Source organism: Callospermophilus lateralis, unplaced genomic scaffold, assembly GCF_048772815.1.
Source record: "Callospermophilus lateralis isolate mCalLat2 unplaced genomic scaffold, mCalLat2.hap1 Scaffold_122, whole genome shotgun sequence".
Classification (NCBI taxonomy): Eukaryota; Metazoa; Chordata; class Mammalia; order Rodentia; family Sciuridae; genus Callospermophilus; species Callospermophilus lateralis.
Window position 1 is genome coordinate 1,329,829 of NW_027512409.1, and position 72,089 is coordinate 1,401,917.

Consider the following 72,089-nt stretch of genomic DNA (forward strand, 5'->3'; position numbering starts at 1 on the left):
GAGAAAACTGACCTAGCTGTTATTGTGGAATAGCACTGAACACTGGGTGGCTCTTTCTTAATCCAGTATCATCACTGCAATGAATAACTCACTCATTCTTCGTGTCTTTCTATCCACTTTTCAATTACAGTGAGACACGCAGACTCTGTAACTGTGGTGTTTTAAAACACTCTAAATGTCCTCTAAATATATTCAAAGACCAATTTCATCTTAGAATTTATTTTCTGGCACATGAGTGTTTATTCCATTGTTCTTGGAGTCCACTCTTCTAAATCCTAAAACTCCTATTAAAGTTTTTTGAATATATTTTCAGTTAATATTATTTCAAATGTGGAAGGGAGATTAATTGTTTTCCCATAACTAAAATGTTTTCACTATCACACTACACAGGAATATTAGCTGATTATACAATTGTGTATTTGAAATAAAATAATGCTTCACTGTTGCCTGCATTAACATTTATTTTGAGAAATGGTTTAAGGTTATTCTGACACTTATTCTATTTAATTCAGCTATATTTATGAACTCTAGTGAGTTTTGAAGTCTCTTTTTGACATATGATGAATATCTGGGGAGTATTCATTCTATGATTCTTTAGCTTGATCATCAATTTGCCTTTTCACTAACAATAATTTTTCTTTATCCCTATATTTGTTCTTTTATTTTTATTTTGGCACTGTGTTTTCCTCTCTATATTTTATATTTCTTACTACTAAGAGATTTATTTATGTTAATATTTTTTGTTCCCCTATATCATCCTGTAATATCTGTTTATTTTGCTTTTATATTGCTTGGGAAATTTTTTTAGGAATTATTTTTATCTATCTAAGAATACTTTCTTTAAAATTTGTAAACTTTGTGATGCATATCTTCTTTTATCATGTATTGTTCAATTTCTGTGCTTTTTTTCCTTAACATCTATTATATTACAAAAGCAATTTAGAATTTTTTGAAAAAAGTTTGTTTTATTCTCTTTATCCTCTTCCAGGATCAATTTTTTTTCACTGTAACCTTAGTTCTGTTTGCATACTTTTATATTTACTTTTGTGTTATTGTAGTATATTACTTATGCGGTGGGAAATATGTTAAGACAGACTACTGTTGCAGATTTTCTCCAAATATTTAGTACCTCCTTTCTTGTTAGAATGGATCAAGGAAGCTTCTAATTTGGATGTGTAAAAAGAGTAGAAGTGAGAAGGACAATTACTTTCCATACTGGAACATTGATAGTTTTCATGGAATATAAGTGACATTTTTGGGGCCACAGAATTGAATAAGTCAGATACATTTGTTTTTGTTATCTTGGAGCAAGCATGCTACTACTCATAAGGGAAGGGGAAATTGGACAGAGCTGTCCAGTCTATTCAACTGCTGCCATGTTAATCCTCCCATCTATGATTCTGATTAGTAACATTTTTCTCACATATGTTTGTGCTAAGTGCTAAGTAGATCATTGCATGAAAAAGAATATGCTTTAGTATGAAAAAGAAATAGCTCATGTACCCATTTGATCATGCTCTTCTGTGAGCTCTGAGTTTCTGTTTCTGTCATGTTGATTATATCTGTTCTTCATCACCCTATCCATCTAAGTCTGTCTTTTCATGTTCAACCCCTTTTCTCTGGTCAGTGACTTCTGAAAGATTTTGCTCATATATCAATGGCTTTCATAAAAGAGGAAAGAGAATAAAGATTCTCTTTCTACATATTCCCTTAGATAATACTCCTGACAGCCCTTGGTCATCTAGATTCTTATCTATTACCTTACTTTATATTTTTCACTGAATAGAAGAATCTCATTTTACTTGATTTATCACCAAAGTATTAAATGAGAAATGATTTTTCTCCTTTCACAAATATTTCCTCCTATAATCTTGGGAACTTGCTCAAATAACATAATATAATTAAATTAGACACACTGTATACCAAGAGTGTTTTGGCTTCATAATTGAACTTAATCAGTGTGTTACTTTCTCATTTGAAAAACACTTCCAGAGCAAGTTAAGCATCTTTTATCCCTTTCTGAACTTCCAAACACATAGCTGAACTCCTTGTTCTGTAACTTCTTTAAGACAGAAGACCAACACGTGGCAACACTCTGGGAGATTAGGTGGAAAAACCATCAAAACTTGTTTGTGATCACCTCTGGCTCTACCTCCAATACACAAACACACACACACATACACACACACTCACACACACACACACACACACACACACACCAATTTCTTCATCTAACACTTTATCATACAGTAAGATTCTGATAGTTTACCTTAAATACAGCTTAAATAATTATCTGTGTGAGAGTAGAACAACTAATGCATGCTTACCTACATAGAAACAGCCCAGAATTATGAGTTTCCTGGTGCAAAAGACTAAGTCTTGACTCTTGCCCTAAAAGAAAGCCTGATAGTTGGTGCAGTATAATGACATACATAAAACTCATAATCAGCTTTCATCTCAACTCTGTCTTTAAAGTCAAGATTCACAAATATAGCCTAATTTTTGAAAAATAAAAAAAAATCCCAAAATAAACAAAGGAGAAATGTCCTTTCAGAGTGCCTTTTTTAAAAGAGTAAACATTTAAAAACAAACTTTAAAAAGTCACCTTAGTACTTAGATTTTAAATATCTTATATCAATAACCAGAATATGATGTCATGAGGAAGCAACAAAAATAAATATTTTAAAATTTGAATTGGAAAGTTAATAATTCAAGTAATTGGAAGGGATAGACTGATTCCCCAAATCTCCTGAAATGTACCAACTGCCACAATAGAGGATTTTTAAAAAAGAAGTGCAATACCATAGAACTTTACCCAAGATAGTCGAATTCTCCAAAAAGAATTTAAAACAATCAGAGAGGATATTTCATGTTAGCATGAGAAAATTTTCCTAAGTTGTAGGAAAACATGAAGTTTCAAATAGAAAGAATCTGCTATGAGTCAGATTAAAGAATGTGACTAGACAAAACCCAGACAAAATTTGGAGAATAAAGGGAAATGAAGTTTCCTGAAATAATAAAGAAATTAAACAATTTACCAACAAATCAACATGAATTAGACTGCCATCCAAATCATTAAATGCTTGAATGAGTTAAAATAATGATGTAACATCTTCAAATATATAAAGAAACATAATGTATATTTTGTCAAAATATTAATCAAATATGGGAAAAAATTTTCTCTTAATAAATTAGGGAAATTCTGCTCTGCTTTCCTGAAAAATTACTAGAGGATACTTGTAAAAAAATAAGAAAGTAGAGCAAGAAGATGACAGAGTATCCAGAAATAGTGTAAACAACCCAGTAAACAAGTCAAAGAAATCCTCAGAATAGCAGTCCACTGAGGCTCTTAGGAAGAGGATATATGTTTCCTTAGGGAGGTTGCCAGGAATAAAGGAACTCTTTAAAATAGAGTGTGACTGAGAGTTTGGCTCATTTGGAGATATGAAATGATATGAACAGAATATAGAAATAATAAACTGGCAATCATAAAATTTTAATTCACAAGAGGTATGGTCCAGATATTAAAAAATAGGCCCATATTAGGACATGAAATTAATGTACTATAAAGAAAGAAATTAATATTGATGTCAGTCAAGCATAGAGTCAATAAGAACATGCAAAACATTTTAGAATTATGGAAAAGAAGACATATTCTTCTCAAAACTAGATTAAAACTAAAAGAAAAAAACAGCATGAGAAAATATAAGCCTTGTTTTTCAATATGGTTGAATACTAGCTACATATGTTTATTTAAATTTATGTAATTAACCTAAGATAAAATTTAAAATTCAGCTCTATAATCTCACTAGACATATTTCAAAATTTTCAATAGCCATGACATCAGTGGTTAGCATACTAGACATTTCCAAAACAGCATTTTTATCAGCACATAAATGCCTATTGAACAGTGTTGACATGGGAGGTTACTTCAATTAAACAAAAAATTAATTTCAAATTAAGACTCTATGTTATAGGAATGTTTCTCAGTGACTTTCAGATGCTGTACCATAGACTGGATGGCCTAGACAAGAGTTTATTTCTCACAGTTAGACTAAGTTCCTAGGTAGAACGCTCTTCCTGATTTGTAGACAGGCACCTTCTCATTATGTTCTCCCCTGGCCTTTCACTGGTTTGGGTATGATAAGAGAGATGAGAGAGTGCAGTAATTTTTTTTTTCTGGAAAGCTACTCATCCCCTCACAAGGCCTTCACCATCAAGACCTCCTCTAAGTCTGCTTACTTTCCAAAGACCCCACTTTCAAATGCCATCTCATTGAGATTAGGACTTCAACATACAAATTTTGGAAGAAAGCAGACATTCAATCCCTAAAGTACAGAGAAAAATGTGAAAATAATCAAAAATTAGTTTTATTGAATTATTACTTATGGCATGCTACCATATAGTTATCTCTTTACATATAGATCCATGTCTACATTCTTTGATAAAATTGAATTTTCTAATTGGTTGCTTCACTATGTCCTTTGTTAGTTTTATTAAGTTAAAAGAACATCTATAATCTTCCTTTCTTCAAGAGTCCTCAATCCAGAATTTTTCAAAATTGCCTTGGAGCCATCTTCCCTCTAGATGTGATGTTTAAAAGTTGGTCATATTGCTGGGGCCCTAACACCAGGATCCTGTTTTATTCCAATTCAACATTGTACATTTATTTCATCCTTCCTTGGCTCTTAGAATATTGATGGGATTCAGGCAATTACTGTCCTTCCAAGGTTAAAAATTAAAGCAGTTATCCTAAATCACCCTTAGAAAAGCTTTGTCTTCCATCTCTCCCATAGTTAGCCAGTTTTCTGTCTTCTTCAGATAATTTTTTTCCTGTAAAAATAAACTGTTTAGGACTATTCTCATAATAAAAGTGTTTGTTGGTTCATTACCACTTGCTTAAAACCTATAAAAACTGTTCTGCCATCCATTCCAATTGAGCATGCTTGGATCTTTGTGTTAGCTTATTTGCTTTCAACCTGATGCTTATTTCATCTTCTAGTTAATGTCATCTACTTCTCAATACGTTAATCCAGCAACATTCTCCAAAGCCTTATTAAGAAAATAAAAAATGATCTTTTTAGTATAAATTTATATATTGCTCATTATAGCATAGAATAGAACATTAAATAACCCTTGATTGTTACCCAAGTTGGAGTGAACATTTTTAATGAAAGCTATTCATACTAATTCAATTTGTCCACAGCATCTAGACAAATGCCTGAAAATGCTATTGGTTTTCGGTGAATGTCCACTGAGAGAGCAAAATAATTCTTGCTACAAACACAAGGATCCAAAATAATTATTTCCATATTCCATGTATGTGTTCCATAATGTATAGCAGCACTCATGTGGGCACCTCTCAAATAGGTCTACAGCATATCAAATACAGTAGCTATATATTATATAGCTATATATTATATATGTGATTGCAACTGGCATTCAATGCAAAATAAATACTATGAAAATAAATTAAAATTGGCTTCAAAATATAGGGAAAATATTACAAATAAGCCCAAGGATAAAACTTTCTGGATAAAATATCTTAGGGCATTATTCATTAGAAATTTTATTTCTCATTCATCTTTTATTGTCTAGGAATATGGTAGCTTATTTTTCACTGATTATCAGAAGAGAATACTTAGAAAATCCATGCTATTTAATGTACATCAAATCTGGTTAACTGTGTTGATCATTTGTCAAAATCCATACTGACATATAAAGGAATATTTAGGGATGAAATATAAAGGCATTATGTGATCACATAATTCAGGTATAACTGATGTGATTTAAAACCCAATATTCACTGAGCACTCGCTATGGGCAAAGCACATGGCCTGCCTTTATATTATAGATGAGGAAAGAACCTTGATGCTGACTCCATCCCACTCTAATGTATTCTCTTCACTGCGTTTGATGAGGCCATGTAGACCATCTGTACTGAGAAAGATCAAATAAATATTTTCTTCTGCTCAATTATTCATTTTTTATACTGATCTACCACAAAAATCAAACAATGAGAAGTTTCATTAGACTGTGTGTTCCCATGCATCTTAGGCACACCTTTACTCTTTCCAGTATCAGATTGTTTAAATTTAACTTACTTTTTAGATTTTTAAAAGAACTAACATAATCTTGTTTTGTAATCTCTGGTGAGACCTTATTCACCAATTCTGTGAATTCTTATTCAATTTTATATTGATCTCGCATGATTGTGGTAAGGTCATGTAAATATTTTTAGAGGTAATGGAATAAAAATGGGTAAAAATGAAAATTAAAGTCTATGTGTGAAATTCATAGAATAAATTTTATGATGAATGCTTTAAGCCCATGGCAGGCAGGGGAAATTTAGGAATACACAATATTAGAATTTACCAAGAAGTGGAAACAAGCAACCCCTGCCCTCTTTCTTCTTTCCCCTCAACTTGCCATCATAACACAAAGAGGAAAGAGAGAACTACCTAAAACTTTAGAACTTTGGGAGTGGAAGGAGTCAATTTTGTTTTAACCAATGAGCATTCTGAGGATGGTGAAGATTTTAACTATTTTTGTTGTTTCTTATTGTTCATGCTGGACTCAACATTTCCCTCTTTTAATCTTAAGTGTTGAGGAAGAAAAAAAATAGCTATGGATTCCCCTTTCACCTCCAAGTTAAGGAGAGTGCCCAAAGGTTAGGAGATTATTGAGGGATTTGCACTAGCTCTGACTTAAACTTACAAAATAAGACTTTTATTCTTTCTTCCGTGTTAATCATCCTAATTTCAGGGTGTTAATAAATCAGCTTAGTTGTAAGAAATCTTCTTAAAACATATTTTTTATTTCACTAATAAAACACAGTACTGTGTATGATTTTCAATATTAGTAGTGATTTGTACTTTTATATAAAACCACATTTTATACAAATCAGCTTTATAAGAAAAAAATCTAATGCAGGGAGAAATTAGAGTTCAGCATTTAATGATGCAGTATTAGGGAATATTAACATGAAAAAGTTTGGTCAAGTTAAACAAGACATACTTAACCTCTAAATGGCTCATTAGCTTACATACTGGGGCTCAGAAGTGCAATGGGGAAATTAAAATACAGTCATGTAAAATCTATCTTATCAGTTATCTCAGTGTAGCCTGTGGTTTAGTTTAGGATGTCAAAAATTTCACAGCAAGTAGCTTTCCTGAAAGAAATAATGAGTATCATATCCAATTTTCTACAGTTATAGAAAATACTGGAAACCAAAGATATACAGCTAAGAGCATAGTTAAAAATTATTAAAGCATACCCCAGTTGTGTAAAGTGATTCACTACATCATCTTTAAACTAATAGTTAGCATAGTCTTAATTCCGTTAATGCTACTTTGATATCTCTTTGTCTCCATCAGATGTTAGAACAAAACAAAACAAAAACAAACTATTACAGCTAGTGACAGTGGCCTTAGAAATTTAGTCCATGAATTCAATCCTTGCTGGAATTTTTAGTTCTGTAATTTTAAGTTTTTATGCCTTCCACAGATTCACTTATCACAGCTCAGTAACATCATTGTCATCAACATCTCTGATAAGCTGAAGTAGTACCCAGTGTTTGTGCCCTGTACCCCATGCCTTTGATTCAGCAAATATCTCAGCTCCACCTGTGGTAGAGAGCTCCAGGATCTACCTAATGTTCACCTCATCTGGCTGCCAAGATTCTCAGCTCTTCTCCCTGTATTTTGTCTTCAGGAGGTAGTTTGTTCAGATGCAGTGCACTCAAACAAGACAGGAGGAATGGTGATGAGGTGGGGATAGAATTACAGCTGATCCCTGGGTGCAACCCCACCTCCTCTGCTGTGAACATCCAATGTGAACACCCTTCCTGAGTCCTTCCAGGGTTCACTGAGGGAAGGAGTCCTAGTTGCCAACCGTCTAAAAATATAATCATGTTTGCTTGCCTCATCACTGCTCCCCTTCACCCTACCTCTTTTCCGTACCCTTGGTTTTTCCTAATAATCTGTCTATATATAAGTACTTGGCCAACGTTTCATCTGTGGCTCATACTAGAAAGCTGCATCTTACCATTACACTCTTCATCATCTTCAGTGTCATCATCTTTATTTGTCATAAAAATATTTATTTGATGTTTATTTCCATGTTTTCAATATATAAGAGGAAAAATATGATTTTTCTTAGTTAAGCAGGGATTTTAGTCATACATATTTATCTCACATACTGGAATGTGAAATGAGAAAATAGGATTATTTTAAGGGATGCATACATAGTACCTTTGTGATTACTTAGGTTGCTGTTTGATTTGAATAATTGAGAGATCACAATGACTTGATGAATTCTTTTCGTACTCTTTTCCTTTCCTAAGTTTAATCTTATTGTAATGATGAAGAATATCAAATGGTTTCTAACAAAATACTTTTAAAAGCATGGAAATAAGGAAACAATTTCAAAATACTAAATCACTTTGGGAATCCATATTTTGATAAGAGAAGCTGGCCTGAGGGCTGGGGATATGGCTCAGTGGTAGAGCACAAGTTTTGCATGTATGAGGCACTGGGTTCGATTCCTCAGCACCACATACAAATAAATAAAGATATTGTATGTCCATCTAAAACTAGAAAAATATTTTTTAAAAAGAGAATTTGGTCTGATATTTTTATGTACTCATCAAATATCTATAAGAAGTTTAGAGTAATAATTTTTACTTACATATTAGAAAATAAAACTATATAATATAAAGTTTTATAGTCCTTGAAATATTTATTATCTCAGATAATCGTTCCCCTGAATCACTGTTGTTATGGTTTTGATAAGAAATATCTCCCAAAGATTCCAGACTCATGTATAGGAGTCTTGATCCAAAATTCAACAATTCTCGGCAATAGGACATTTGGGAAGTGATTGGAAGATGAGGGTTCTGAATATCATCAGTGTATTAACTCATTGGAAAATGAATGGACTACCAGAAGGTGGTCAAAGTGTATTCAGGTTGGAGGACATGGTTGGAATAAGTAGGTTACTGGGGCATATACTTAGGAACTATATATTTCTCTCTCCCCCTTCCTAGTTATTGTGATTTGAGAATATTCCTCCACCATGTCCTTCTGCCATGATGTTTTGCTTTACCTCAGTCCCCAAATAATGGAGCCAGCTGATCATAACCAGAAGCAAAATCTTTCTTCCCACACATTGTTTGTATCACCATATATAAGTCACATCAGTGAAAAGCTGATTGAATACAACTGTATTCTATCTGCTCAGAATATGGTGATCTTTATTTTTATACATTTTTGTTTTGAAATATGTTATCAGCCATATATGTATATATATATGTGTATATATATACATTCATATATATGTAAAAACACACACATATATAAATACACTTAATTTAGTTCAGTAAAGAGAATAATTTCACAGGGATTTTGCTGCAGTCCGGCTGCAGCAAACTAGCCAGGGAGTGACGAACAACTTGTATAGATTGATACAGCAGGAGTGGGAGCCGTTTATTGTAGGAAAGGAGTGGTATTTATACATTCTACACAGCTTATCTAATTAACATAAACTAGATACAGCAGTCAACCAATCAGGAATCTCCACACTTAATGACTCACTGGCGTTACTTCACAAACCATTCCCTCTGTCATTTTGCCAGGCGCCATCCAGACATTTTTACAGACTCTAACATTTCTCTGGCAAAATGCCAGGGGCCATCCTGACTTGTTTACAGACTCTAACAGGATTTACTACATCTTTTTTAAATAATCAAGGTTTAATAAATTAATCTAGTTATATTCTACATAAAATTTAATATAGCAATTTAAAGATAAGAATCAGATATTAATAGCTTGATGATATTTCAAATTTTTACATATAATACAATTTTTAGTGTATAAAAAGAACATATATCCAATACCAAAAATTAAATATAAAGAACATCAATCACTTAGAGTGTTCTTACTTAATTTTGAATAATTACTCATAAAAGGTGTTGTGCCATGCCAAGAAATAATCTCATTTCTGTGGATCATGATAGCATAGATAGAATCTCATCATTTTATGCCATAAGATTTTAGAAAAAGAAATTCAAATAAATAATTGCAAGTGCTTTTTGTAAATTTTCTATTAAAATATGTGTTAAAAAATAAAAGTTTAAAAATATACCACCTGGTTATGATCATGAAAAATTCATGAAGAGATTGCATTTAAACTGGATCTTAAAAAATAAGAAGACAGTTTCAAATGGAGGTTTTGAGGAGATACTCCAAATAATACTTATGCATGGACAGAAGATACACAAGAGAAAAAGGAAACACAATGATTAAGTCATTGCAGAATTTGGTAGAATATAATGTGATCTAGAAATATCAATCAGGTCAAATTATCATAGATACTATAATTCACATGTACATATTTAAAATTCATCTTATATTTAGTGAAGAAATTATTTGAAGATTTTAGTAGGTGTCTCTTTCTTTATTTAAGATCTCACTGTTGGACTTTCCTAGGACTTTTCAACCATTCATATTTTCACCTAAACTTTTTCCTGAGGAAATAATCTCTTCTAGCACCACAGTTATGGTCTGTATTAGTGCTTATGTGCTGTTGTTTCCAAATACTTGAGACTGGGTTGTTTTTTTTTTTTTTTTTTTTGGTACCAGGGATTGAACCCAGACACACTTAACCACTGAGCCACATTCTCATCCCTGTTTTTATATTTTATTTAGAGACAGGGTCTCTCTGAGTTGCTTACGGCCTTGGTAAGTTGCTGAGGTGGCTTTGAACTCGTGATCCTCCTGTCGCAGCTACCCAACACACAGAAGTCATAGGCCTGCACTACAGCTTCCTGCCTGAGACTGGATACTTTACGAAGAACAGAAATTTATTTTCTTAGAGATCTGGAGGCTTGTAAATTCAAAATCAAGTTTTGAGCTGATTCAGTTGTCTGTTGAAAGTTGTTCAGTGCCTCCAACATCGCACCTTTTTGAATCATTTGGTTGAGGGAAAGACTCTATCCTCATATGGTAAAAGGAAAAGAAAGAGTGTACAGGAGAGAACTTTCTTTGTTAAACCTATTTATGAAACACTTAATCACATGCATGAGGTGACATACCTTAATGCTATTGCATTAGAAACTAGGTTTCCCCAGAAATTTTCAAGCAAATGGTCTGTATGCAGATGACTGTGTAATTTTAACATTTCCTGCAGTAATTTTACCTGAGGGCAGATAATCTATTTATCTCCATACTTAATATCTTTCTGAAAAAATCAGGAAAGATCTAATAAATTTATTCAAAACTCTCCCATTGACTTTACCCCTAAATTGTTTAATCGCTAATATTTTCAATTTTAAAAAATACCATCAGCACTCTCTCTCTCTCTCTCTCTCTCTCTCTCTCTCTCACACACACATACACACACACACACACACACACACACACACACACGAGCTGCTCAAGTTTAAAATAAAAAGAACATTTTTAAGCTGTTCTTTCTGTAACACAGGGTATAGCTTCCAGTCTACCAGGAGGTCTGCTGACATCCTTCTGAAAACATCAGATTCTCTATTCCACTCATCACAGTAATCACAGTGACCATCATACTATGGAGCAACTGGGAAAATTCTCTCATCTGGACTTCCTGCATTCACCTAAACAACATTCTCTCTTGTTTGGTATGTTTAAGCCACAGTGTCTCTCTGGCTGTTCCTTGGGCTCTTATAGTCTGCCTGAGATATGCTCATGAGTTTATCTATCTGTGAATAAAATTTGATGAGTGATTAATTTGAGTAAATATTGTCCTGCCATTTTTTTCTTACACATTCATTATTTCTTTTAGACTATTACTTTGGTTTTATCTTCAACATAGTATTATAATAGCTCATTTTTAAAATTATATCTTTTTATTGTTTATCATTCTCTCTCCCCAAAATTAAAACAAAACAAAACACTGAATGTTAACCACTTTTCATGTTTGCATTACGTCATTGCTATATTCTCAACATTATAAAACTATTTATGGAATGAAGGATGTATATCCTGGAGGTAAATATGAAATCAGTGTAAATCCAGGTAAATATGGGAAGTGAGCTTCAGAAAGAGAAATGCTTGTCATTGACAGAGCCTAGTGCAGTTGAATATCCCATAGGAGGCATTTCATAAATTTTTGTTGAAAGATTGAATGATATATGATAGAGGAAGAAAAGGACCACAAATATTGTTCTCCCACAGCAATAACATGATATGGTAAAATTCAAAATACTTTCAAGTGTTCTCAGAGAACAAACATACATACCAGCTGAGTCACTGGCTCTCACCAAATGCCCTCATTTGCAAATGCCCTCATTTGCAAATGCCCTCATTTGCAAATGCCCTTCAAAGTGGTCCTTTAGGAGAAGACAGAAGTAAAATATATAATTTTTGGCTTTAGACTTAACAAAGTATATCAACATGAAAGTGTGGAAGAAATCCAAGCATGGCCCAAAGAAAAGCACTGTAATAATGGGTCATTTTACCACTCTCCATGAGGAAGAAAAAGCTCTATTTTACACATGCATTTTAGATTGTCAGCAATTAGCATTTTCCATGATGAAAGGAAATTAAAATTTTGTGTCTGAGCCTAAGTTGATTTTGACTATCTGGCTAAAAATGTCTTAATGGACTACTGAAATGATATTGCTGCTGCTGCTGGTGCTGCTATTTCTGCTGCTGCTGTTTCTGCTGGTGATCTTATTGGGTTTTCATTTATTATTAAAAGGATGTCTCTTGCAAAAAATTCCAAGAAATGTGTCTATTGTATCTGTAGCTAAGTATGTGGTGTATTTTATTTAAAATACCAACAGAAATATCTGTAACAAATATTTACTGTTTTCCACAGATTTGGTCCGAAGAAGTGTATGATGCACTCTTTCAGTCAAAAGTTGTCCAGGGCATATACAGCAGCAATAACTCTGCCCTGGCTTCAATTAGAAATAAAACCAGTCATTAAGCATTAAAACCACTCACTTGGCTTAATTGCTGTACTTACATGATTTCTCATTAAGTTTGACTCTCTAGAGACAGTTGCTGATGGAGAAGGACTTCCTCTTTATGTCTGTTCATCACCTGCTCTGAAATTAATTTAGAATTCATAGAAAAAATGGCAGTTTTTATAGCCTGATTCCCACCCAGAATAGGTCACAATATTGTCAAAAGAAAAAAAATCTATTCCTACAAAATTGAGCATTCACATGTTTTCAGACTAGTGCAAAGACTGGAGAACAAGATTTTGGTTTATTTACTCAGACCTTGTCATAAATATATTTTTACAATTTTCTTGATTCTTATCTTTGAAAATATTTAATTATTGATTGCCTATCAAACTTGAGAAGATTCAGATTATTTTATAATTTACTCATATCTTTATAGTTCATTTATAACCTGTACTGTAAAAGTTCAGATTTCATAATTTAGATTGCAAAAATTTATTCTAGAGAAAACACATTATGCACATTAGAAACCAGCATATAAACATTTCTCATTTTTTTTCCTATTATACATAACCACTTTTTGTTAACTCAGGTTTCTCTAAGGAATTAGTATATGCTTCATGTTTACTAAGGATCATCAAGACTTTAATACTTATTTCAGCTAATACTTAAAGATATTCAAAACCTCTTTCATAGAGTATACATATTTTTTTGCAAACACTTGTAGGTAGATATGCCAAAAGAGAGTTGGCTATTTTATTGATGAACAATTTAGTGAAGGTTTGAGATTAATATTAAACTTTTTGACAGTTTTGAAAGAGGGATTTCCCCTCCCATACACACACAAAAAGCAACATCTTTTCAATCTCATTCAGACATCAGAAATATTGCAGGTAGAATAATAAAATGAGACAATGATTGTTAAAGGAATGAGGGAAAAAATGTAGTAGCTATTCTCTGAAACATAAATTTTTGGAGAGATGGCACTACTCAAGATTTCTTAAAACGTTATTCTCATTTACATATTCTGTGAAATCTATTAACCTTAATATTGTCTTTTTCCATTCAGAGGCTATTTTTATATTGAGTCTTTTTAAGCTGACTTGCTTGTGATAATCACTTAATAACTCCATCAAGAAGAATGGTCTATGTATAAGAATAAAGGTGGAAAAGTCTCAGAAAGAGAGTGTAGGTGAAAAGAATATAATGCAACAACAAGAAAATATGAAATTATTTTATTTACTAGAAATTGAGTGATATCAGTGAGAGGAAAATAAAGTATGGTGAGATATTTTAAAAAACAACAAACAAAATCTCTTTAGGGAACTGTTTTCAGCAACTTCTTATGAACCTTCATAGAAGATTGAAATGGGGAATTTTTTTTTCAATTCATGCCCCTTATGTTTCATTAGAAGTAATAAAATGGAATTGTTATGCTATTTCCAGAAATCCAGAACATACACATTTAACTGAAAATTTTATTTAAAATATGTTGAAACCACAGACTTTGCATGGTAAAACGGTACATAATTAAAGGAGTAATAGGAAATGTTCTGTGCAAGTCTATGCTCATCTTTTGTCACTTCAAAGTCTACTTTAGACTGAAGCAATTTTCTTGAAAAGACTTCAATCCACACTAATGCACACAGTTAGCAAATAACCCAAGCACATATTAACTTCAGTGTGACTGAAGCAACTCTGCAGAGTGAGATGTTAACAAACAGTTACCAAAAGAAAAAATCTTGACTACATGGCCTGAGGTCATATTTCAATGATGCATGTAAACTGGGTCACAAAGTTAAAAATGATCAACTCAGCAGTTTTAGAAGAACCTGAAGAGTAGCTCATTTTTAATTGCCCCCAAAATGTTTCAGCTTTAGTTGAGTTTATTGTCCACGTGAAATATTTAAGATCAATCTATGAAATTAGAAGTACCAAATGAGGATAAAATTTATTTAAATATTATTACATGATTGCATAAACCTTTTTATAGATTTTAAATTCTCATTGTAAGACAAATATTGGCTGCTTGAGTATAAAAAGGTTCAGTATTTGCTATATTAAAAACAACAACACAATTACTACTACAGGAATAGAAATGAGCATTTCCAGCCAGCTAGTCACCAGAGTTATCCAATTAACATCAATGCTTCACAGGCTTTTTCATGCAAATTTTCAATGAAGTGAACCTCATCATAGAAAAGTCATTTCAAAGGAAATATAATCAACAACAAAAACAGAAATGGCATTTCAATGAGACAGCTTTATGAAATGAAACAAATTTAAAACACAAATAATGTCTTCACTTTTGGAACACATACCCTATACACTAATAGAAGCACGGAGAAAAATAGCTTGAGTAATTAAGTAATGGAGAATGGACACGGAGTAGGAAATATCTTGAGCAATGGAGTGGAGCAAGTGTGATTCACTTTTTAACAAAAGTGAAATGATGTAACTCATTTTGTAGCACAAAATTCTACCATTGTGGATTCTCATTTTAGAGACTAATTATTGAGTAGCAGAGGTGAGGCAGAAATATCAGCTTAGAAAGCCATTTATTAATCCAGAGGAGAAATGATGATTATTTCGACAGGTGGTTGTGGTTGGGATAGAGGTGAAGAATAATAGGATTTTAAGTATATGGAAAATATAAGAAAAAAACTATTAATGGAATATATGTGAACAGAAATTTTCCTATTCAGAGAGTTGGAAGGAAGGGGTGACATTAAATGGGGGAAAAATAGAAAAACAGCTTTGAATATAACTGGAACAAAGAAAAGCATCAACGATTGGATTCTCATGCATTTTGTTGAGTGCTTTCCTCACAATAGGCTTACAATCAACCTGCAAGTGACTTTTTGTGCAAGATATTTGGTAGGGGTCATACTAATATATTTTTAACAGGTGACACCATTTCTATACCTTTATTTAATTAATTTATTTATTATATGTTGCTGAGGATGGAACCAAGTGCCTCATGGCTGCTAGGAAAGCACTCTACCACTCAGCTACAACCACAGTCCCCAGAATAATAATTTTTAAATGAATGTTTTAAAGCTGCTTAATGTTACAACAATAAAACAGTTGTTTAACCAAAAAGTGAATAGGCATGGTAGAATAATTCTATAGCATTTTAACTTAGTCTTGGCTAACTGGTATCTTCCTCTGTTCACGGCAGTGTATAAGACTGCCTGCAACCCATGTCCCCAAAGTGGATCCTGATTCCAAAGAAAGCAGAGACCTTTATCTCAGAGTTGTGTTTTTCCATTCCAACCTGTCAAGTGGATCCCTGAGAAACTACTATAAATGTCACACCCTTATTCATTTATTTATTTTTTTCTGATTTGACACTCCTGACTGGGTATATTAGCATCAGATGAAGTTTGCTCCTCAAACATATGAAAAGCAAATGAAGTAAGGTTTTAGTCAACAAAAAATAACATTTATTGAATTCTATCATCTCTGTGCTACACAGCAATTTTATTTCTGCACTTCTGTCAAATATGATTCTTTATGTGAGATTCTTCTTCTTCTTCTTCTTCTTCTTCTTCTTCTTCTTCTTCTTCTTCTTCTTCTTCTTCTTCTTCGTAAAAATTGCCTATCTGTTTGTATACCACTCGATCTTAATAATAATACTACAGTATTGGACTAAGGTTAAAAGTAATTTCTAGATTGCTTATTTTACCCCAATTAATTGAAATATTCTTCACTATGTTTTCTACAATTTTTAGGCATCTATGTGTCAATTTTCAAAACAAATAGAGTGGATCCTGATTTAAAGAGGAAACAGAGAACTTTATGTCACAATTTTTTAAAAAATTTTCTGTTTGTACCTGTCTGGTGAATCCTTGAAGAAATACCATAAATGAATCCCTTTATTTATTAATTTTTCTAAGTTGGCATTGTCACACAAGGTCATATATCTCAAGTAAAGAGAGTTCCTAGAAATCTTGAAAGACAAATAAACTAATCACTACCACCTGGGGCAATGCTTATCTGTTAGAGAAGCAACAGAAATATGATAAATCCAAGAAAACAAGTAATAATAAATGTTGGTGAAGATGTGGGGGAAAAGGTACACTGATACATTTCTGGTGGGACTGCAAATTGATGCAACCACTCTGGAAGGCAGTATGGAGATTCCTCAGAAAACTTGGAATGATATCACAATTTGACCCAGTTATCATTCTTCAGTATATACCCAAAGAACTTAAAATCAGCATGCTACAGTAATGCAAACTTACCAATGTTTATAACAGCTCAATTCACAGTACCCAAACTATGGAACCAACCTGCTTGTCCTTCAACAGATGAATGCATAAAGAAAATGTGGTATATAAACACAATAGAATAGTCCTCGGCCATAAAGAAGAATGAGATCCTAGCATTTGCCATTAAGTGGATGAAAACGGAGCTTATCATGCTAAATGAAATAAAGCAATTCCTCTAAACCAAAGGTTGATTGTTTTCTCTGATAAGTGAGGATGTTGAACACAATGGGGGCTGGAGGATAGGGAACTATAAAGGTTTATCAGAATAGAAAAAAGGGAATATAGGTAAGGTAGTGGGACAGAAATAGGAAAGACAATAGAATGAATCAGATATAACTTTCCTCTGCTCACATATGAATATATGACTCAACCAGTTTAACTCCACATCATATACAACTCCAAGAATGGGAAGTTATAATCCCTGTATGTATAATATGTTAAAATTCATTTTACTGTCATATAATCTAAAAAGAACAAAAAGTGAATGAAAGAAAGAAATACGATAAAGCAAGTGTGGAAAAATTGGAGACCAAGATACTCCAGGCAATAAGGCCTTGATAAAATTTCACTGTAGTTGCAGGGACCTAGGAAGGCCAGATAGGCTCCTCCAAGGAGGCTGCTGTTCATGGAAGAGATGGAAGGCCCAGGATTTCACCTCTGGTTTCCCTTGAGCTACAAATAGAAAGTGAGGGCAAATTCATACTTGTAAATTCTGCACTAAGGGTTGTCAGCATGCAACACACATATGAACACACAGGGCCCAGCAGAAAAGCCTGAATTTTTTTCTGTTTGATTACTTGTATTTAAAGAAATTTCTGTCTAGTCACTTTTAAGAGTATTCTAAAGTAACAAATATTGTAGTGATGATGCAAAAAGAAACCAAACTTTACAGAACATTATAGAAACGGTGTTACAAAATCAGACAACACTAACCCTAAACAAGCAACAACCACAGACCCAGTGAAGGAGAGATAATGTGACTTTTAGTACTGTGACGTTATGATTTCTTAAATAGTTAGTTTTTGACAACAAGAGGTACACAAAGCATCAAGAAAGTATGGCGCAATCAGAGGAAAAAGAGAAATTAGTGATGTTTCTCCCTAAAGAAAAGAGGAAATCAGGCATGGTGGGGCATGCTAATAATAATCCCACTGACTTGGAGGCTGCCTGAAGAGGATAATAAGTTCAAAGCCAGCCTCAGCAACTCAGTGAGAACCTGTTTTTAAATAAAATACAAAACAGGGCTGGGGAGGTGGCTTAGTGGTTGAGTGTCCCTGGGTTCAAACTCAGTACCAATAAATAAATAAATAAATAAATAAGTAGGGCTGGGGATGTGACTTGATGGTGAAACACCACTGGTTTCAATCTTCGATATATATATATATATATATATATATATATATATATATATATATGTAAAATCCCTGAAACTCAGAGATGACTAGGCTTATTAGACAACCATTTTTAAATCAACTCTCTTAAATTTCCTCAAATAATTCAAGTTGAAAACAACAACAACAATATAAAGAAAAAAAGAAAATATGTAAACAAACATACCAATAAAGTAATAGGATATGTAAAATATATATACATATGTGTGTGCGTGTGTATATATAATGTGTGTATATATATATGTGTATATATATATAATGTGTATATATATATATATATATATATATATATATATATATATATATATAAATCTACATCTAAAAAAGAAATTCTTCAGTTGCAAAGTGAAATAACTGAAATTGAAAACAAAATCACCAGGGCAATTTAGCAGTATATTTAAGCAGTCGAAGACATAATTAGGGCTGGGGATGTGGTTCAAGCGGTAGCACATTTGCTTGGCATGCGCCAGGCACTGGGTTCAATCCTCAGTAGCACATAAAAATAAAAGATGTTGTGTCAACTGAAAAATCTGAAAAAAAAAATTTAAAAATTCTCTCTCCCTCTCTCTCTCTTTAAAAATAAGACATAATTAATAAACTTGAAAATGCAAAAATGGAAATGATCCAATATTGGAGGAGAAAATAAAAAGAATAAAGAAAAATTAACGGCACCTGAGAAATCTAGGACTGTCAAGCATACCAACACTATGTGTAATGGGATTCCCAGAAGGAGGATCCTTACCAAGGGGTAAGAAAATACTGAAAAAGTAATTGCTGATGAGAGACATAAATATCCACATCCAACAAGTGTAATGAATGTCAAGGATAAACTCAAATATGCATACTGTAATCACACTACCCAAAAGTGAAAAGGAAAATTTGACAGCATGATGAACGTTTTTGTGTCACATATGAGGGATTCTCAGTATCATTGATATCTGATTTCTCTTTAGAAAACATAGAGGGCAGGAAACAGAAAGATCAAGTATTTAAAGTGTTAAAACAATCCATCAACAAAGAAATCTATAGCTAGGAAAACCATCCTTCAAAAACTGAAGGAGCAATGAAGATGCTGATAGACAAGTAAAAGCTGTGAGCATTCATTGCTATCATGAATAGTTTAACACTGTTGAAGAAGTGTCAAATAAATTCTTGACAAAAAAAAATTATTGATGACTAAACAGAAACTTGGTTCCTGACAAAGAAGTGGTGAAAGGTAACTACATACCTACATAAGAAGGTTAGTGCAATTTTATTTTTATTGTAACTCATCTTTTACCCATGTTTTCTATGTTAACTAAAAGAGAAATTCATCAAACAATATTTATAAATCTTTGTCAGTACATATCTACTATATAAAACTGGACTTTTGACAATAACAACCTAAAGATAAGAGTCAGAGGTGAATAGGAGGAGAGTTGTGAATGTTACTGAAACTAAATTGGTTTGAGTTCAAACTTGTTTGTTATATGTTTAAAATGTTGTTTGGAATCCCCAAGGTAATCATTAATTAATTAATTCATTACCATCTGTTCAAAGTAAAATGTACAGAATCTATATCTCTACTTGCATACTTGCTGGGAGCCATCAGCCAAGTAGGTATGACAATTTCCTTGCCAGCGTACCCCCATGTTTCTTTAGTGGAAGGACTCATGGAAATAGGACATTTTGCAGGACATTGCATGTAAGGTGACCTTGCTCAAGGACCAGGGCGGTTTAGCATAATAGGAGATTAGGGTGTTCCCCCTTTAGAATAGGGCAGTTTAGCATAATAGGAGATTAGGGTGTTCCCCCTTTAGAATAGGGCTTATCCTGCTGCTGAGTTCCTCTTGAGTTCTTAGGGTCAGACAGTATATTTTGGGAGACAGAAGCCCAGGAGTAGTGGATTTGGGCAGAAGTGGATTTGGGCAGAGAACGTGGCTTTCCCCAGAGCGTGTTTGTAGATGGCCGGTGTGAGTTCGGGAATAAAGAATTGCTGTTTGAATCTACAAGCTGTGTGGAGACTCGTGATTTTGCCCAGACAGAGACTGCAGCACATACTGTCACAAATGACATAATCCCTACCTGTGTTCCATCTTTCCCATCATCATATCTAGCCAAAATGCCACACTCATGGTGTTTAGTAATTTTATTTTCAATAAAGTTCATGAAAAAATACACTTGAAATTCAAACATTTCAAGTACAGTTGAGATAATATTTTAAAAATTATTTTATAGTATGATATTTGTGCTTTAAAAAACAAAGAGGTTTCAGTGCACAAATGTATCAATATAGGTCTTTGTTCTTTACCTCTGTAACATTACCTATTACTCTGCACACACTAGATGATCAAAAAAATGATCATGTAAATGAATAAATGGATACATATATGTGAGAACATTTTAACTGAATTTTCTCTGTTTGTCTAGACTGCTGCTCTGCTATTTTGTCATGGTCAATAAATGACGTGAGTGCTCTTTTAAATTCTGCCTTCTTGAAAATAAAGAAAAACTCAAAATATACTTCTCAAAATGCTAACACCTGAACACTAATTTTATTTTTCTCTAGAATATAAAGTTTTGGAATTTTGGGGTTAATCATCATCTCTTTTGCCATTAATGTGTCAGTCCTGGAAATGTTCTCCATTAGGCATGGAATCTTAGTAATAGATGGCTTTGTACAATTCTGTTGGGTTTTCAATTGATCATTTGAAATTATTTTCATTTGACAGTCATAAATTTATAAAAAAACATGGGGATGTTTGGCAGAATTTTTTCCTTTAAGTAATTTATATGCCATTATTTTAATTAGGTAATTATAAGTAGTCATCTAATTTAATAGTTCTTCTAGAATATAATGAAAGAAACTGATAATTCATGAGGAAGTGCACATATGGAACAAATATCATGAATTGAAAATATATACTTGGAAATAATAATATATTATTTTACTTTTTAATAATTGTTAAAAGTTTACATGATAATTATGAACTTCAAAAAATGTAAATTGCCAACATATTTTAAGATACTTTGCATAAATATAAAAGGAAAGAGATTAATCTGAAATGAAAAATATTTCAAATGATCAGCTAAAGATCCAATGGAGTAATTAGTTACTTGCTAGCTTACAGTATGCTAGGAAAAAATGTGAGCATTTCTATCTTGATACAATAGATTCTTTACTTCTTTAAATACTTGAGTTATTTGACAAATACATTTGTAGAATTAATAGAAAAGGAGCAGTGAAAACAAATTCAAATTTTTCATGAGAAAATGGACAAAGCCTCTTTTTTATCAAGTAAATATTTGCAATTATCAAAAAGATGAACTAATAATATTGGGTTTCTAGCAAAACAAAAGTTCTAAGTTATTTTCACAATATAACATATAATGAAATCCTTTCTGTTGAATCATTAACTGGATAGGTATGTAATTTTTTCCCATTAGAAATATATTTACTCAATATTTCAGTTGTCAAAATTTATTTAGAATATAATCATTTGAAGATTAATGATTTGATATTTTAATTTTATGATCAAGCTAATTATAATTACTAGTTTTGAACTGCATTATAGAATTCAGAGTTAAATTTCCCATGTAAATATTTAAATTGTAAATAGTAATAAATAATGCAAAATTAATATCTTCTTTATAATAGAATCTACATGACTAGAAGAGCACATCTTAAACAGCACAAATTTACAATGTTTCCCTCATTTCAGAAACTTCTGCAGGACAGCATTTGTTTAGAGAACTGTTTTAATTCTATTCATTTTCAGTTTCTAAATAATCATGCATTTCTTGTTCATTTTCTTCCAAACTAAGTCTTTGGAGTCAAAATCCGGTTAAGAAAGGTATGCCTGTTAATGCAAGGCTTCAGTGAGGAAGAAGTAAATAGTAGAGCTTTAAATAACCCTCCTGTTTTGCAGATATCTTCTTAATCCTTTTGGTTGTGAATAATGGGTAATGGAGCCAGTGCACACAAATAGTATGACTTTGAAAAATGCATGGGTATAGATATGAAGGAATGCTAGGTAGGGTTGGTTAATACCAGTGGTTACTAGTATTAGTCCTAGTTGGTTTGAGGTAGAAAATGTGATTATTTTTGGAATATCATTTTGGGTTAGAGTACAGATGGTCGTAATAATGTGGTAATAGTTCCTAAGTATAGGGCAATAGTTTGAATAGATTTGTTGTTCTCTATTAGTGGATAAAAACAAATCTGAATAAAAAATTTTGCTACAACTATGGTGCTAGAGTGTAGTAGGGCTGTTGCACGAGTTGGGTCTTAATTGCAGCAGGGAGCCAGGGATGCAGGTCAAATTGGGCTGACTTTTCGGTTGGCACTAGGAATAAGCCTAGGAGAGGGAGCAAAGTAATATTTGTTATAAATAGCTGTTGGAATTTTTGTGAGTTTGAGTTTAGTAGGGATGTTAATTCACAATAAGTGGGGCACTAGAGAAGAAGAGAATTAGGGGCTGGGTTTGTGGCTCAGCCTTAGGGCACTCGCCTAGCACATGGGAGGCCCTGGGTTAGATCCTCAGCACCATATAAAAATAAATTAATAAAATAAAGGTATTGTGTCCAACTACAACTGAAAAAAGAAATAAAAAAATAAAAGATAAATGAAAAGAGTTACCTTATATTAGGTAGAGAAAAATGAAGGGAGGGGAAGTGATGGGATTTGAGGATAGGAAGTATAGTAGAATGAAACAGACCTTATTACTTTATGTATATATGTGACTGCATGACCAATATGATTCTACAACATGTACACTCAGAAAAATGTGAAATTATATCCCACGTGCCTAAATGCATTACACAATCATGTATAACTACTTAAAATAAATTTAAAAATTAAAATTATAAAAAAACTAAATGGTGATTAGAAAGAGGGTTCCATCCTCCCCATCTTTCACAGTATTTCCATCTAAATGCTTTTGAAATGTTGCTTTTAGAATATGCCATAATTGTGGATTGCTGGTCTATATTTATTTTCTCTGTTTCTACCATATTTTTTGTACTTTCAAATGTACTTACAGTTTTATATGTGGGTGCTTTTGTCTGACTCTTTTGTGATATGGAAATATTCTTGTATATTTTCTTTTACATCTCAAGCACAGTGTGTCACTTGAGCATGCTCAGTAAATCTTAGAAGAATATACATGATGTGAACAGGACAGTGAAAGAAAGATAGAAAAAGTAACAATAAAGGAGAAGTTTCCTTTTGATTTAAAAAATGGCATGTAAAAATACAGGATTTTGGATACAATAAAAAAATTTAAACACTCATTTTGCAGAAAAGAAAATGTGTCAAGGATCCTAATAATTTTCTATAGATCCTATTAACTTCCTTTTATTATTGCAACAAATCACTACAACTTGTGTGCTTTGAAACAAGACTGATATATTATCTAAATATTATTTTTTTTGCTTTGGTCATACGGTTCATTTTTAATTTTAACTCCATAAAGGCACACAGTAGACATTTATCAAGGAGCTTTAAAATGAAGCAAAAATACCATGCTGAGTGACATTTGCCAATCCTGAAAAACCAAGGGCCAAAGGTTCTCTGATTTGTGGATGCTAACTCAAGCCAAGGGAGGTTGGGGAGAGGAATATTAGAAATCCATTGGATTAGACAAAGGGAAATGATTGGAAGTGGGGCAGGAGGGTAATAGGAAAGACAGTAAAAATAATTGGACATAACTTTCTTAGCCTTATATTTGAACACATGACCTGGGTAACTGACTATTCTTTCCATCAGCAGTCCTAAGTGGGTCATAATGAACTAAAGCTAAGGTGTTCACAGTGTTGTATGTAGTTTCTTTGTTCTTATCTTTCTTTTTTTTCTGTTCTTTAGAGGTTCTTAATTAATGATTTCCTTCCATCTTTTTTTTTTCTCTCTCTGGTTTGGAACATACATTTATCACTAACTTAAGCCGACTCTCAAATTAGACTACATTGCTTTATAGGTAATGCACATACATTATAACATAGTTTTCCTAGTTCCTTCCTCTAGCCCTTTGTAACATTGCCATTTTTCATTACGATTCTCTATAATCATCAAATGCGGTATTTTATTATTACTTTTTGAACAAATTGTTATCTATTAAATCAATTAATAAATTAAATAGAAGGTGTGACATTATCCTTATTTCTTCTCTGCAACTCCTCTTCTTTTCTTCATGGAGAACCAGATTCCTGACTGAAATCTTTTTTTTTTCTTTTGGTCTTTTTTCTTCTGTTGTTAAATGGAATTATTTTCCACTCCATTTAGCTTCTTTGAAGACTTAGTTTTTGCTTATGGTTTTCTGCAGTTTGACAATATGTCTAGGTATAGAGTATCTGATGTTATATATACACACACATATACACATACTGCTTGGTATACTTGACGTTCCTAAAACCATAGTTTGGTGTTTCGTTCCTTTTACAACATTCTCAACCAAAGTTTACTCAAGTATTTGTTCTGTTTCTTCTCTATTCTTGTATTACCATTACATATATGACATGGTTTTTAACTGTACCACTGTTGTCAGATATTTCCTTCCTTTTTTTTCATTTTTTTCTATTGTTTTTCAGTTTGTGAAATGTCTACTGACAGATCTCCTATCTCACTGATTCTGTCTTCATTCACTTCTAGTGTATTGATGAGCCAATCAAAGATTCACATTTGTTACAAATTCACATTTGTTACAGTGCATTTGATTTCTAGAATTTAATATATATATATATATATATATACATATATTTCTTAATATTTTTATCTCTCTGCTTACATCACCCATTGGCTCATATAAGTTGCTCAGATTTCTGTAGGAGGTCCTAGAATATTAAACACAGCTATGCTGAATTCCCATCTGAGAATTTCAAAACCTCTGTAATATCTAGGCTAGATTCTGATGTTTATTCAGTCACTTAACTCTGTGGTTCTGTTTTGTTTTGTTAGTCTTTTATCATGATTTGTAATATTTTATGGAAAGCAGGAATGATCATGTGTCAGGTAGAAAACACTAAGTAAGCAAGCTTTTAGTATGTTTCACATTCATATGTTGAAAAGCTAGGTAGTTTAATATTTTCTATATAGGTGAGTAGCAAAGCCTAAATTTCCTCTATGATACTTGTTTTTGTTGCCCTATTATCTTTGAAATAGGGCCTGTGCCTTGCAGTTCTTTTAGTTGCTTTCCATTTATACAGGAATTTGACTGATGTGATGGTATCAGAATGTCAAGTGTCTCCATTGAGTTTCAGTAATTCTCATGTAAAAGTAAAATTGCACTAAAAAATCTAATTTTTTTAAAGAGAGAGAGAGAGAGAGAGAGAGAGAGAGAGAGAGAGAGAGAGAGAGAATTTTTTTAATATTTATTTTTCGGTGGACACAACATCTTTATCTTATTTTTACGTGGTGCTGAGGCTCGAACCCAGCGCCCCGTGCATGCCAGGCCAGTGCATTACCACTTGAGTCACATCCCCAGCCCCTAATATTATTTTTAAAAAGTTTGCAAATCAAATTTCTTAAAAAATAGCATCAACAAAACTGAATCATAGCATGACAAAAAGAAATCCCGAAAATTTGAAAGATTTAATTTGACAAAATTGCTAATAATTTTGAAAGAATTTAGATAAGGCCCAAGTCAGGGTCAATTGGATATTCAACTGAAGTTTCCATTCACTAGATATTTTTAATATCTGTGTAGTGGAAATTTGTATTTAAATACATTTGGTTCTCAATATGTTCCCATGACAAAATTACTATCTGGACTGGCATTAATTAGGATCTTTATCTGGCTGTCTCTACAGAAAGACCAAGAATGCATGTACAAACAATGCCACTCTATTAATTGCCTACAGTGATAGAGATGCAGGGCCAAATATTAACAGGGTATCACTGCTTTTTCTGTGATAGAAGGTTTGAGCTATTAGTTTCAAATATTGCTTGCACTTCCAGTCCTTTCTGATGAGAACAAATGACATTAGCAGAATGCTTTCAGAGGTCAGAGAGGTAAAGAGTTGACAATGGCTAAATCTCATGTCATTGGCCACCCAGATCAAGATGCCTTCTCTAGCACTTCTAGTTAGTATTTTAATTTAATTTTGTAGAAGGATTATATGCTTCAGTATATTCATAGAGTATAGAAAATCTATTATTTAAAAGAAAAAATTTAATTACAGTGTCTGTATTTCAGCAAGAACCCATGAACTAAAGGTATCAGAATGTTCCATGCTATTACAGATTTTTTAATATATAAAGAAAACAAATATGACTCATAGTTACATAAAAATTTATTTACTTTGAGACAATAATATTATGTTCATGCAGTAGAAAAAGCAGATATTTTACCTGTAAAAGCTTTTATTGATAAAACATTGTTTTTCAACAATATTTGCATGGAAATAGAGTAAAACAAAAAATACACATGCACATTTAAGAATTGAACAGTAATTTAAAATGTACTAGATGAGGCTGGTGTTGTAGCTCAGAGGTATCACACTTGTCTAGCATGAACAAGATATGAGTAATCCTGGAAAGAAGGGAAAAAAAAATTAAAAGCAAGCTTAGACATACCATTAAACACATAACATTATAAAATACTTATTGTCTTAAAATAACGATGAAAGATTTAAAAGGATTTTTCAATGTATTTTCAAAAGGAAGTGCTATTGTTGGTATGTTTTCTTTTAATATATATTATATTCCATTTTTATTTTTATATATTTTTATAATATATGTATTTTAAATACATAATTTGTTAAGAAGTAATTAAATAAAGATATTAACTATGACTCTGTATAAATCTTTACCATGTATAATTTCTATGCAAACTATAGTATCATTTTTTGACAGAATCCCTTTTACAGTATGTTGAATTGCCTAAAGTTGACCTCACACATGATGTAAATGAACTGATCACTATTACTTTAAAGGACATTGAAACAACCACAGTGATAAATAGGGAGCTACTAGATGGGATCTAACTTAATAACACTCTATTTACTGCAGTCTCTAGTTCTTTATCTGGATTGCTACACAAACAATAATCACTGAAGTGTTTGGATTTTGGCAACAGCCTATGCACATCTCCACAGTATTGGGCACTGATGTGCTAAATTTCTCAGCTTCCCCCAGAGAAGTCTTATTTGTCTAATTGTGTTACATACCCTCAGTACTCATCATTCTGTCTTTCTCTTAATCTACTTATTCAAGCCATCATCACTTCTCAGATCCTCTCACAATTATGTAAGACCTGATTCCTCTAAATTTTCATAAAATTCAGTATGGCTATTTCATAAACTTTTCATAAAAATTCATAAAACTCAGAGATTTTTATCTCTGACCAAATTCAAATGATATAGATAAGGTGGGTACTAATAATCCTATTTGACTTTATTTATAAACTATAGATTGGAAAAAAAAATTAAAAATTTTCTTAGTTTGTATACTCTCTTCTCCTGGGACATGTTAAGATACAAATCAACTTATAGGTCCAGAAACTCAACAAGTCTCTTTAAGAAAATTTTGCTCCTTATTTTTCCAAATAATGATCTGTCTTCAAATTCTCCAGCAAGTTGTCTAACTACCATCTATACACATGCAGTGTGCCTTATTCAGCACCATGTACTATGTATAGCATCATTACATTTAGGGATTTATTTTATAGTAAAGCAAGGACATAGAGGAACTTAAGGATATAACATTTTCTGTTCTTCAATTCTGAACTTCATTGCCTGGTTACACTTATTTTATTACAACTACAATTATTAGCCTGAAAAAAAAAGAAGGCACTAGAGTTTACCTTGTAGGATTATGGGAATGCCCTTTAGGATGCACCATGTGCTTTACCTTGATGACCAGTGCATGGTGTTTTCACCTGTAACTCACATTCATGCATGTAAAAGTTAAAAGAGGGGTGTAAAGAGGGAATACTCTTATTATTATCCTTCATAGTTACTCACAGAACATTTGCTGCCATCTATCAACATTGATTCTACTGCCAGAGATATTATTTTTCAGTGAAGGAAGGAGTCTCTCAAGGGACATAAAAGTTTATGCAAAAAATAGTTTCTATTAAATTGGTAGTTGAGACCAGCCATATTGTTATACTATCACACAACAAAGGTTAGTGTATTGTTTGTAGTGATTTATTCTGATTCTCCAGAGGAATTTGTATTTCTACTGTACAATAAGGAAGTACTGAGAGTGTCTGGAATTGAAGAAATCTCACATTCAAAAGTAACCATTAAAGAAAAACTTTAACAACTTGGTAAAAGCAAGAATTCTAACTGCAGAGTTACTATATGAATGAGGATTGTTTTAGTAACTCCCCTACCAAGGAATCATGATAGCTGAAATGGTTTCTAATATCAAAAAGAACATAGAATTTGAAATATTGGAAGAATATGTATGTGTGTGTGTGATATGTACATATATTGGATATAGCTATATGATCACTTTATTTGGGAATTTCACTAATTAAGAATATTTATTCCTTGCTTTAACGACTATCCTCTTTTCTTTTACATTCTTATATTCTTTGTAGCTAACATAAAATATGATAATTATCCTTATATCTTAATATTTAATTAATGAGATATCAAAAAGATAGAGATAGTTAACTAGAAGAGGATTTAGCCTTATGAATTCATGGATAGGGAGTATTTGCATGACTACTTTTAGAACAAAGGGCTAGTGAGTCACAGTTGCCTTATGTTGTATAGAAGCAAGTAAATACTGTTTTCTGAATTTGGAAATGCATGTAGTTGCAATAGAGATTATGGATGCCAAAATGTGCTACTGTCACCTTGATTAAGGTGGGTACTACATTATAAACAAAGTTATTTTTATGTGGCTCTGGGTTTGTATTGTCTCATAGAGAAACTGTACTTCAATAACAGGGGCTGGATATACTTTATTTCTCAGATTTCCCTGCAAGCTCCACCTTCTTCCTCTGTTCCAGTGCTTACGAGAACTAGTTTGTTATTCATATACTCTTCTACTCCTTTTTCAGACTTTCACTTCCTCAGATTCCCAGAAGTGGTGTAAGTTATGTTGTCTCCAAAAAGAAAATAAAATCCTTTACCCATGTAACAGATATACTCTCAATAATCTGCCTCCCCACCATAATGCCTTCATGTATTTCCATACCCATGAGTGAGAGTAGAATCCATGGCTGCTTTTAATAAGTAAACTTCAGTTAAATGATAATTTTATGTGATATCATTCCTTTGATTATCTTATGTTATATAGGACTCTCTCTCCAGACTGTTGTCCTAAACTGGTAATCCTGTGGCATTTACTATACAGCAAAAAAAAAAAATAAATAAAATAACAGTGCCAAATTTTCTAAGGAACCTCCATACTACTTTCCAGAATGCTTGCACCAGTTTGCTGTCTCACCAGCAACATGTGAGTTAACGTTTTTCCCCACATCCTCATCAATATATATTGTTACTTGTATTCTTGATAATTGCTATTCTCACAGGTACATAATGGAATCTCAGAGTAGTTTTAATTTGCATTTCTCCAATTCAAGACCAGAAGAATGACTCTCTCTAATTGCTAGTGATGTTGAACATTTTATATATATATATATATATATATATATATATATATATATATATATATATATGGTAAAGCAAGGAATAAATATTCTTAATTACTGAAATTCCCAAATAAACTGATCATATAGCTATATCCAATATATGTACATATCACATACACATACATATTCTTTAGTATTTCAAATATATATATATTTGAAATATATATATTATATTAAATATATATTAGTATATATTTATATATATATATATATATATATATATATATATATATATTAATTTTTAGTTGTAGATAGACACAATACCTTTATTTATTTTTATGTGGTGCTAAGGCTCAAACCTAGTGCCTCACACATGCTAAGCAAATGCTCTGCTACTGAGCCATAACCCCAGCCCTTTCATATATTTTTTGACCATTCATGTTTCTCCTTGTTTGAAGTACCTGTTCAGTTCCTTTTCTCATTTATTAATTGGATTATTTGTTTTGCCTTGTTTTGCTTTTTAATATTAAATTTTTTGAGTTCTTTGTATACTCTGGAGATTAATGCTCTACTTGAGGTGCATGTGATAAAGATTTTTCACCATTCTGTAGGCTCTCTATTCATGTTCACAATTGTTTCCTTTGCTGTGAAGAAGCTTTTTAGTTGATGCCATTCCTTTTATTGATTCTTGATTTTACTTCTTGTGCTTTAGAGGTCTTATTGAGGAAGTCTGTTCCTGAGCTACTATGTTGGAGATTTGAGCCTATTTTTTCTTCTAGTATGTACAGGGTCTCTGATCTAATTTCATTTGACCTAATTATACAACTCCTCAGCTTACATCCAAAGGACTTAAAATCAGCATGCTACAGTGACGCAGAGCAGCTTAATTTACCATAGCCAAGCTTTGGAACCAACCTAGATGTCCTTCATCAGATGAACGGATAAAGAAAATGTGGTATAGAACAATAAAATATATATGTTCTAAGAGATGATATTTTGTTGGCCGAATCAAATGACACTGTGTTAACATGAAAATATACATTTTTGTCAATGTATCACTAAAATATGTATGTTTTTAAAAATGGAATATTACTCAGCTAGAAGGAAAAAATGAAATTATGACATTTTCTGGTAAATGGATGTAACTGGATAACATCATGCTAAGTGAAGTAAGCCAGATTCCAAAAAAAAAAGCAAGAAAAGAAAAAGAAAAAAAATGAAAAAAGATCAAATATTCTCTCTGATATGTGGATGCTAATCCATAATAAGGTATGGTAGGGAGGATAAGTATAGAATTTCATTGGACATGACAAAGGGGAATGAACAAAAGGGTGGGGTGATGAAAATAGGAAGGAGAGTAGAATGAATTGGACATAATTTCCTATGATGACCAGCATAACTCGACATCCTGTTCAACAACAATTATGAGATTAAAATTGCAATGGGTTTCACCCTGTGTATGCATAATATGTCAAAATACATCCTTCTTTCATGGATATTTAAAAGGAAAAATAAAGAAAAAAAAAACTACCATTGTAAAATTACCAAAAAATAAATAAATAAGAAAAAGAAAAAATAAATAAACCCTACAATACCCCTAGTGGTTCTGCTAGACTGGCTTAAATCTACTTGATTTTCACTTCATAGCAGATATCATAGCTTGAGTTTTATACTTGGTTCATTATTGTTTTCTCCAAATTAGAAATCTGATGAAGGAATTTCTTGTTTGCTTTTCCATTATCAGTATGCATAAGTATAAAAGGCACCAAAACAATAGCTTTGGAATGACAATTATTAACTAATCAAGTCAATACATTCTTTGAATTCACAGAATAAATTCTGTTTCCATGTCAGTTTTTGTTTAGAAAATGAGAATAAGTAATAGTAGTTAAAACTGTCCTCATTCAATGGCAAGAAAATGAATTGGTAAAATTCCAAGTAACTCCCTCACATTCACTTTGGTGAAAATTAAAAAAAAAAATCTTTATTTTTATTGTCCCTTGCAAGAGTCATTGTGTTATGCAGTTTGACATCACTATCATCTGAGGTGCTCTTTGAACAAATGTAGATTTATGGACCTCAACTCAAAGGTAATGATTTAGAATGTCATAGTGTGGAACATCAGAATATGCATCTTGAGTGCATCTCTCAATGATTTTTACTCACATAAATGACTCACTTCTCTTTACAGAGAAGCATGATAATTCTTTCACATAAAAGATGTGTATCACTATGCAAATTGGTAAATAAAAATCACCTATACCTATAGTTGGTTCATAATAATAAGTTCATATACTGTTCTTTTAAAGTCAAAGGCAATTTAATTAAAAAAAATAACTGTCAGAGTAAGGGATATAAGCCATAAATTGATGTGATCATCTAACTTTTGTTTGGAAATGCAGTTTCAGAATTTAATTGTAGGCAATGTGTTAAAAATAATACCCTTGATCCACAGACTTTTAAAAGAAACATTATACAAAACAACATTTTTAACTTAACTGTGAAATAATGTCAGATTATTAGTATTTTCCCATATTTTTAAAAAGGAAGCCTTGATTCTATTTCTTTTAATTAGATATCAGGTTTTAAAAAGGATTTTAATGTTTCTTTCTTGGTCCTTGTTGAAAGGATGATTTTTTTTTTTTTTTTAGTTTTCATTAGTAAAATTGTATAATATGTGGTTGTGGAATTTATTCACTCAAACATAATAGTAATTACTGAAAAAAATCATTAACCACGAAATTCTTATCAGTGTTTTTATATTAAAATCAATGATACATTTTTATAGAAAATATTCAAATGAACTTTTAGTAGAAAATATATTTACATTGTACTTACTAATGAAAAACTGCTAAAACTTTTTAGAAAATAGCAAAGATTTTAAGTTTGTATGATTATGAACTTTGATAACTTTAATGAAATAATAATTACTTCAATTTTAAATATCAAGCACCAATGTGAATGAATATATATTTATAATATTAAAGTCATAATGTTAGTACTTATAATTTTTTCCCCACAGGAAACAAAAATAAGGACCCCTCAATGATATTTGCAGAATGATAGAAAATGAGTTGACTCTTCAAGGAAATGTCATTGGCTTAACAATTCAATATTAAATAAAGATTTATAGATGAAGTTACTAAAAGCTCTGATAACCGCTGTTTTGTAATCAGTGTCAATCAACTATTTTTTTTAAGAGAGAGAGAGAGAGAGAAAATTTTTTAATATTTATTTTTTTAGATTTCAGCGGACACAACATCTTTATTTGTATGTGGTGCTGATGATCAAACCCAGGCCACATGCATGCCAGGCGAGCGTGCTACCGCTTGAGCCACATCCCCAGCCCTCAATTAACTTTTAAACAACCAATTTCTTGAATATATTTATAGAGGTATTCATTAATTACTTTTTCATTTATAGAATTTTCTTGTATGAAAACAAAGTCTCAGTTGTTGAATTTTGAAATTGGGAAGTATAATGCATGTTTCAATACTAGAAGATTCTGAGAAATTATAGATTGTTGATCCAATCAAGTGACACTGTGTAACATGAAAATATACATTTTTGTCAATGTATCACTAAAATATATATGTTTTTAGGATGCTGTTAAAGGCAAATCAATAAAATATTTGAGTTAAGATGACATTTTATCAACATGCATATTATGAGGTAGACATTTGAATAATTTAATGTGTTAAACAAAATCAATTTATTCCAAATAGATCTTTCAAAATTATACTTTAACAGATTTTTCCGTGTTTATAACATTACAAATATTTTGGTTGATAATGTTTTCTGCAAGATTTATTTCCTTTTCTATGTATGGTACTTGTTAATAGTCAATAGGCTGGAAGAGTGAGAAGACAATTATTCTATATAACATATGTGAGGATAAAAATTTAACTTAATTAAATTTAGTAGCTCCATTTATTAAATATATTACTTTTTGAAATGTTGAAAATTTGAAAATTTAAAGAAAGTTTTTAGGAAGACAATTATATTGCAGTACTCACAAGTTAAAGAAATGATACTGAAGAAGAATCCTCAAAAACCACACCTTCTGGGCATTTCATTCAAGTTTTTAGAGATCTGATTCTTATAGGTACTTGTTTTTAAAGTTGTGCTCTTTTCATAAATGAGACCCTAAAAATTGTCCTTTTTGGATTCAGATATTATATGCACTCCTAGCTACCAATGGAGGCTATGTTTCATCTCTTTGTGTATATGTATGTGTATGAATATGTAGGGAGTGTATATTTATGTGCAAGTGTGTATGCATATATGTGTGTATGAATATGTTTCTATGTATAGATGCATGTAGACTAGCTTTTACATATATATAACCCCACTGCAGGTAAGAAGTTTAATTGACCTATTTCAAATAGCTTGCTGTCCCAAGATTAGAGAACAGGGAAAATCATTATGAAGCTACATGACAACTAGACTTGGTGTAGGGGGAGAGAACTTTCTGAAGAAAACTGCAATATTCTACAATGATAGAATAAACCAAATCAAACTCTAAAGGACAAATGTGCATAGATGTTTGGAAAATGGGGCATGAAGTGGTTGTAGTCAAAATGTAAGTCTATAAGAAGCAGAGGCAAATTCATAGAAGTCTTTACATGCTAAAGCAGTTGAACTTTATGGAATTCAACAGCAGAACTGTGGAATTTGTTATGGATTTTGCCGGTTGAGGCACTGTGGAGAGAGAATTGGAGAAGAGCAACCCATCTCAACTCTGTCTTGCAAAATTGCACATACAATGTACTTTTCCTAAGCAATGAAACAGAGGAAACAACAACAACAAAAATATTTAATGGATAAAATGACAAAAGAAAGACTAATTATAACAATATATTTCATGGAAAGAAGAATGAGACATGTTTTATAAAATTTGATAAATGCTAATCTATTTGTAATAGGCAATCACCTGCTATTTACAAAACGATTACTGAGACTTATATTTTGCAAAAAGGAATTTAGCATCGGCAATTAATCATCACATTCTAGTTTTAAGAAAAAAATTTATGCTTTGTAGGAATAACAATAAAGAAAATATTTAAATATGCTCTGAAAAGAAAAAAAAATTCTTTCTGATAATTATGTGCCTTGCCAAAATTCAAAATATATAAAAATGTCAAATATTGATCTTCAATCATATTGAATATAGATATTTAAACTAAACTATTTAAGAAATTTGTTTAGTGAGTGTTGGTGAAAGAGGCATAATTATTTTCTCCACAAAAATTAATGTGTTTAAATTAAAGAAATGACTAGAAAAATTATTTTTTTTATTCCTGTCATTCTCGTCTTGAGCAAATCAATCACCATGGATGTATATGAGTGTGTGTATGTATGTGTGTGTATATATATATAGACATATGTATATATTTGTATATCCATGTAGGGTACTTATATTAATATATTTAGCCAATTGAAAGTTATTAATTTTTATAACACTCAACACTAATATTTACTTTAATATTTTAGTAATTTAATTTTTCTAACATCCTAACAAGTGTATGTACAACTCTTACTGCTGATAAAATTCATAAAATTTTCTTAATCACTCATATACTTATTCACTTCACACGTTTACATTTTCCTGATTTCATGAGCCATAATTCACAGATTATAGCAGTACAGCAGAAAATTAAATAGAAAAAAATTGTTTTTGTTCTTGCATGTAATTATTTGATTTCATGTTAGGTTCTCTTTTAGCCTGTCAATTATGAATAGTTTTCAAGGTAGCTAGCCATCAAGTTTCAATTACGTATTTGTATTTTGTACTTTTTTTTAAATTAGTTATATATGGACACCATGTGTATATTTATTTATTCATTTATTTTTATGTGGTGGTGAGAATTGAACACAGTATCTCCCACGTGGAAGGAAAGCACTAAACCATGAAGGTACTGCTCCAGTCCTTAAGTACTTATTTTTAACTAATCTAAGCCTGTATTTAAATAATACTCTAGCTTCAAATCCAGCAAATGTAGCTGGTAATAGAGCTTTCCAACTCTTTCCTCTCCTGCCTTAGGACACTGTAGTACTTCCTCTCATTTATTCTTCAACTATAATCATTCAATATAATTTTTATAATTAGTATTGTAAACAAAAAGTTACCTTTATCAAACTTTATAATCACTTAGTATATGGTTACAATTATTATTCTAAACAAAAATTACATTCACAAAACTAAAATATCTTACCTTTAATTCATTCCTTCTCTGATACTCTTCCTTTCTGTACTGTCTAGCTTTATTTTCCACCTGTGTCATTTTTCCTTCTGAAGAAGTTCTTTTAACAATTTTTGTAGGACAGGATGGACTGCAGGCAAACATTTCTCCTGTTTTGGTTTCTTCACAAATTCTTTGTTTCTTCTTTTTTCAGTGAAGATTTTTTTTTTTTGGTTATAGAATTGTCTCCTGCTTTTTATTCTGACAGTAAACATTTCTTTCTTTGTTCTTGTTTTTGGAGTTTCTGAGGAGGGATTGACTGTGATACTTGTCCTGGGGCTTTACAGCTAAGCCTTTTCTTCTGTAGTTAGTTTTATGTCACAATTTTTCTCTTTGCTTTTGCTTTACTACATTTTGAACATAATAGTCCTATACAATTTTTGTTGCTGTTTGTTAATTAACTTTTCTTTCTTTACTTGATCAATTTAATTAGTTAATTTTCATCTTGTTAGATTTTCTCTGAGCTTCCTTGATCTGTAGTATGGAGCACATCATTAATTTGGGGAAATTTTTCTATTTCTTTTTCCCTGATGGTACAACACTCACATTTGTGTAACACACTTTGAAGTTGATGTACATTTTTGTGATATTATGTTCTGTATTTTATTTTTTTAATTCTTGATTTCCTTACTTTATTTCAGTTTGGGAAGTTTCTGTTGGACTATTTTCAAGATCAGCCTCTACTTGCCAATATCCAATCTATTCATAGTCTCATGAAAGAAATTTCTAATTTACATTAGTTTTTTTATATTTTTCATATTTTATTAATATTTTCTTAGAGCTTTTATCTCTCTGTTTACTAGTCTCTTCTTGCAGATGCCAATTTTTTTCAATTAATGCCTTTAACCTGGTAGTCAAATTTCTTTCAATGATAACCTTGTGATATAACGTGTATTTTAATGAACTAGATTTATGGATTCCACCATGTATCCATACTTTAATACTTTGTGGTGTACATGATAGATAAGTACAAATTCATCTGTAAATTCAAAAATAAATGAAATAGAAAAAAATTATATTTTCTGATAATTTCAATGTTGTGTTCTGTCTACGACTAGCTGGAATGACTACTTTGCTTTTAGATTGTTTATTGTTGTTGCAATTTGGTTCGTTTTCCTTTGATCATTCCTTGTCAATTTTTTGTTGTTAGCCCTGCTACCTCAATTCTCTGTTCAATCTAAGGAAAGCAATTGGTTTTGTTTTTGTTAGGTTTTTTCTTCCTTTAAGAATGGAAATGATAAACTCCAAGATCCTTATATGGCAGACCTGTGTCTGAATGTTCATAAAAAGACTTAGCAATTTAAAAATATCAATAAATTAGCATATGCAGTATAAGTCCTTAGGTCTTAATTCTAATGAACAAAATATATATTTCTATAAGGAACACATTTTTAAATAAGTTCACATTTATTTGTTTATAATTTCAGCACACTCCCCTATAAAGCATAATGAATGTGTCTTATACTGGAAATATCATAAGTTGATCGGAGCCTGATGAATTTCCCCAGTCAGGCACTCCTGCACCTGTTTTTGTTGTAAATGGGAAAAACTCCTTATTTTTAAGACTTAATAATACACCAGTTATATACACATCCCATTTTTATTACTCATTCTATTATTGATGAGCACTTAACTAAATCAATATCTTGGCTTTTGTGAATAATGCTTCAATGAACATGGGCACAGGTATTCTTTTGAGATGGTGATTCTATTTCTTTTGAAAATAAATTCCAAAATGAGATTGTTGGATAATATGGTAGCTCAACTTTTAATTTTTGGAGGAAACTTCATATTGTTTTACATGAAGGATGTTTCATTATTTTTGAAGACTTTAATTTGTTAAAGCAATTTTAGCTTCACAGCACAACTGAGAGTTCAATGTTGTGGTATCTCCCTGCTGTATCTCCTCACACTTCACACCCTCCCTGATTATCAACATCTGCCAAAATGGTGCATTTGTTACAATTGCTGAGTGTACAGTGACCCATCATTTTATGTTAGGGTCCATTCTTAGCAATTCACTTTCAACATGTTTTAACAAACATATAAGATCACATATCCAGTGTTATAATAATATACAGATTATTTTTTTCTGTCCTAAAATTACTCTGTGGTCCCCCTATTCATCCTTCCTTCTTCTCTCTTTACACTATATAACCGATGACCTTTTAAAATTTTTATTGATTTGCCTTTCCCATAATGCCATAAAATTGGGATCATATAGTTAACAATCTTTTAGATTGTTTTTTCCCACTATGTATTTTTATTTAAGTTATATGCATCTATTTTCATGACTTGATAGTTTATTTCATATTCTCACTGAAAATTTTCCATTGTGAATGTACCTCACTTTATTTATATATTGACCTATGAAACACATCTTTGTTACCTGCAACATGTGGAAATTAATTTTTTGGAAATAAACATTCATATGCAGGTTTATGTGAGGACTTAAGTTATAAGATCCTTTGAATAAATTTTATAGATCATGACTGCTGGATTATTTAGTGAGCATGTATAGTTTTGTAGAAAATTGTAAAACTCCCCTTCAAACTGGTTTACCATGTTGCATTCCTGCAATGAAGGAGGGATTCTTTTGTGTCAATGTTTTTTTCTAGCACTTGGTGTTGTCAGTGCTCTGGGTTAGACTATTCTAATCTCACTTTGGTTTTCATTTGCATTTTGCCTATGACATGTAGAGCAACTTTGCATATGTTTATCTGTCATGTGTTCATCTTATGTGATGAATACTCTATTAAAGAAGAAAAAAAGTTTGAGGACTGACAAGACCTAACTTCAAGACTTGGCATATATAAATCCATATTAAACAGATAAATCAATGAAACTGAATAGACAACACAGAAATAAATTCACATAGATATGGTCATCTGTGATCTTCTTAGAAAGGAGCAAAGATAATAAAATGAAAGACAGGCAGTCTTTCAAAAAATGGAGTTGAAGAATTGGACATCCTTTTTTGAAGAAATGAATTTACACACAGACCTTACCCAAAAAATTTACTAAAATTGGATCACAGATCTAAATGGAAAATGAAAAAGTATAAAACTCATAGAATTTAATAGGCCATTATATGGATGACATTGAGTTAATAGGAAGAAAATAAACAACTGCATTAAAAAATAATTCACTCTCTTACATTTTCTCATTGATTGAAATTTATACCAGATATTGTTTGATTTATATTTCAACCAAAAGAGTGTGTGTGTGTGTGTGTGTGTGTGTGTGTACTCATATTCTGTTTCTGAACTTGCCTCTTTTATTTCATTTTTCTTGCTAGTTTTAAAGAGCATGTTTATTTATACCTATCGTTTTCTGAATACCTTTATATCAAGTTTACTTTTGCTAATCTTTCTACTATAGATAATTATTGCCAGAAAATTGCCTTTGTTTATGTGTTGCAACGTTAATGATGTGTAGCAAAGTTCAAGATTTCAGTGGTGTTCAACATAGTCAGTTATTTCTCGGGAACATAGCATGTCCTACTGAGATCACTTAACCAATGGGTTGGCCAGTTATCTGTAGGGTTGACTGTGATGATTGCTTTCTCTGACACTTCTTTCTCATCCTCCAGAACCCATTCAAGTTTCATGGTGAAAACCCATAAAAAGGATAGAGCAAGCCCCATTGTACACATTTTTTCAAGCCTTTGCTTTTGTTATCTCTCTATATATCTGACTTACATGATGGGCCAGTCTGAGAATTTTCTATATTGTTCTTCTTTATCTCTAAGGTTTTTTTTCTGTTATTCTCTACATTAAAAAATGATGTCTTTAAAAATATAAATATATCTTCATTTTTTTTTACATTTTAATTGATAATTTGGGCTCATGCTTGATTGTACTTTGAAAACAATTCTCCTTTGAAATGCAAAGTGATTTTTACATCTTCCTACAATTTCCAAGTTCTTGATGACAGTCTAATTCTATTATTTTTCCTGTGTAGAAGAAAAAGATTTTTTCTCTTTAACTCTTCATATGATTTTCTTAAACTTGGAATTTTGAATTAAATCTATTTTCTTGGTATTTTTAAAAGAATCTGTTCATATATTTAAGTACCTGAAACTAAAAACTGTATTTCTCTTTTTAGAAACCATTGTATAATTTGTATTGAGTCCTTCATTCAATTAATGTATTTGTTCACATACAACTTCTATGTCAGTCATTTACTAATATTTGCATTGATTTGAATTTCCTTTATGTTTACAGAGAAATGTCATTGATTTTTTCTTTCAAGTGCAATATGTTTTTAAATTAAGTGTTCTTCCTTTTCTTCAATTTTTCTAATTGTCATTATCCACAAAATATATTCCACTTTGTAGGTAAAATTATTGAATTTGAGAACAATCCCATGCTTTTAAAGGAATATATATTTTACTCTATATTTTATCCACTTTAAGTGTTTCTATAAATATATACTGTTTTTTAACACTAAATTATTTTATTTTCCCAAAGTACCATGATCTTTGATTGTTAGCTTGTATTTAAAATGAAAGATTTTTGCTGTAAAATTTCCTAAGTGGCTTATTATTTTCTTGAATAAAAACAGGGATAAATGTATACACATTATGTGGTGTGAACTTATCAACATAATCTATAACCTATAGACATAGGTTATTGATTATAGGAATATGGTAATATAACATAGATAAGCAACAATAAGATGCAAGTTCATAATAATTCATCAGAAGTAAGCCAAAGTAATAGTAAAAAAAATCATGTAACTGTAAGACATAGGATTTAAGCCACAGAGGGTGGGGTTAGTGGTGAGTGGGAATGGAACAGTGAAAGGTGAGTATTCCAGTATAGTTATAGATAAATATAGTCTCTTAAGTTAATATAGATATAGACAAGGTTAAATCAATATAGTTGTGAACAACTGTATTAGCTTGATTATGTAGACATAAGGCTTATAGACATCAGTAGTGTCGCGACCCCTTGCCCGCAAGGAAGACGCAACTCAGGAATCTTCTCTCAGCAGTTTATTCAGGCCTTGATTAAAGTATCTTCTAGTGACCCCCCTCCTCCCGAGCGCCCAAGCACAGCCTAATAAAGCCTCCCACGTACCAATCTTAAGCTGCCACGTGGATCTTTCTCATAGGGTGGCAAGGGATAGCGTGCCAACTCTCCATAAAAGGATTTGTTTACCACAGGCCACAGTGGAAGCCGGCGCCATCTTCTAATGGCGGCCACAATCTACAACAATGGCTTACCACAGTTCCCCCTTCTATTTTATAAAACAATGCAGGCGAAAGTAGAGGTCCTATTCCACTGTGCAGAAGCGGCTGCAATGTATGGTTCAGTCCTAAGGAGGCGCCTTCCCCAGACCTGACCCCATATCAGCCGACGCCTTTTTTCGTAGGACGGGGGCATGGACGTCAAACCCGCATGCAATAGGACATGCTTTCCTTGAGGTCCGTTGAGAGATCACTCAAGTGCAGTGCTTTGCCTCGCATCCTGCATCGTGATGACGGCGAGAAGTAGGGCAACACAGGTAGCCTGGTAACAATAACAAATTTTTAGTTGGCAACACAATCCCTAAGCCCTAGAGGAAAGTAAAGAGTCTGTAGCCGAGAAGAAAGACCAGTCCTAAAACCCATCTGCGTGCAATGGTAACAAGACCTGCAGAGTGCAAGGGCTATTCAGTACTGGGGGAGAATAAGAAAGAGGACATGCCAATCCCAGTGCAATGTGAAATTAACTTGGGGTGCAATGGCCATGCCCAGAAAATCACTGTTTAAGATGTGCAAGCCAGATTTGCGGAGACATGCCATTTTTCAAGGCCGCAAGAGCCTGTACAATCATAGCCTTCTCCTGTGTATGGCGAGTTTTAAGGCGACAGAGAAGCCACAAACAAAGTATAATACCGAAGCAACACATTGCCCCAAAAATGCCCACTCCCACCCACTCCTTAAAGAAGGAAAAGGCAGAAGATAGACAACTGGTGAATTGACCCAAAGTCACTGGTTCGACATGGGTACTATTCAAAACAGCAATTTGAATTAGTTGAGATTGGAGTAAGTTTTCTGCTTCCATGGACCAGGTTCCGGATAAATATTTCCCGATGATGTGGGAGGCATTCCTGGAATCATTAAATCTGACAGAGGTTATACATAAATGTGCACGTTGATCAACACAACCTACATATACTAGATCAGACAATTCCTCAACTTGAGCTTGAAGCAGATCTATCCTTTGATTAGCAGCCAGAATCCCAGATAAAATGTGTTGATTAATTCTACTTTGAGATTCAAGTATGGTGGATGTTTGTTGAATAACCTCATTAATAGTGGCAGCAGTTTGTACTTGGCTGGCCATGGCTACTCCAGCTGTAACTGCTGCAGCAGCAGATACCGCCACAGCTGTCACTATAGCTGCCGTAATACCAAAATCTCTACGGGCTCTAATCAGTTCAACAATAGGAAAAGATTCCAGATCCGCAGTAACTGGGATCGGGACAAAGATTGGAATTTTTATAATCACTGCCACAGTCCAAGAGCCATTCCAACACTCAGTTAAATAACAGGTAACATTAGAACAATTAAGCATCCCCTGTGATGTATTATTAGCCAAAAGAAACAGGAACGAAGATTGGAGACAGACTGCTGCAGAGGATAACGTAGCATTACTTAATTGTGAGTTATGTGAAATATTTCCAAGTCTCCTACCTCGATCCGAGTCTTGGATACTACCAGAAGCATTAAACAACCAGCTTTTGACTCCTCGTAATTGAGCCAAAGTGGAGATATCAGCTGTGGCTCCCTTTTCATTGGAAATTAACCATTGAAACCAAGACCAACCTGTTCCTATAGAGGAATTACAGTTGGAAGAATTATATAAGTATCTTTTATGAGAGGGGGAAAGAGAGAAACCCTTAGAGACCTGATGTTTCTTCCAAGAGTGATCTTGACAAGGCGTGAATGTTGGGGGGGTATCCTGTTTGTTGATTAGCAAACTTGCCTTGTCCCAAAAGCATATCCTTATCCTAGGCAGGGCGTCCCGCTGCATGATTTTGAGCAGCTTGCTCTATTGCACCCTCTAGCATAAATGCTCTCCAATCCAAATATTTCCCTGGGGAGACACAAGCGCGGACTAGACTAGCCCAATCTGAAGGAGTCATACCAAAATCTAGCAAGTCCCTCCACCTGAGTAAGGGTGAAAGCGGCATCCACGCCATAAGTGCAGACAGATTCCGCCAAGGTTTTAATTATCTTAAAGTCTAAAGGCTCATGATATCTTCCCCTGTTATTGTCCTGAAATACAGGGTATGCAAGTCCCATATTTGTATTAACTGTCCTCCAAACTTGCGCATGAAAAGATCTCCCGGAATTTTGGCTCCCCCCCCACATACGGGGGTGGGGCAACCGGCACCATATCTTCTTCGAGATATTCTACCTCCTCCTCCTCAGAGTGTTGTTGACCGATATTGGATCCCGTACCCTTTTTACAGTAGGCCTGCGTGCCCTGTATCCCTTTTTTCCTTTTCTTCATTTTTATCTTGCGTAGTTGTTGTAGCAATATATCAAGGTCCTCAGAACTCTCTGAGCCGCTTGTGTTCTCAGGCGTTTTTAATTCAGCCAAGTCTGGGTAGAGCCTTCTCCTATTTTTAGTTTCAGGCTCTTTTGCCTTCTCACTACTCTTACTCCCAATGCTCTCTGCCACTTCACTATGTGATCCTTCAGACTTTTCCTCATGTAGTTGCTCAAGAACAGCTTGACCCTCACTCACAGCTTCCTGGCATTTACTATCTACTATACATCCTCTAACTAACTTCCAAAGTGGTATAACACCACCCTCTAAGGTGCCTTGTTCACGAGCGAAATCTAGATCTTTCCCTAATTTGTCCCAGCTAGGTATAGTAAGGCTGCCTGAAAACGCAAACCACAGTGCAGCAATATCTGTCTTCTGTAAAAATCTCTGTAAAGTACTACGTTTCACTTCTAGGCCCTTGGAACGTAACAGGCCATCTAGGGCCAGGAGAAGCGGACTTGAAAATGCGGCACCCATGACACAACAAAAGACATGCAAAAAACAAAAGTGAAAGTACACAGTGCAGCTGCAATAAAATGTAACGCTCTCTCTTGCTTTACAGAGGAGCTGCCCCACTTTGATCGCGGATCCCACTTACCTGGGACTAACCGGTGCACCACCCCTGACTACTGAAAGTTCTGGTTCCCGGGTTTCAGCACCACTTGTCGCGACCCCTTGCCCGCAGGGAAGACGCAACTCAGGAATCTTCTTTCAGCAGTTTATTCAGGCCTTGATTAAAGTATCTTCTAGTGACCCCCCTCCTCCCGAGCGCCCAAGCACAGCCTAATAAAGCCTCCCACGTACCAATCTTAAGCTGCCACGTGGATCTTTCTCATAGGGTGGCAAGGGATAGCGTGCCAACTCTCCATAAAAGGATTTGTTTGCCACAGGCCACAGTGGAAGCCGGTGCCATCTTCTAATGGCGGCCACAATCTACAACAATGGCTTACCACAAGTAGTAAAATGATGAATAAATGAGATAATTGCAAACATCAAATAACTTACTAGTACCAGGATAGCGGGAATGGAGTCACTGTGGCTATATGAACAAAAAGTGTGGCCGTAGTAACTCTACTTTAGCTGTTCTAGACTCCATCTTAGTTTTTTGTTGTTGTTGTTGTTACTGCTCCTGTGAAGAGGGAACTGCATGACCCATTTCTGAGAAACAGAAATGAAAGCAGTCTTCTTTAAAAAATTGTTTTTCTGTATTTTGTACCCCACAGAGTGTACCCAACTCAGGATATGGTAGTGGTCATGTTGAGCTACATCCTGGATTTGATTACATATCTATGGGTCTACATGACTGTAAAATTGTGGTATAAAGGTGTATTAAGAACTGTAATGCAAATAATAATAATAACAATAGAGCTCATGTATAATGGCATAATCTGGTATGAACATACTTTATATACAGAGTTATGAAAAAATGTGCTGTGAATGGATAATTATGATTGTAATGCATTCCACTATTTTCATGTATGTAAGAAATTTAAAAAAAATAGACTATGGTTCCTGCTCAGCTGAAACTCACAGGATATGGTTGTCTAACACTTGTTCGGATCTGACATTCAGTTAAGCTAACTGCTTTTTTAGCTCCTACAACTTGCTTTCTTGCGTGATGCTGAGAAAATCCCCTGAGTTGTGGTTTTCATCTTTAAATTCCCAACACACAAGCCAGGAAATTGCTGTTCTCCGATAAAACATCAGTCTCTAAGAGTGGGTGAGAGTCCCTTGCCAGGTAAACAAAGCTCTCTTTGATTTGAATTCAGAATTAGAGTGTTTTCTGAAGTGGCTCCTCATAACACACACACACACACACACACACACACACAAACACCACATGTTTTTCAACAACTTGTTACTGTGCAACAGGAAAAAAGTGGAAATTCTGCAATTTTTGCAGATATTGATGCTGTAAATTAGCATACAACAGTATAAGATTGGTAAATAAGAGAGAATGGGGAAGAAAAAGGTATGGGTATATCAAGAGCATCCATAATCCATGTCTCCTCTGGGTGAAAACAAAGCTGCATTATTTCATTCTATTATAAGAACAAGCCATACGTAAGTATCTGGGGTTAGAGTTGACACATAGTGTTCCTAGATAGACAACTGCTATCCCCCTCTTAATAACCTCCTTTTAACTTGACCTCACTACTAACTCACATTCTCAAAATACTTCAATTTAGCAAAACAGAGTCTTCATTTTATTTCATTTATTATAAGCTCTGAATCCATTAATTTTTCTTGAGTGGTCAGCAATTTTCAACCCTCAACTTCCAAGAATTTGTTATATTTTGGATGATCATTTTATTCTTATGATATTAATTATTTTAGTTTTCTTTAATTTAAAACATTGTGAATGTTTGCCATATAGAGAGAAATCAGTGTGATCACTCAGTTTCCAATGAATCATGCATCCTGTGATTGCTAAAGAGTTTGTTTAATACAACTGCCATATTGGCATTGCCATCAGTTTAAAATGACATTACATTTCTTTCTTTATCCATGGGTGATTTTGAGCTTTGCCTAATTAGATACAAAGAACATAACAGAGTATGCTGTTTTCTTTTCAGTAAGTATTTATGAAATAACTATTTGTTTTTATACTCTTTTATTGCTGAGTAATATTCCATTGTGTATAGATGCCAATTTTTTTATCCATTCATTTATTGAAAGGCATCTAGATTGCTTCCACAGTTTAACTATTGTGAATTGTGCTACTATAAACTTTGATGTGGCTGTGTCCCTGTAGTATCCTGTTTAAGTCTTTTGGGTATAGACTGAGGAGAGGGATAGCTGGGTCAAATGGTGGTTCCATTCCCAATTTTCCAAGAAATCTTCATACTGCTTTCCATATTGGCTGCACCAATTTGCAATTCCATCAGCAATGTATGAGTGTGCCTTTCCCCCCACATCCTCCACCAACATTTATTGTTGTTTGTCTTCATAATAGCTGCCATTATGACTGAAGTGAGATGAAATGTTAGAGTGATTTTGATTTGTATTTCTCTAATTGCTAGCAAAGATGAACATTTTTTTTCCATATATTTGTTGATTGATTGTATATAATCTTCTGAGAAGTGTCATTTCAGGTCCTTGGCCCATTTATTATAATTTTTATTATTCTTATTACACAGAGCAAGATTTTTCATATCTCTGGTTGTATATTAAACAGATTCTTGTACCTATATAAGGACCCAAAACTACAGCAGATTATTTTAAAACATTAGTTTCCAGGCTGGAGTTGTAGCTCAGTGGTAGAGGACTTGCCTAGCATATATCAGGCAATGGTTTGGATCCTCAGCTCCACATAAAAATAAATAAATAAAATAAATTGTTTGTGTCCATCTACAACTAAAAAAAAAAAATAGAAAAAAACGCATTATTTTCCATAGCATTTTTTGCTTCAATTTTAAGATTAAGGTAGTAAATGATTCTAATGACTGGTGATCTGTGTACTGAGATTAGAAGATGGTTAATAAGATGAAGCAAGGCATCATGATAAATTTTGTGATTTATTCCCATGAACCTGCCTAAACTGTACATTATTAATACATTGAATTTGAATCCTTTTGATAAAATCTCTCCATTTTCTACCATAGCACAATGGCTTCTTTCATGCTTGCTCTCTCTGCTTTTCTGTTCTTCTCCCTCATGATCTTTCTTCATCTCTCCTTCTTAAATAGAAACAGTGATTCTTACAGGTACGTAAGCAATTCTTATCATAATATTGCTACTGAAACAATCTGCTTTTTACAAGCATACTCAGGACATGGAAAACAATTAAGCTATTTTCCCTTTAAATATTTTTCTACTTGACTAAAAAGTAGATGGAACTGGTAGGCTTAGAATTTATAAGTGTTATACACACTTGTCAGTCTATCAATCACCACTGACATTTTTGACATTATTTTTAGTAATAAGGCTATTTGATGTTAATGACTGCTAATACTAATTAATTTCTTAATTTTTCATTGTAGTCAGCCTCTTTTTATATTAAGTAAGATTTCATAAAATTTCCCAGAGATGTTTGAATTAAAACATTATAGTTAATTTAGAAACACAAAATACTCTTACTGGACTATGTTAACTTGAACGATTTCATTTGGTGTTGGGAAGGGTATTGTAGTGTCAGTATTGATAGATATGTATACTTCTGCATTCCTGTTTGTTGGAGTTTCTTCTATATACTTTGTAGCCATTTGGGGAAGTTCAAATGGAAGACCCCAGGTAAAAAGAGATAATATTGTCCTTGATTATCTAAAGTTGGTTTGGATATAGAAAGTGTTTGTAGATGAGTATAGAGCCTACTGGAGTTGGGACATAATGTAAAATAATAAGATTGGATTCAGAGATCAAGAATGTAAAGAAGTCTAATGTGGGCCAGTTGGAAGGACTGGCAAACTGACTAGCTACTTAATTTGAGAATCATAAACTCAAAATTCTCAGAACTGGGGGAGAAGCATCATATGTTCAATTTCAATCTCAAAAAATCTGGGGCCATAACATTAGTAAGAGAAAGAAAAAAATTTGCCAGTGATTAAAATTTGAATTGTATCACTCAATTGCTTTAAAAGTTTGTAAGATCTGTTCTTATTTTTCCCATAGCAGTTTTTACCCAAATATAAATCTTAAATAAAGAAGTGTGCAGAGTATTGCCAATACATTCTTTAAAAATTATCATAGGAATGGGTTCCTCCATTTGGATTACTTGAGTAGCCAGGTTGCTGTTTACTTTGATAATACATCTCAACGTCTGCCTTTCAAGTGGTTGCATAGTGGATTTTCACTGAGCATTAATTTGTATGTGTTTGATATCTAATAATTGAGAATCCTTCATATTTTCATTGGCCATTTGGGTGTCTTTTTAGATGAACGATGTGTTCAGTTCCTTGTTTTCTTTCTAATATGTCATTATTGTGTTTACAGATGTATAAAAGGCCTTTGTACATCCTGGGTATAAGCTTGATATTTCAAACCACAAATCTTTTCTTACATTCTCTGATATGCCTTTTCACTGTTAACTTTATCATCTCATGAATATATGATCTTAATTTTAGTTAGATATAATTTGCCAATCATTTAATTTCTGTCTATTTAATTGACCCCCCAACCATTGCCTTTTTCTTTTTCAGTACTAGATATTGACCCTTTGATATTTTACCCTTGAAGTATATCTACAGCCTATTATCATTATTATTATTATTATGCATTAATTTATAAATCTGACTCATCTTGATTTCTATACTTCTAGTCTTTTTTTGTCAATATAGTCCAAATAGTAATTTCAGTCTTGGTTTTGACAGATCTCGATTCAATCAGAACTAAATGAATGTTATAATCCCTTAGACTTCTGGAAGAGTTCAAAAACTCTTAATGCAATAGAGAGTAGGAGTTAAGTGAAGAGTTTTTTTTAATTAGAGAAAAAGCATGCAAATATTGTATGTTAATATGTTTATATAATTATATTTTCAATGTATATTATTTAAAATTGCTAAATATATTTATGCATCATGAAACAACTTAAGTTTATTTTTAACTAATGTTCAGGTAAAGGTGATATAATGGGGTTATAAAAATTTGATCACAGATCAGTTTGTTCACAATTCATTCCTTTCAAGGGAAAGTCATGTGGAGAATGATGTTCCCTATCAGTTGTACAAAGAAGGCCTGCAAGTTTTACTAAAATGAAATCTCCTTTGTCTTAATCAACTTCAACTACATAGAAAAGATGGATGTTTCTTGTTTTCTGGGTTTAGGGAATGTGCCTATCTGTATGTAACTGTATATCAGCTTCATGGGAAGGTCAGGGAATCCTTCCTGAGTTTATAACCTGGTTCAGGAGAAGGTGGCAAGTGAGGGATAGGTGAGCATGACCACCTTTTTTGCTCTTTTCTTAAATGACTAGTTGCTATATTTTGGAGTAGTCCTTCCAGACCCCTGTCATTGGTATTCAAGAAAGTCAATTTGATTTGGGGATGGAATAATGTAATGTGAAATCAAGTGAGAAAAAATAGTATTAAGTCAATAAATCTGAAGGCCATTTCTAGGAAGTTAAATCAATATGGTCATATGTAAATTTCAAGAATTTTTCTAGTGACACACTATAGATGTTAGAAAGCATATCATTATTCAAAAAATTCACAAATACTTAATATAATCATATATTTATAAAAATTTAAATATCAGATTTCCTTTCTCATGACCTTATATAGATGAAATAGCTAGAAAAAAATAAGTAAATAAACTAATATATAGATCTATATCTGTTAAAATATATTTTCTTTTAAAATTTAATGAAGAAACAAATTGCAAAGAACTATATTGTGTAGGGTGTGATGCATTTAAAAATGCTACTTCCTTTGCATAAAAAATAAATTTTATTTTAGACTTTAATATGACTGGTTATAAGTTGCAGCTGATTAAGAGCTCTACATTAAACAGTTTTATGTTGTCATCCTTTTAGAATAATCACACACTATATTGTTTTTAAAATATTCAGATTCCCACCATATTTTGTAAAATCCCTGATACTGGGAACTTCTAGATTTACATTTAAGACTATTGCATTATCATTAATAAAATATTCATTGAAAAAGTAATATGATAAGTACTATTTCTACATATTTATTTTTCAAAAACTACATCATTGATATTTGAAAAAATCTGATTAAAATTTTATCTATTTTTAAATTTTTATAGTGCTAGTGATTGATCCTAAAGCCTCACATATACTGAAACTTTTCTACCACTGTGCTACATCCTCAGACCCTGATTAAAAGTTTAGTGCAATGATTTTCTTGGACCATTGTAAATGAAGAAAAAAAATTTCTTTTTGGTTTCAATGGTAGTAAAAATGACATTTTTCTTTATATAAGAATTATGCTCATTCTTAGTTTTGTGTCACTAGTAATTTTATATACATATCTGCTCCTAAGTATAGTAGAATAATTTAAGAGGCCATTTTTTAAAATGCAACTTATTATCATTTTGCCTGATCCTGTCAATGACAGAAGTTGAGACTTAATTCAAATTTCCTAAGTTCAGAGATGTTTATACAATTCATGGTGAAACACAGCCACCTACCTATTTCTATCCATTATGCAGGAATATGCAAAGTAAGAGCTAATCTTTAAATGGAAAACAGACTATATCTCCATTTTTACACAAGTATTATGAACATTGGTACCCCGATATAGAAATCTCAGACACACCCAGGGAAAGAGCAGAAGAGTTACCAGTAAGAATCAGACACTCAACTTGATAACCTTTCAGACATTATTACCCCTCTCAGTGCAGAGGAAGAAAGCAGACTCACATTTCTCAAGGATTCCTTTGTACTTATGTCACCCTATTCACTTAAATGGACATGACTTCATGACACTGGTGTCAGGATTTAAAAGTGTTAAAATCAATGAAACAAGTTGTAGGAAGTGGAAGTTCAGTATACTTGTCTTATCAGTAATTTGGACTTCTTTTTTGGATACTGTGTAGACAATAAATAATGGCAGATTGATTTGAAGTACCTTTTGTAAGGCTAAAAATATCATTTTAAAGGGACAACAAAGATAGAATCATTTGAAATGTTTTTAGAAAATATTACATGAAGGAAATGAAACAAAATCTACTCCTTCAGAAATTAAGGCCAATGTCCTCATACTGAGAAATAAAGCTACAAGTTGCTTTAATGTCTCAACTTCCTCACTCAGAGAACAGAAACTGTGCCCTGGCACTGTTGAGTTATCTAATACTGACAGGCTAAATCTACCCATGCATATTTCCTGCCTTTTATATCACTCTACCTTCTCTTACAAAGCTTTCCTTGACCTTGAGTTTTCTGAAAATGATGCTTTGTAACAAAAAAGTTCTATCTTCCTTCAGTGCTGGATTTGAATAAAGCCTGTTTCCTGCCAGCTGGACTCTGAGTAATTGTGGACAGGAGGAGCATCAGAGCCCACAGACTCTTGCCCCAGCATGTAACACTTCTGCCTGGTAACAGAAACATTATTCCAAAGAGGTGTCACACATTTTCACCTTGACCAAACTTTTATTCAGGTTTATGTAAGCCTTTTTCTCAAAGAGACTTTGACCTTGAGCCTCTGATCTGCATAATCAGTGATAGTAAGCATCCTTAATCAGTTGAGTAAGAATCAGACACTCCACTTGACCACCTTTCAGATATTATGTGAGCACATTTCTCACCCTCTGCCTTTCTTCCCATGATGTTTAATCACAAGGGTTTGTCAGAAATAAGAATCCTCTGCAAAATAGCAGGTTATAAAATAAACTCATAAGTCAAAATGAGTACCTCTACATCAGTGATGAATCTACTGAAAGAAAAATTAGGAAAACTACCCCACTCACAATAGTTTAAAAAAATACTCAGGAATCAATCTAATAAAAGTGGTAAAAGAGCTCTACAATAAAAATTACAGAACACTAAAGAAAGAAATTGGAGAAGACGTTAGAATATGAAAAGACCCTCCATATTTCTGAATAGACAGAATGAAGATTGTCAAAATGGCCATACTATCAAAAGCATTATACAGTTTTAATGCAATTTCAATTAAAATCCCATTGACATTCTTCATAAAAATAGATAAAGCAATCATTAAATTCATTTGGATAAATAAAAGACCCAGAATAGCCAAAGCAATCCTTAACAAAAAGTGAAGCAAGAGGCATCACAATATCAGAATTTAAACTATACTACAGAGTTATAGTAACAAAAAGGCATGGCATCAGCACCAAAACAAACATGTAGAACAATGGTACAGAATAGAAGATACAGGAACAAATAGATAAATATGGTTATCTCATACTAGACAAAAGCACCAAAAACATTCACTGAAGATAGTCTATTCAATAAATGGTGCTGGGAAAATTAGAAATCTATATGTAACAAAAATGAAAATAAACCCCTATCTCTCACCCTGAACAAAACTCAACTCAAAGCAGATCAAAGACTTTGGCACTGAACAGAAACCCTGTGCCTAATACAAGAAGAAAAAAAAAAGCCCAAATCTTTACAATGTCAGCCTAGGAACTGACTTCTTTGACAAGGCTCCTACAATTCAAGAAGTAAAATCAAGGATCAAAAAATGGGATGCATTCAAACTAAAAAGCTTCTTCTCAGCAAAGGAAATGATCAATAACATGAAGAGAGAGTTTACAGAATGGGAGAAAATCTCTACAAAATATACCCAAGATAGAGCATTAATCTCCAAGATATATAAAGAACTCAAAAAACTTAACACCAAAAAACCAAGTTACCTAATCAATAAATGAGCTGAGGAACTGAACAGATACTTCACAGAAGAAAAAATACTGTAAACATACATATGAAACAATGTTCAACATATTTAGCAATTAGAGAAAAGCAAATCAAAACTACTCCAAGGTTTCACCTCACCCCAGTCAGAATGGCAATTATAAAGTTTAAAAGCAACAATAAATGTTAATGAGAATTTTGGGGAAAAGATACATTTATACATTGCTGGTATGAATATATATTGGTGCAACCTTTATGGAAAATGGTATGGAGATTCCTCAGAAAACTTGGAATGGAACCACCATTTGACCCAGCTATCCCACTTCTTTGTTTATATCCAATGGACTTAAAATTAGCATACTGCAAAAACACAGCCACATCACTACTTATAGCAGCTCAACTCAAAATAGCTAAACTATGGGACTAACCATATGCCCTTCAACCGATTAATGGATATAAAAAACGTACATATATACGATAGAATTTTTGTATTAAAAAAAAATTCCTATTTGGTCATTAGCAAAACTTGTACCTGACCTTGATGTTTTATTTTAGCAATGTTTCATTCACTGCTACATCCTCCATCAGCCCCCAACTTAACCTATTCCCTGGCTATAAATCTCCATTTATCCTTGCTTTCTTCAGAACTATTGCCATTTTGTATTAGTTACCAAGTCAAATCTTTGTTTTTGTTGTTTTGTTTCTGCTTTAATGCCTGGCTCTGTTTTTTAATGAACACAGGCAAGGATGATTTTATTTACTACTTCTGCAATAAGGGAGAATGTCCAAACTCTATTCTCCTGAAAATTAAAGGTATAGGCTTTTATGGGCTTACTGAGATAGGAGTTCTAACCTTGATGACTTTATTTCAAAGCCACAGTCCCCAGGTCCTTGACAAGGGCATTTCTTGCTGGCAAAACTGCAAGAAAGTTAGAGATAATTTGCATGTCAAAAGGGCAGAGAAACAACTTAAATTTAGCAGTTTCCTAAAGCTGGTGCTCTACAAAAATGGGGGTTAGGTCAAGATGAGGTGTTAAGGTCATTTTGTTCATTGAAAAATTTAGATAATAATTAAGCTTAACAAATCAGGTATTTATTTTCACTCATTTGTAGATACTTTAAAGAATTATTAGACATGAGTTCTCTAGAAGACATTAAAAATAAACTGCTTTTTACACAACATGTTTAACATCTGCAACATCATAGAAGTATCAATAGGGAGTGTTAAAAATTCTTAACATAAATGGAATTTCAATGAAAAGCAGAACAGAGTCATTCTATGCAAAAATGATTAGACAGGCTAAATACAGTTTATTGTGTTGTAAAATTTTGTGTGAATAGTTGTGTGACCAATAAAAAGCTACTCAAGTTTTCTAGATTACATTCATTTTTCACACCTGATCCAAGAGAAGCATATGAAGTTTGGCTACTATGCTTATGACAGACAGTGCTAGAGTAACCATCCAGTAAATGTTGTTTACATTTTGTGCCCCTTCAAATTTCAATTCCTTTAATTTAAAAAATCTACCACCTAAATATTAGGCATAACAGGATTCTAACTTTTAATGAGACAGTATAAGTTCAGTCAATTTTTCTTTCTTTAATAGCAGGATACATTTTTCTATCTATCTTTTTTCTTTCATTATCCCTTCCCCACTCTCAGAAAAGTATTAAAGCTCAATTATTCTATTTACTCATCATACAGGGAAGAACATATGTCACTGGGAAAAACAAGTAAAGAGAATTCATCAGCAGTGTTGTTTTCCTGGAAGTGGAGTTACTCTTGGAAGGATTTGATGATTGTTCAGAAGTTAATTTCTTTCCCTGCTGAAGACAGTGTCTGATGTAAATTACAAAGTTTTTACTGAACATGATTCCCAAATATCCTCCCTTTGACTTGAGCCACACAAATTCCTTAACAAGGGTGACTTACATATCCCCCAGTGCCATGAGAAAGTAGGAAAGCAGAATGATAGGCTCTTCATCAGCTGTGGCTGACAAGTAACACTGACTGGTAACCTAAACAAATTTATTTCATGGTTGTGGAAAATATAAGTTCAAGATCAAGTTTCCATCAACAGTGGTTTCTGATGAAGCCTCTCTTTCTGACTCCATCTCTGGAAGACATTGAGTCTTCATTACCTCTCTATAAAGACCTTGTCTCCAAGAATTCACACTGAGCATTGAGGTAATGGAATATGAATTTCCTGGGAGGAAGATACTGCTAAGTCTATAACAGGGGGACTTTCAATCCAGGCGCTATAGACAGAAAATTTTAGCTGCAATAAGCCCAGTGTCCAAGAATTTCTGGCCATTGCCTTATAATTCCAGATAAATTCCTTCTTTCTTCTATTCCCTTTTAATTTCTCTCACAGAAAAAACAAAACTTAAATTGCCTACTACCCCAGTAGGCAATACTTCTAGCAAAACAATGTGACATTGGTATCTGCTACATCAGCTGGATCAATTTTTTGTCATATTTAGGAATAACATTTTATGAGTTAATAAAATTTAAAGAAGGTAATTTTTTACTACTAGCTTTCTTAATATTCAATTTTTGTTTCCTTTTGAAAATAGAAAAATATAAAATGTTAAAAGGAAACTTTAATGTCAATGCTCATATAGTTCCATAACATTGATTCAAACACAAAATTGTAGCTGACATTTATGAAGTCTTTTAAAATACCAAGAATACACATCAACAACTTTATAGATATGATATAAATAATGTTAAATTTCTCATAAATAATCAATATTTTCAGAGCATGTCATACAGAAGCCATCTTGATCCCTGCTGTCTAACTTTCAATAAAATGGACCTGTCCTCACATAAAAGCTTGTGACTTTCCAGCTGTGTCTATGGGTGAGTGAAGCAGTCTATTTCTACTGAAGAAGACTGAATCCTCAATGTATAGAACATATTTACCCATGAATATGTATTGTACTAGGAATCATAATTTTTCAAACTATGACAAATATTTTTTTAACTTAACTGAAGAATATAAAACTATTATGCTGTTGATTCTTTAAAGTTCTAACAGCATAGAGCATAAATGGTGTGTTAGTCTGCTTTTTCTTGCAGTGTCCAAATACTTGACAAGAGCAGTTTACAGGAGGTAAGATTTTTTAATTTTGGCTCATGATTTCAGAATTTCAATTCATGATGAAGCAGCTCCAAGGCTCATTTCATAAAAGAATGTAGCAGAAAAATGATGCTTAGTTCCTGACAGACAAGAAGGAGAAGAGAGAGAGAGAGAGAGAGAGAGAGAGAGAGAGAGAGAGAGAGAGAGAGAGAGAGAGAGATATGAATGAAGGGGCCAAAGAGAAGATAAACACTCATAGAACAAGCCCCCAGGGACTTGCTTTTTTCAACTAGGTCTTATGTTCCAGTAATATATTCAGCTTTTAAGGGATCAATCTGCTGACAAGATCAGAGCCCCATAATCCAATCATTTTCCATAAAACCCACCTCTGAACACATAGAACTTTGGAGAACATTCTAGGTCCAAACCATAACAACCTAGGAATACAGAGTTATATAAAATGAGTAAAACGTGAAAAATAAAATTTTAAAGAAATTCAGAAGTTAGGCAAAGCAATGCATTTCATGCTTTCATAGTGCTTTGAAAACTGTGAAGCTATCATCTAGGATCCTATTGACAAGCAAAATTCCTGCTCCTACAGACCTTATTTCTGCTCTGCTAATGAAAGGGCTAGACTTGAATAATACACTTAATCTCTTCATCTTTCTTTTGTCATTTTCTCTCATGTTCTATTATTTTCAAGAAGTCAGCTTTTTATTCCTACCAGTTTATCTTAAAATTATTAACTTCTTTGGAAAAAGCACTTTTATATTGAGAACTCATAGCTGAACACTACTTTTAATTTTCATTAGTTGTCCATCCCAGAACTTTGATTTTGAACAAGCTCCATGTTTTAAGTTCTGAATACCTGAATCAAACCTTGGGAAAACATCAAGATAATTATTTTCTATAACCTGTTTTATCAGAACTGTTGAAACATGGCTACATATTTTCATCTTCTATCAATTTGTGTATGCTGCTTCTTTTTTCCATCTTGGGAATATTGCAGTTGTGGATAACTTTAAATTAATTTAAATAGTCACTCTGATGGTCTTTCTTAGAGCCCTTGATGTTGTCTCTCTTTCTGCCTTTCAGAAGGGTACAGAATATATGTGAGATGAATTCAATATTTAAATCTACATGGTATGCAAACTTGCATTGAAATACAGAAAAGACAATTTCATTATTTAATACAGAGTACGAATAAAATAAGTTTCCTTCATGCCCTATTTCTTAAGGATTATTTCCTCTTTTGTGTGGTTCAGGCTATGATGACAAAAAGGAATGTGGGACTTCTGGTCTGTTTTGCCACTTTTGCAGGCACTAGATTCAGCCTGTTGCACAAAACTATTGCACAAAACTCTAAATTTGCAGAAACCTTTGTATTCCCTGGAAGGAATTTCTGGTTTAATAGTAGCATTTATCTTTGGAGGAATACATCATTTTTGTCTATGTGAATGACTTGACCTCACTTCTTGTATTTTCAACAATGCTTTTAAATATGCTCTAAATATTTCAGTAAGCATTTTTTATATTTATTTCAAAAAAAGAGAGGGCTCTCTGGATGTATGCCTTGCTTCATTGTTAGAAATATCCATTTGGAATAGGGATGTAACTTAGTGGTAGAGCACTTGCCTAGAATTTGCAATACTCTTGACTCAATCAATCCTCAGCACAGAAAAAATAAATAAATAAACACATAAATACATACATTGATAAGTAAACAAGCAAGTAAATAAAATGTGAAGTCTTATTTTTATAGAAATCTATAACACTAAACCTGCTTGGTGATAGGTAGAAAATCAGTGTGAAATATACACAGTTCTATATTTTCATCACACTGAAATTTTTTGTTTGCCATAGAAAATTAGACATCTGGGAGGTTATCAAGAAACTGTTAGTAAATTTAAATGGTTGGAAGAAATTACCTCCAACAGCTTTCCATAACATATTTTAAAATCTTCCCTTCTTATTTGATTGGTGTTCTCAAAACCTACCTCATTAATATGCATAAACATGAAAAAGCACATTAAGTATATATTAGTAGTATTTTTGTTTTATAAATTCATATGCTTTCTATTTATAACAAGCAACAGAATTTAAAATGGTTTTATTATGTAGAAAATGTAACAGTTTTTAAATAGTATTTCTCTTACATACTTAGTATTCATGATATATAGATTACCTTATGAGATTAATGTTAATTAATAATTGATAATATTTGATATTTCTTGGATTACTAAAGCATGAAAATTTAAATCAAATTGATTAATAAAGTTTAATTATCTTTTCATGAAGTTAAGATTACAGAAATTGGAGAAATAGAAGAAATGACAAGGACAATGGGTAGAACTGCTAGTTGCAGTCAGATTATAATAATAATGTGTGATTTACTCCTTGGTTTTGTAGCTAATACCCACAATTTTTGCAAACCCGACAACATGTTATAAATAGAATTTCCATGATGATTTCCAGCAGGCAGAAGATGGAGTAGATGATGTGTATTACACTCCTCAGCCATTACAGTAAAGGCTACAGATTAGGAAAAGGAAGATTTAGTGCAGGTTTCATTGCTCACTTATCTACTCTAGAAGTATCATCTTTCTTAACTCAATATATTAAACTCTGATACCCATTATTTCAAACAGTCCTCACTCAATTTAAAGACTTATATATTTAGCCGCATGTGCTTGAATGGTTATTTGATTTAAAAAAAAAAATATTTGTTAGAAATGATTTTAGTAAAAAAAATTAACAGGGAAGATTTATAAATCATGATCTCTGTTTTGTGTTTTATTGACCTTAAACCTTAACTGAGATTCTGCTTTAGAAATGAAAGGCAATTCATCTTCCATTTCAAGCCAGTCCAAAAGATTGAATTGTGTTAAATGATGTGCTGCACTTTCGCAGACCTTCATTATGGCCCTATATAGATTTTGCTGAGATGAACAAACTCACTTACAGAAAGTTTTTATGTTAGATTCATACATTGAGCCAAATTTTGAGGTCATCACTTTGAAGTGTGGGATAAAACATCTTAAAAATAAAAAATAACATTTTCCCTAAAATATGCAGCATTTGAAGATCTAAATGCTCTAGACCACAGATATTATTTATTTTGCAAAGAAATGGATGGAAGCAAGTCGTATGTTAAAATTCTCTTAATGAACATTATAGGATATAACACTAGATTTTCTTGCTAATTTTGTTTAAGACTCATTAGACTTAAAAGAAATTCTAAAGTTCTTACTTCATTTACTTACTATACTTTCTTCACAAAGGTTAGATGATTAGAACACATTCACATGCATATGACAACACGGCTAGAATTACAATTGTTTTTCATTACTAAAAACTTCCATTAATTTGTTTATACTATTAACTCAAGAGATAACTATGTTTGAGGATGGTTAGCCCGTATGCATGAATACTAAGTAGATAACATTTTAAGGGTATATAAATGAATGCCTATATTGATAAAAAAAAATCAATTCTACATCATTTTGAAATTATGGGTTCTTTGTCAGGACTGGTGTTTTATTTAAGGTCCTGCGGTGAGGCATTTTTTAAATGCTCCATACTTGATAATTGCACCATATGTGGTCTGAGGAAGAATACTTGAGATGTTAATGTTGAGACATTAATCATGCTCCTGAAATAAAAATGGGAAAAATTAAGGTTATGAGTAATAGCTCATGTTGAAAATATCTACCTTAAATGTCCTCAAATTATTTTTCCTACATGTAGAAAATTTTTTTAAATTATTTTATTGATTATTCAAAACATTACAGAGCTCATGATAGATCATCTTTCATACATTTGACTCAATTGAGTTATGAACTCCCATTTTTACCCCAAAAAGAAATTGCAGAATCACATCGGTTACACACTCACATTTTTACATAATGGCATATTAGTGACTGTTGTATTCTGCTACCATTCCTATCCCCTACTATCCCCCGTCCCTTCCCCTCCCCTCCACTCCCATCTTCCCTCTCTACCTCCTCTGCTGTTGTTCAATTCTCTCCCTTTTCCCCCTCCTCCTTTCCCCTCACAACCTCTTATAATATTGTGTAACATTGAAGGTCTCCTACCATTTCCATATGCTTTCCCTTCTCTCTTCCTTTCTCTCCCCCCACTCATCTTTGTTTAATGTTAGTCTTTTCCTCATGCTCTTCCTTTCTGTTCTGTTCTTAGTTTCTCTCTTTATATCAAGGAAAACATTTGGCATTTGTTTTTTAAGGATTGGCTAGCTTCACTTAGCATAATCTGCTCTAATGCCATCCATTTCCCTGCAAATTCTATGATTTTGTCATTTTTTAGTGCTGCCTAATACTCCATTGTGTATAGATGCCACATTTTTTTTTTTATCCATTCATCTATTGAAGGGCATCTAGGTTGGTTCCAAAGTCTAGCTATTGTGATTTGTGCCACTATAATCATTGATGTGGCAGTATCCCCCCCCCTAAAAAAAAGCAAACCCTGCAATCCAGCTTGTTAACCCATACTTTAATTCTTCCTTAGATAGGCTCACAACCTGGCTGAACCCCATTTATCATTAGCACAGATTGATGCTTACCTTATATGGTGTTTCCATTGTTGTTTGTGACTATTCCTGCAGTAATATGAACTTTTAATTCACACTATCACCTGCTATCCTTAATAATATAGCAGCAATACATAACATCTATGTTATATATATGCATATATATTTATATATGTGTATACATAACATGTATATACATTAGATATAAATATACATATCTATGTATATGTGCATATATATGTTTGTGTATATATACATATATATATATATATATATATATATATATATATATATGATATAATACTGGAGTGTAGAACAGTAATGTCAGAATCTGCTTAAATACTACACAATAAAATAAAAGCTATTCAATTTAGATAATCACTGGATTTTTTTGAATGTCTAAGATAATTTTCTTTCTTCCTGAAGGATCAAATTCACCACTTTTCCCTCATTCCCCATCTTGGTGTTGCCTGGAGCAAGGAGAGGACAGAATGTGATAATCACTGTGGCATAGGAGCAGACAGGTTACAAACTGCTTTTGCCTTATGGCTTCTGTACTGTTAGGCAAACTGTCTTCTGTGTGATAAATATGTAGATAGACTAATTGGATCATAAACTGATGGCAAAGTTCTATTTTTCCTGTGCTGATGTGCAACATCTTATACCAGACTTCCACAGGAAAACTATGAATATAAAATGGAAAGTAAATACCAATTATTGTTCCTGTGTTAGTGGTAATTAAAGTTTTAAAGTTCTTAGATATTCATCCTGATTTTTGAGAAATTCATATAAATCAAGTTCATAAATCCAGCTAGAAACTTTTTAAGAATTAGTATTTTTTTTTTCAGGGTTACTGCTAACAACCCTGATCATTAATAATATGAGAGAGTCCTGTAGTATTGAAAAAATTAAATCATTTAGAAATTGGGAGGAAAAGCCCATTTAGTCAAAACTGTGTTAAAATTATGCTGTGTATTTTAAAATTATCTACATTTGGAAACTTTTAAAAAATATTTATAATTGTAGATGGACACAATATCTTTATTTATTTATTATTTTTATGTGGTACTGAGGATTAAAGCCACTGCCTTACAAGCACTCTACCACTGAGCTACAATCCAAGCCCACTTGTAAAAATGTTAACCAACACTATCAAATACAGGAATATATTCACATTTTGATGACAGGATATAATGTCCTTTTTTACATTCAAGTGATTACTTAAGTTTCAAAGAGTTTAAAAGTAAAACAATTACTTCTAGTAATCGAGTCCTTATTCTGTACTTACCTGATTACACTATAATTTTAAGGTAAAATGTTTAATCTGATGAATTACTGTTAAATAAGAGTGCTTGAAGAATTAAGAAAAGTTTGAATATATTAAAAAGTAGTTAAAATTTTGAAACTTATTAGGTAAAAATTAAATATGTCTAGTTTGCTTTACAGGTAAGACTTTGATCATTGAAATAAAACTTCATTTCAACATTGCACATTTCCTGTAAAATCTCAGTCATATTTGTTTCAGTTGGTATAATGCACATTATTTACTTTGATTGGTTTATTCTAAAATATACACTATTTCAATGGTTCTGATTTATTCATGCTATAAAATAAAATTTAGATGAGGCTATTTTTTTTTTTTTGGACTGAGATCCTATGCTAGACACCAACAGCCAAAACAAACAACAACAACAACAAAAATAAATATAGTTATTTATGCTATATGTCACATGAGCAAACAGAAACTTTAAGGAGGCAAGTGTGTCTTCGAATAAGACAGTTTTTCCTGAAGACAGACACACAGCAAACAAATGGAAATGTCTCAGTCAACCTGAAACTTCATCATAAGGCGGTCCCTTCTGCTTTATTCCTTCCAAGAAAAGTAACTAGAAGTAACCTGATATAAATTAAATTAGTGTTTTTCTACTATTTGGTTTCCTTGGTTTCACTTTACCAAAAGCAATTGTTATTCCTGGCCCGTAGAGCCCTCATTCTATTTTATAGAACTATTTTCTAGAACTGCTCCTGAAAACCAATTAGAATCTTAAACTAAATTTGCTATAATGTTGTTTTTCTACCAATATATTACAGAGCATAATAATTATAAGCTGGGTAAATGTATTTAAAATCATAAATAAAGCAATTATTTGATTATTTCCAGTTTACTTCCCCCAATAAAGAGCATGTTTTTCTTCCTCCTCCTTGTATTCCATTTCACTTTTCCTTTTTCTTTTTCTTCAACATTACAAACCAAAATACATTATTTTCAGAACAGTTAAGTCTTGTCAGGTTAACATAAACTCATTGTAAAGAAATAGTACTTTAAGTATATAAAACAAAGAAGATCAGTTCAAATAAAAATAACCTTGCACATGCATCATATATTTTTGTATCTCCCAAAGTGCATTCTGGAATGTTTTAATCTTATTCAGGTTGACTTAACTCCTGGTAGAATAAAACCACCAAGATCCTTAGGAAAAATCAGCAATATTGTTAGGGATCTTGTCCTTCAGTGGGAGATGCTTACATAATGAACAGGCTGCTATTATGTCTGACAAAGTCATTGTGGGCTCCATAGTTATTCATTCTTCAGGAATTACTTATTACATTTAGCACTTCTTTTAATTATTTGATACTAAGTATTAGTTAATGTGAACAAATTAAATTGGTGTCATGCTTAATGAATTTCTTTGATTAAAAAATATACACAAACAAAAACCTTGCCAGCACGTTAATCATTCATAGCCCACCTTGGAGTGTGAACAGATGTTTTAATTAAAATTGACTGTGAGATAAATTACCCAATAGTGCAATTCAATAAATAACCATTGAAACAATAAATTACAATACAAATATTTACTTGACCACTACTGTTTTGATTGTTTCCTGCAATAGAGATTGCATTTCTTTCGATGACATTCTTTATAACCTTTGGAAGAAAAAAAATAGAGGTTATTATTCTTCTTCTCTTAACAATATACTTACTATTCATCAGCTACTCAGAAACTGATGTCTACATTTTCATGCACTCATTTTCATATTCAGCAAATGCTTAGTTATCTTCTAGATGAGCAGAAAGACAAAAAGAGACCAGGAACAGCAATCATATTTCAGAAAACATGATAAAAGAAATAGTCCCCCCCCCTTGGTATTCATTTCAATCTAGATTTCTATTGTACTGAAAATGAAATTTCAGGTCATTCAGGTGTTTTATTACAGAGAGAGAGAGAGAGAGAGAGAGAGAGAGAGAGAGAGAGAGAGAGAGAGAAAGGAGGAGAAAGGAGAGAGAGAGAAATTTTCATAAAACGACTATTTTAAAATAAATATGTATATAATATGTATATGTATCAAGTGATCAAGTGATGTTTTCCTTTGGATAGCTTTAATAGAAAAAAATAGTGTTTTGAGTTGTTATTCTGTTGTGGGAGACCAACCTTGCACGTGACTGAGTCACACTCCTGGCTGGGTGCTGAAGTGCTCAGTCACAGAAATGTGGCAGAGCTTTTCCCACCTTTCTTGGGTTTAAGGGTCAGTGTCTCCTGCATGGGTGTTTCTTGCTACAGCCCTGTGGGTGAAGCTATGCTCACCTGTTCCTTTGTAATATAAGCCCTTTCCCTGTTTAGGATAGTATCTTCCATGGAAGTGCCTTATGTGTGTCCCCTTCTCTTCCTGTGCCCTTGGGTGTGGCCTACCCAGGTGTCAGTCACCCTGCTGACAGTGGACATCATGAAGATAGACTCACCCCCCTGAAACCTGACCCCTTGCCTCATTTGAATAGCTTCTCCTCAATAAAAGGGGTTAGAACATACTCGCACTCCCTCTCTTTCTGCGTACTCTTAAGTTCAGAGGAGCCACAATAGCGACTCCAAACAAAAAGGTATTTGTGCCTCTTTTGTGGTTATTTTGTGCAGCCCAATTAGCTCAATTTAACTGGAGTGACCCCTGAGCCTTTTAGTCACAAACAGAAACCTGGCATTCTATGTGAATATGAATGAACAATAATATGTATTTGAATTTTATAATTACACAGTTTTAAACAATTTATGAGGAGTTTTTGTCACATTTTTATGTAATTCTGGAGATAATTTATATTAGAAGCAATTTTTGCTTACTTTGCAGGAAAGTTTATAAGCACTATACATTTTATTTATTTAGTTCACAGCCCTCTTTAAATTTTGACTAGATATGTATAGATTTTTTATCAATACGTATGTGACTTTTTTAATTTATTCCTAATTCCCCCATCTCTTTGGCATATTTAATTATTTTTGTATATTTTATATATAAAATATTTTTTTGGAAAATTTGGAAAATTGTTTTAAATGTGCACATATGAAAGAAACCCAGAATTTTCCAAAGAAAACTTTTAGGGATTGGCAGAATTTTTAAAACTTTACAGGATGGATAAGACCTTGAGCCAGACCTACTTTATTACTTTATGAGTGTTTTTAACAGAATGGTAATGCTATTTATATCACTCTTCTATTTTTATTATTTCATCAATCAAAATTACTTTGCATTTTTCCAAGTATTATGAAATTCACTTGTGAAAAACCATATTATATCCCATGAGTTCTAATCTCTACATCACTGCTATAAACATATTATTTTAAGAATTTTAAAATAACTTAGATTTTTATGGACAGGAATGACTTTGTTATAGGTTAGAAGAATACACTACAAGCTACAAGACCTGGTATAGTGGTGCTCACCTGTAGTCCAAGCTATGTCAGGTTGAGGCAGGACACCAAGTTTACAACTAGTCTGATTGATCTTGGAAGACCCTGTCTCCAATTTAAAAAGGCTAAGGATGTATGTCAGTGGTAGAGAATTTCTGGATCTCTGGGTTCCATCCCTTGCAACAAGAAAAAAAAGAAAGAAAGAAAGAAAGAAAGAAAGAAAGAAAGAAAGAAAGAAAGAAAGAAAGACAGAAAGAGAAAGAGAGAAGGAGAGACAGAGAGGAGAAAGGAGAGAAGAGAGAAAAAAAAGAAGAAAGGAAGGGGAAAAAGAAAGGAGTGACTCTGGATATTAATTTTGCTTATTTGGAAAAATGAAAGCATAGCACATATTAATTAAATGCATATTTCACTATCACTTTCTTATACCAAAGTAGTCCCAGATTTTGAGACTTATAGTGAATTTACATGCATACATTCATAATATTTTAATAAGTACAGAATATTTTCATACCCACTTGGAAATTATATAAAGGTAGTATATTTGAGCCATGGATAAAAATTCTACTATAATGAAGTTGCCTCCAAGGTTTTAGCCCATTCTGTGTCAGCCTTGGAGCTAGGATGTCAGTACATCATCTCACCCTGGGATGAGTGGTAAGGCTTTATACCACATTAGCTCTGTGTCATCAAATTATTAGATTTAAATTGCCCTGGGAAGCTCAACTTATAAAATGCAGTTCACATAAGCCAACAGCAAGTCCAGAAATCAAGCATAGATGTCACAGCCACCATCACTCCCAGAAGCTGGGGGACCCAGTGTCAGTTAATTGTCATTGACCCATGTCATCCGTCCCACAGCCTGGGCTATTCCTTAGTTACATAATGTTGTTTATTTGTGTGTTTGTCATTAGCTTCCTGCTCTGCTCTGTTCACATTTGTCTTTGTATTTTGTATTTTCATTTCCATGATAACAGTTCCACTTCCATGCATTGTGTTAGCAAAGCAAACAGAATGTGTAGGTGGGCAGACTTTCAAGACAGGTACTCTCACCTTTTTTTGGAATAACAAAGTTTCATCTTCTCTACCTGTAAGGGATTTTAAGGAGGTGATTGCTAATGAATAGGCCTATAGTCAACAAAAATGATTTAGACTTCCTTTTTCCAAAGAAGGCAAGGGAAACGGGTGTTGGCTAGGCATTTACATTCATTTCTTTCCTCTTATCAATATTTCAGATATTTATTTCATTAGCAGCTATGGTTTTTTTATAAAGAGTTGAAATATAGGACATGGCAACAACTTGAATGTTTTTAGGGAATGTAGATACATACATATATATATATATATATATATATATATATATAGAGAGAGAGAGAGAGAGAGAGAGAGAGAGAGAGATTGATAGATAGATAGATAGATATAGATATAGATAGATACATATATATGTATATCTAGATATATAAAATATAAATATTTATATTTTATCCATCTTGTATTGTATCTAAACATACATATAATCATGCCACTCTCCTATTTATATATATCCACAATTTCCTCTAGATTCTTGATGGATTAGGATGTCTTCAATGTCTTTGATACTATCACAGCATGCTACTTTTATAAATTGGGCAAGATAATGAAAAGGGTTGGGGCTTTCCAAAGGAGCTTGTTCTTTTATGAATATAGAGACAGCTCATAGAGTTCCTCAAAATTATTAATCATTTGAAATTGTTTCTCAGCCAAGATGTGAATAATGGTGAAAATTTATGGCCATTCAGAATTTAACGCACATTATATAGAATATTTTTAGGCAGAGAAACTGGTGACTTCTGCCTGGCCTGAGGTTATGTGCTTCCACAGTTAAATGTGTTTTTAACTAACATTATTTATATTACATTATAATATATTTTAATTTTGGGGTCACATGGACTGTTTCCTTAGGTCTTAATGCTCTAATAAGCATAACCTGGTTTAAATTGTTTTTCCCATATTTTTGAATTCCATACAGAAATTTCATGGGTAGATTTTGAGAAGAGTTTTAGCATGAAACCTAAGGAAAGTCAGGGCTTTTTTTTCTCTTTGGTATTTATGTATCATTTGTTGAAATATAAAATTTAATTTTTACATCTGTACTACTGTGTAAATTCCATAAAAAATTACATAACTTGCCCATTTTAGAAATTCTTCATGCTATTTAACCAACTGACACTAACATGAAAAACATCTCTACCATATTTAAAGTAGAAACTAATTAATGTAAGTATGGAAAATTTTCATAAAATATAAGTTTCAGTATTAAAGATTGACTTCCACACTTTATTCTTAAGACATTGCAAATAGGACTTCTTAAATTTTGTTAATAATTAGATTTTGTTTTCTTTTAAAATGCATAAATATGAATCTCTTGAGAAATGAGATGTAGTATTACTAGTAACACATTATTTTCTTAGATAACCTTATCATCTTACACTAATTTTAATAATTAAAATAATATGACTCTAATTTTAAGATTATATTGTTTCAGAAGCATATGTGATATAATGTGTGTGATACAATTATAAAAACTTTTCATGAAAAAGATTCATACAAGTTTGAAAGTTTGTAATTTATTTTCTGAAGTGATGAATTTGCTGAGAGCGTTAAACAGGATTCTCATATCTTTCTGTTTATACCATTTTATTGTCATTGTTTACATACTACTGTATTGCACATGAGAAAAAGTGAGTGACCTTGACCTAAAAGCTCCAACAATTGTACTAATTAGTTTAGTTTGGTAATCCTGTGATAGTAACAGTGTTGTTCCTAGTTTTGAATCCTGCAGGAGTTTTATACTTTACCACATAAAGCCAAATCCTGTTCCTTTCATTAGGCATTCAAACTTCCAGTTCAAACTGTGATATCCTCAAGTCCAATTCATCCACATCCTCCAGATTAGGCTTAATGAATAAATTGGAAGTCAGTCAAGAGATATAATGTATTAGTCACACTTTTATTGTGAATGTCAGAAAATTGGCTCTAAATCCAAAGATTATTTATGGATTTTTATATAAGGAAAGAAATATATATATATATTACACAAGAGAAAATCCTTTCAAATTGATTAGTATATTCTCCCTGCTTTGGTTTGCTCTTCAAATTTGACTTTCTGTGTGAGTAAAAAAGGATTGAAATATACAATGCATTAAATCCTATATCTTGTGATTTTGAACAATAGTACTTTATATGTTATCTGCAGGAAAATATGTCTTGGTCAGAAAGATAAAATAAGCCTTCCAAATGATAAAGAATTTTTTTTTCTCATTAAATCAAGAATTTTTTTAAAGAGTGTTTCTTAAAGGAATTCTGTGTGTTATCTTTAAAGTGTTTGTGATCTGACATTTAGTATACCTACATTTCAGTCACAATTTGCTATGTAAACCTCCCATATTAAAAAACTTATTTTGCTACTTACAAATAAATATATTTTTGTTAAGATCTTTAGATGCCTTAAGATGTTTTTAAAGTTTTATCACTATGAAAACAGAATATTTCTGTAGTTGAGATATTTTGATCTTGGCTTGTTTGGTTATATAAACTGGAATCTATTTTTTCACTGGTGCATTATAGTTACACTTAAAAAGTGGTAAAGTCCAATTTTAATATATACTGAGCACTTGGAATCTGACCTTATTTTTCTTCCTTTATAAATTGATGATAGATGATGGTAGAAGATTAACTGATAAATACATTCTATTAATATACATTTTAACTGAATGTCACAAAATTTATTGGATGTCAAACTGCAAATATTAACATTAGTTTCTTAAAAGCAGACCTTGTTCACTCTTGTCTGACACCCTATCTTGATCACACAGGAAAGTTCCTGGTACATCTTGAAGTGTAATTATGTTGAACTGAGTAAGAATATATTTGAATTGTATTATCGTCTCTCTTAAGGAATAACTATCACACGTGTTAGGAGATGATGATGTCAAAATAAGTAAGTACATATAAACAAGAAATGGTGAGAAAATTGATTTTGCATTACTTGTATTTAATATTGAATTTCTACAAATTATTTCCATGTTAACTTACACTTTGATCATTTTAGTTAGAGCAAGGTAAATATCATCCTTAAAAGCAAAAGAGCTCCATTTCATAGTTTCACAAATCCATTGATTTATTCTTCTATTTTTTTTAATTTGTTGATACATAAACATAAAATATATGCATAGTTGGGAGATTCTATAACATGCAAGTGTACATTGGGTAGTGTTTGCATCCATTTAAACATATTTCCTCAATCATTTTATTAAAATACTTCCTCCTAGCTCTCTCAAATGTACAGGATATTGCTGGTATATATAGTCACCCTGTTATGCAAAAGCACATCAGAACTTTTAACTACTATCTGACTGGAACTCAGTGCCCATAGATGAACCTCCCCACAGGAGATCTCATGAGCTCATCAAAGGCTGTTTGGATTTGTTTTGATGTTACTTGTTGGCTTGAATAAGTGAATTTAGGAAAGCCTTAGAGAGGCTTTCACTTTCAATATTTAGGTAAATTTTGTCTTTTATCTAAGAGTCTCTTTGCCAAATAATAAATGATTACTTGTTATATGTAAGTTTGAAAATGCTAAGAGAAAATATATAAAGTTTTTTGAGAGGATAGTAGACTACACTGGGAGTATTTATAAAACAGAAAAAGTAACCCTAAAGAATGTCAAGTAAAGAACTCCAAATTTGCACAGGCATGAGATTGCAGAAAGGTGTTAATGATCAAAATTAAATACAAATTATTGGTAAAGAAGAATGGCTATTTCTGAATCAAAAAGACCCATGTTCAAATTGCTTTCAATAAAATTTATTTTGGCCAAAGCACTTAATCTGTAAAGAAGAGATCAGAGATAAGATATTGGAAATACCTCTAGTAATGCTTCTATTCATTTTTAGTTATCAAAGTTACTCAGGAGTATAAATATGTTTTAACTGTTACTTTAAAGTTAATCTCTAATGGCATCTATATATAAAACATACCTTAGTGCTGTCCAATTTTTTATCATATGATTTCACGTTATTATAATATTTTTTTAAACAAAGCTGGAAATAAGTTTGTAAATAAAATAATAAAATGTGCATTGAAGAAAAGTTTAATTTAATAACCAAAGGAAACTGGAAAGAAAATAAGAGCTCCTTTGTCTTCATTTCTACCAAAAGTTCATTTATAGTTGCATGACCACTGAAGTAGAGGAGTCCCTAATTCCCCATTTAATCAGAAATCCTAGAGCACAGACACTGGAAAAAAAAAAACCCAACATCACAAAACTCTGATTTACTCTACCTTGCAAAGAAAAAATAAAGAATCAATTTTACATTTGGTGTTTTCCAATGAATCCCTGGCCTGTGCTAATTTCCAAGATACTAATCTGCATTTTCAATTTCACTACTTAAATGCAAAGAAATCTGCAGAAAACCAACTTCTCTTTTGGATTCACTAGAGGCTGAATCCAGTTTCAGAATGATTAATATAGTAAAATAAAATCAGCGACAACTGTTTGTATTATCTATGATCCCAACTTCAAAAAATCAGGGCCTGTGGGGATTGCAGACACTTTATGAAAAGGATACTTGGTCTGGGGGTACTTTAAAGACAGAACCACTATTTATTTATTTATTTATTTATTTATTTATTTTTGCACTTGGGGTTGAACCCAGGTTTAGTCTATCTCTGAGGAATATATCCAGACATATTAACTTTTTATTTTGATTAAAGTCCTCACTGAATTTCAGAGAGTGCCCTCTAACTTTGAATCCTCCTACTATAGCCTCCTAAGGCACTGGGATGACAGAGATGCACCACCCCACTGGAGAAATATTATCTTTTATATCAGTTGAAAAAGTAAGGTCTAAAAGTGGTAAATTATTTCCCATATTTTACTCCATAAAGAGCCTTTAACTCACATCCACAATAAAAATAAAACTTATTTTCAGCTACATTACCATCTCCCAACAAGAACTCTTAAAACTCCCTGTAGTCTTGTAGTAAAAATATAAAACAATTCAGTTCATTCACAATTAAGCCCCAAGTCTTCAAGGCATTTTAGAATAAATTATTGTGAAAGTAGTTTGTATTACCTATATTGTATCATTATTCCATATAAAATGTATGTTGTCAGAAAATGTGAAAGTCAGTCTTTCACATGTTGAATTCCTTTTATATCCTATGACTAAAACTGTCTATAAAATGCTTTCAGTCTTTTCTAATGATGGATTTATGCTTATATGTGTAGCTTATATTTATGTCTTTCACAAGGACTTCAATTATTTTAAACCACTACAATTTCTACTATAATTACTATGTTCTTAAATTAATAATAAGCTAACAAAATTTCTTCTTGGCATTAATAGAAGCATAAACCAATATTGTTGTGGGATAATGAAAGGTACAACAAAAATCATAGGTTGTTTCCAGTACGTACAAACAGGACTATTGATAAAAATAGAACAAAAACTTAGGCAAAATGTAAATACTCATGAAATGGCAATGCTATAGGAAGAATGTCCTTATCAGTAGACAAAAATCATGTGCTGGGGGACTCATGTATTC